Source organism: Corylus avellana, chromosome 11 (genome assembly GCF_965113065.1).
Source record: "Corylus avellana chromosome 11, dhCorAvel1.hap1.2, whole genome shotgun sequence".
Taxonomy (NCBI): domain Eukaryota; kingdom Viridiplantae; phylum Streptophyta; class Magnoliopsida; order Fagales; family Betulaceae; genus Corylus; species Corylus avellana.
The window spans coordinates 2,457,819-2,508,592 of NC_142500.1; the positions used below are offsets into that span (position 1 = coordinate 2,457,819).

Genomic DNA, 50,774 nt, shown 5'->3' on the forward strand with positions numbered 1-50,774 from the left:
CTCTTGTTTTATATATATATATATATATATATATATATATATATAAACAAAAAATTGAAGTATCATCGATCGCAAGGTCATCATTTATTAAATTAGGTCTCATTCTATTATACCATTTACATGAGGTGTTTAATTTTTCAGAGAAATAATAATGGACATCGCTAGTTTCAGGGCCTTTTATTATTATTATTTTTTTCTGCAATTGATATAACTCTTACATTCGTTTCAATGTAATAGGGGATTCAGATGTGATAGATCTTATTCATTTTTATTTTTATTTTTTTATGGATGACTGAAAACTTGCTGACATGACATTAATATTAGGTACTAATCTGGATGCTAATGTGTCAAATAAAACACAAGTGAAAAATGACATACCATTATCTTATTAGAAATATGAACAAAACCTAAGGACCTTAATTTTAAAATTAAAAAGCCAATGATTACATTCAAATCAAATGAAAACCTAGAGACTAAATACGATTTTGCCTTTTTTTTTTTTTGGTCAATTTTATTCTTTTATTTTGTTTTGTTTTTCCATAAAAACCAACTGAAAAATTATTAGATTGATTTTCTAGTTACACTATATTATATTCATATTGTAAATAAAAATTACTAATTATATGAAGTTAGATAAAGACATTAATGGATTTCATTATTTGCCAAACAACATATTTTCAAGATGTCAATTAAACATAAGAAAACAACAATAATAATAATTTTGTTTTGTTTTTTTTTTTTTTAAAAAAAATATTTTCAATTGAAAACTCAGAAAATGTAGAAAGTTCTCAATGAGGTACAAAATAAAAGACAATTATCCTTAGCCTCATGACAAATTGGAAACAACATGGAATGAACTTTAGTTCAAGTCCTGCATAATGTTTAGAACTTTTAAGTCTATACATATCCCCAATCCAGCACCGCCAACACCTCCCCCCCCCCCCCCCCCCCCCCCCGCCGGCGGGAGAAGAAAAAGATTATATATTTAAAAAAAAAAAAAGAGTTCATATTTGTCCAATACCCTGTCAATACTCCATAGCCATAGGGCTCTCACCCTTCATACCGTATAGGCCTCTCATCTCCAAAACCATTGTGCACTTCAATGAGAAAATATCCACAACTAAAGTAGCTGGATTTTGCTACCATTCATTGCTTCTGAACTGTTGTTATGGAAACATGTAGATTGTAGCAAACTTAAGTAGACATGCTATGACCAAAAAAGCCCTGTTTTGAATTATGGGTTACTTCCTTTCTCCTTGCTTCATCTTCCCAAGCTCCACAAGCAGAGTAAGAAGAGCCTCACACATTTCACAAGCATCAGGCTCACTAGGATTCTTCTTCCTTGAAGAGTACACCATCCAGGCATGGTCAAGCTTCTGGTCTGGTCTGACTACAACCGAGCCTGGAACTTCCGCATCACGGCACGTCACTAGACCATCACTCTTCTCCCCATACCTGAGCAGCAAGTGGAGTGCGCACACAGCCATGGCAGCAGATAGAGGAATCACTACAGGCACCTGACGTCCAAAACTATCAGGCTCCTCATTCCCAAGGTTTGGTAACGGAAGCCAGGGAAGTTCTGCATGGGCTATGTGGGTCATTGTTGCAAGGACACCAGGAGCTATGCTTGCTTCAGAGTGGAAGGAGATCAACGGGATGTTCTCAGGAAGCTTGTGCTTCATGATGAACTCCTTTCTCTTCTCATATGTGAGGTCCTCCAATGCCCTTATGTCACCCTAATATAGATGTTTGACATATACATTATCAGAATATTAAACAAAAATCAGCATACCATAACAAGAACTTCTATACAGCATGAGATCATCGACAGTTTATCAAAACTACACCAAAGCCTAATAACTAAACTGGCCTGGACAACAGGAAATATAAAGGATGATGAAACACAAAATAAAATTCAGCAAAAAGAATTTGCACTTGAAAATTCTAACAGGAAAGGAAGCAGGCTGGTGTATGAAGCAGAAAAGGATATCTACAAGAAAGACGACATGAAATAGTATCAAGACCTAAGACAAGAAGTTATTAGCATCTAACTGCTCCCCACAATGAAATTTAAGTTCTTTAAACTTCAATTCTTTAGTTCTCTGTGTCCTTTTCTTGGGGGGGGGCGGGGGGGGGGGGGGGGGGGGGGGGTGAGGCAAGGAAATGAATACCTTAATTAGCTTGCATATCAAGAACTCCATGATCCTCCGGGTTTCTTTGTCAGCAATCTGGCCTTCACGGAGAATATCAGAAGCTAAAGGGGTGCCGCCATAGGGGCTCTGAACCAGTGCCAAACCAGCAACTTTGTCTTTCAAATCAGACCAGTAAATTGATAATGCAGCCGCAGCATCAACACCACCCTTGCTGTGCCCTAGCAACATCACAAGCTTCCCAGATCCCCAGTAAAGCTCCTCGATATATTGCTTCAGTTCCCATGCATTGTGCTCCACTGAGGCCTGCACACAAGAAATATCTTAAGAAACAAGTCACACTAGCATAGTTTTGCCACATGTATGGAAACAAAAAAGATAAGAGGGAAGGGAAGAAAAATTCAAAATTGACACCGGGGTGTTCCATAACCAATCAAATGACTTGATAAAAATTGAACATCACTATGGTGAAGTCATAACAGATGGTGAGCCAGCAATTTTGAGGTATTTTCAAAATTAATTCTGGGATGATTCCAGATAATTAGCCAGCAAGCCATATACCATTGGAAAGCTCTATGTATCTAGTTTCCAATGCATCAAACAGAGTGCAATTTGGAGTTTTCTAGAAGAAGTTATGGCCATTTTACTACAGGATGTCTGAGCTGGAAGAATACAACAAATTATTGAAGTTCTCTTGTTTTTAATTATACCTTTTGGTTTCTCAAATGTATCTTCTAAGTGTCGTCATAGTTTCTAAGTATTGATAGTTATATCCAGTCAAGATTCATTGTTTTAGATTAAATGTTTTGTCTAGGAAAGTGTAATTTTAATTACCTATGCTTGGAGGGCTGTTTCAAGTTAGTCTATTTAAAGCTCATGGCATAATTGGAAAAGATATAGAGAGTGTGATTTGAATTAGGATCAGCCTTTGACTTTCGAGAAGAAATAGTTCTTGTTAACTCATAACTTTTGGTGGATTCCGAGGTGGTGAGTTCCTTGCTCTGTATCTTTCTTTGGTGGGTTCCTTAGAGTGGCGAGCGTTTCTAAGCCCTATATCCCTTGTCGGAATCCTTTGGGTGGCGATTCTGTATCCCATTGGTGTTATCCACTTGGGGTGAGTGTGTGCTTTTGTCGCCTCCTTGGTCACTCAAAAAGAGTCTGGGATCAGAACTTTGATTGTCATGGTAACTTGTTGTCGTCGCAGGCCAAATGTTGAATTGACTCCAGCTTGTGAAAGAGACCTATGTGACATCGAAGTAGCTGAGTTAAGGAGACAAGTGCAAGAACTCCAAAAGCGTCTGGAGCTCTACATGTTTTTTTATCATGGTGATATTCATCATGATTTAAATGGAGGATTCTCTTATTATAATCGTGAAAAAGAAATATGTCAAGAACTTGTGTGGCCATTTTCCTCATTGGAAAGTACAGTGGAAACTAGAATTGATTAGTCTAAATCACCAATCTATGATGAATATCCAAAAGAGATCACTTATGCCAACACTAGATTGAAGTCACATGAATACACAAGCGAAGTAGTCATTAAATAAGAATGATAACAACAACAATAAATGAATTAAAAACATCGTTAGCAAATGAATTTCATGCACCCTGGTCAATATTGGCTTTGTACCAATTGACCGTTTATTACCTCACTGTGAATTTTTGCAATATGACAAGCTAGACCCATCTTTGAAAAGAATCTTTTAGCGCCCACAAAATATAAGGGACCATGATTACTAAAGAGGCCTGCCAGGTCAAAATTCCACATCAACTGAATTTACAATGAATAAAAACCAAACTATGGACAAAGGGATCTTCTCATACCTGGAATTAGTAGATAAACAAATGAATTAGGAAGTTTGTGCTCTCCATTTCTGTAAGTAGAAAACAGAACATACCAAGAAGTAGAAACTAATATAAGAATATATTATTGAACTTTATAAACAGCATGAAGAAGAAAAAAGTCACAAGAATATAAATTTACTATCTTAGATTATAGAGTTGTTAGAAAACAACTACAGCTTTTGCACCCATTAGTTAGAAGGAAAAAAAAAGCCCCAGAGTTCCTATTCAAACATAAATGATGACATGTTATGGGTAGCAAAATGATGGAAATAGACCTTGGAAAGTTAACCAGATGATATAAAAGCATCTGCTCAAAGAGCACAATGTTCAGTAACAGAACTTGAACAAACATTTAGCAACTTCAACTGGTACCTTATGCTTGCAAGCAATTCCAAGAATCTTGGCGTCCCATCCTCAACAGGAGCCACTCCAGGAGTGCATTGCAACCATCCAATGTCATCAGAAGAACCACGCAAAGTTTTATGCAGTCGAAATATAATGCTGAAGACAACAAAACGAGTATCAATGTTATATGAGAACCAAACCAAAGCTAAACTAATGTGAAAGTGTGGAATTAATAATTCAAAGTAATATAAAATCAGCCGAAATAAAAACTAGACCATCCACAGACTCTATTATGGCACATAAACCCACCATTTTTCATAGTAAAACCTACTTCTTTTACCTCTGAACTTGCACTTGAATACATCTAATGTAAGAAAAAGACTGTTTCCAGGAGTAAAACGCCAACCTCCAGGCAAATCGTAAACTGAATAATGGAAGCATCAACCTACATCCAGAGGAAGCAACTGAAGGATGAAGATAACCAAAATATATAATCAAAATATTAAAGAGCTGCACTACCATTATTTAAATACTACCATATCTTGCACCATATAGTGGTTAGCCCTTAAACAGAGGGCCCCCCATACACATGTACTCAGTAGACACAACTAGTTCATAGAAAGGATATGCATTTAAGAATACCATACAGGTTGATTGTGAGAATTTCAGATTTGATCAAACTGGCTTGACTATCACATAAATATGCATGGCTGTGTTTCTGTAGGCATTACAATCATACATAATCTTAATGGAAAGAGAGTTCTTACCCTTGAAAAAAAATAGGGACACCCCCATAGCTGTAGTTATTTTCGACAACTTCAGATCTTGTATTTACAAGCAATTCTTCCCTGAGTTCTGCAGTTTTTCCTTCCAGGACTGTAAGGCTAGCAACAGGTCTACAAATGCTGTGGCACAAGTATCTTGGATTCTGTTCAGAAGAAAGAACCCCCAAATCTTTTGAGCATCTATTGACATCTCTAAATACGATATCCTCTGCAATAACAGCAGTATGCCAAAATGCAGCCATTATGTTTCAAAAACATAGATGATCATAGAACTGCGAACTACAAAACATCCTACATTTTGAAGGTAGTAGTGTTTTGATGACAAGGATACATGTCACCAACTTCAGTGTATATTAAACAAAGAAGAAACTCACCAATAAATTGAATGAACTGGTGACTCACATAACTAGCCAGAGTTAAGAGATGGGTGACAATGTCATCCACTAACGAATAATATCCCAGAACATCCATAAAAAGACTAGTGTTCGTCACAGCATCACCATGAACCTGATACAACAACCTCGATTAGATCCAGAGAACAAGCTCTCACATCAACTAAAGCTACAACGACATAGATGAGAAGACTGCAGGTTTACAAGATTGATCTCCCAATAATCCTTTCACTTTCTACATGGGTAAACCTTGTATAAGCTAAGCGAAATTGATGGCTTAAGTCTCGGGATCCAGAAGCTCAATTGGTTTCCTTTAGAGCCTGTTTGAAATTGTGTTTGAGGGTCCTAAAAGTGCTTTTAACACTCAAAAGGCCCGTTTGAAAAAAAAGTACTCGTTTGGTAAAAAATTAAAAGCATTTTTAATGGTCCAAAAAGCCTAAAAATGGCCAAAACGCACTTTTGGCAAAAGCTTTAAAATGAAGCTTTTGCCCAAAAGCTCTTTTTGACTTAAAAACTCTATTTCTCAAACGCAATCCCAAACAGGCTCTTAGTACAGCTATAGGACTTCCTTCTTGACTGACTTCCTCATTTAGATAGGATAGGGAAGGAACAACCAATACTGTGGCACCCACAAATTACATTTTGAAGATTTATAACTTCTTTTTTTTTTTTTTTAGCTTTTGCCAGACAGAGATGATCTTTATTCTTGATAAGTGGCCAAACAATAGATGAATCCCTTAGGTCAATGCAACTCCTACTCCATTGGCTGCATGGAAACTATCCAGACCAGTTCATCTACACAAATTTTGAACTCTGAATATCTCAGCATCTATTCATACCATCAGACTAACTTGTCATTGGTGTTCATGTAAAGAAATAAAAACATTGACACACACAGCAGAAAATTTGTCTTACCAACTGCTTTTTTTGATGACCATGTACTTCTAGGAGGTAACAATTACTTGAAAAATGTCCGACCTGATGTGATTGAATTACAAGAAGAAACAAAAGATATAAATAATAGACACCAAAGAATGAAACATCAAGATTCCTCAAGGCATATACTGAGCCATCCTCAATACTCAGGTTTTAGTACTCACTGATGAAGGGATTTCAGATATTTCTGTTTCGATATGTACATCTCCCATGAGTTCTTTGAAACCTGAAATCATTCAACAACATCATTAACACAACTTAGAGGACACAGTTTCCAATCCAAGCTGAAGCATACAAAGGGGATCTCCTAGTACTGAAAAAGCTTTATTAATTGGACATAAAGCCTTAGACTACAGGGCAAGAGAAAACCTAAATCACAGAAAGATTTTTTCAAGAAAAGAGAACCATCTTTAAGCGGAACAGTGTCTGATTTACTCAAAACTGCAAAATCAAAGGACTTTTTAGTTGGCAGGGCATCCTAAGGGGATGATTAACATCCATCCTACCTTCATAATAGAGAAACTTAATGCTCAGCTATACGGAGAAGGCATTGTCTCAGGCACTCAAGGGATGAGGGATTTACGTCTTACAATCAAATCTCACCGAACCAAATTATAATAAAATGTTAAAATGCACCTTTACGATGAAATTAATAATGCTTTGTTAATATTCACAAAAATAGATGGAAAAATGTCAAACCCGAGGAATAGGAGAAATGTAATGGCCTCTTTTAAATTCATAATCCAATTTTGGATCTTGGCAGGAGGGATGGGACTGAAATATTCTGATTCTCTCAAATCTTATAAAGCATTCAGCTAAAAGCAATATCAAATGAGCATATCTCTCTTCAAGGCACAAAACCCATTGCTTTACGAATTACGACTATCACAAACAATATAAGAAAAGAAAATAGAAATCAAATACAAGCATAGCCACTTCCAGTTTCCACATTCACCTAGAAAGACAAACAACGAATCAAACTCAGCATTTAACAACAACTATACCCAGATGAGAAAATCAGTGTATAATTGGAAAAACACACAAAAAAACCATTCCCATTTCTTCAGCAGGCTAATCTAAACGCATGTAACAAAGCTGTCAGTGAGTGACTTACGCTATCGAAGTTCAAAACTTGAGGCCAAACACTGAAAGACAGACTCAAATCTGCGAAACCCAGAAAGATGTTATTCTTCAGAATCAAAACCATTTTAAATTTATAGAGGGAAAAAGGGAAGAAAAAAACCCCACACGCCATTCCCAATAAAGTCTGAAATTCCAAAGAAAAAACAAACAAAGTGAATTAATTGAATGAAAAGGAAATTACAAAAAAAGATATTGGAAACGGTACCAACAGAATGAAAGGGAGAGCTATCGAATGTGAATGGAGCAATAGATGAACATTATCCAGTTGCTTTCTCTTTTGAATCTGCCATGGCCCACCTAAGTTCGCTTCAACCGCAAGAAACCAATTTTTTTTTTTCCTGGTTTGGGCTAATAATAGTAAGGAAGGATAGAAATCACTTTTTTTTTTTTTTTTTTCATAATATTTTATAACGTTGATGTGGCAATCTTAATTAATTATTAATTTTATCTACTAGTTAGCAATAGCAGAATTCTCTCAATTTTATTTGAACTGAATATTATTCAGTTTGTTATAGTGGAGAGATATTTTTGTCTTTTCACTTTTGAGGAGACAAAATACTCATTTACTATAACTAATTAAATATTATCAAATGAAATGAAGAGGATCTTAATTCTTATACTGCTACATTAGCATTTAGTAATATTTGATACGAAAAGTACGAATTTTAGCATTATTCTTGAAAATATTTAATCATTTGGGTAATGTGAAAACCACATAAACATTTCATATATATATATATATATATATATATAGTTTTGTGAGATATTTATATGGCATTTACTATGTAACATTACTTGTCTGTTTAAGATATTTTAGAAGAATAAAAATATAAAACATTTTTATCTCATAATGTTGATGTAACAGTTCTAATAATAATTGTGTGATAAAAATGCAGTATATCATTTCAGAAAGAATAAGACTAAGTATCGCATTTTTATCCTCCAATGATGATGTGAAAACCTAACCAATCCATCCTTATTAAAAAAAATAAAATAAAATCGGATAGTTCAAGCTTAACAAGAAAAGAGATTCTTATCATATCATCGTTATAAGATAAATATTTAAATAAAAAATATAGTAAGTAGAATTACTCTTTCAGAAAGACCTCAATAAAATGGGAAAAACGGATGGCTAAGAATCATTAAAAGTTAAGGTGGCACTGGCTTCAATTTCTTAAAATGGTAACCTCGGAGACAAATCGGGGCTTTAGAAGTGTACGTGTTGGGTTACTGGTGTGTTCGAAAAGTAAGCGTGTGAATATGCGGGACCCGCCACCAAGTAGTCAATGAATGATGGAGTAGCTTGGCTTTGAAGGGAAGAGACACGTGGCGTTTTGGGTACCATTATGTACTGGGTATAGTGGACAACTGGCATCATGGAGCCTGAACCCGTAGCCCATTCTCCGCATCCAAAACCAGTCAGCATTGTTGTGCGTTAGTTTTACTTCAAGGAGAGATGGAAATCTCTCCAAAACAATCAACTTTTTGGCTATGTTTTTTGCTTTTTGTTTGCTTGGTTGGAAGACATTCTGTTCTTTCTTCTTTCTTTTATTGGCTTCTAGTTTCTGTTGATTGTTCATCACAAGTATTAGCATCAACATGTATCTACATAGTGACAGGTTATACGACAAAAAGGTTACCATGAATACTTGGTACAGAAGAGGCCCAGTTTATGCAGCAAAATGAGAGGCATGATCAAGCTGGACACTCAAGTGTTCAAAATTGTATAAAATAAAATAAAAATACACACTGCTGCAAATTCATATAGTTTTCAGTGATCTATATATATATATCAACAATATATATTCCACACTTAAAAATACATATAAACATTAAGTTGATTAAAGACTCATAAAGGTGAAAAGAGAGGGGCAATTGAATGGTAACTCCTAAAAGAGCCTGCAAACTCCTAAAAGGGAACACAGCAAATTTTCATTTTAAAAAGGATTCTGGGTTCTTATATATTTACAACAGAAAAACAAAATGCTACAGGATACATACAAAAGCATCACTCACTCTGAGAATCCATTTACAAGTTCTCGATGTGTCCATTCCCACAGGAAGAATGTACAGGCAGATGGTAAGCAAGAAGCTCGTTTACATTTCATGAGCTAGATTCTGTACACTTCTACATCCCTCAATGCTTTTCTCCACATTGTAAATGCTTGCCAGAAAAGCACAACCTTTATCTAAGTTTTATCTGGAAAACTCTGTTGTACCAAATTGAATGAAGAGTCATGTGGAAAAGATCATACTTCAAGGGCTTAGCGTGCCAGAGAAAATGCTTCTGAAGCTTCCTGACCCCCAGTTGCAACTCAAGATACTTCTCTTTGGGTATTGAAAGCAATATGTCTTTCAAGTTGGGAATGTCTTTCTCTGCAACAATTAATGAGAATGCCCCCCAATCCAAAACCTCAAAAAATGGTGGCACAAAGTTGTCAGATATAATCACAGGAACACACTCATAAAAGATAGCTTCGACCACACGTGGGCTGTTCACCTCATAACCCTTGGGGCAGATACAGTATTTGCTGCTCTTCATGTGCTGGATGTAATTCATTTTGCTTGCAACACCAGGAGGCATTGGACCTAAGATCCTCATATCAGGGTCTTTGTCCTTCCAGTACTTCAGCAAGATAGGACGCAAATAGCCATGCATATTTCCAGCATAGAAGGCAAGAATGTGTCTCTGAGATGGAGGTTTTCCTCCAAGATCTCTAAGAGGATGTCTGGCAGCCCGGACATATGTTTCTGGAAGAGACACATCCCGTCCAATTTTGAAGCCAGCAGTCACATCAGCATTGCAAAGGGCTTTTATGCAATGTTCCATATGGTGCCTTGTCTCGTATGGAGCCTAGAACAGTAAAATGAATCATATTAAATATACATGGCAAACACACACCAGCACACACACATCCAGAACTAAACTACATATAGTGTTTTAATATGATATTAAATACATTTATAAGGCCTTTGGATGGGGGTAATCTTTTAGGATTCCTTACCTTGTTTGGTTGCACTTAAATGAGGGAATCCACATTCCCTTGCCCTTAGGAAAGTTTTTTCCTTTTTTTTTAATGACAAAAACGCCCACATTCCTTTTAACACAAAAAAGGAATCAATAAAACTAACCCATCAAAAATAGAAACGAGAGAATATGCATATATAAAAGGCTTTTGTGTTGTCATTTGCACATTCTGAAGGGAAAATAAAACCATGGAGTTGAATTACATGTCACTGCAATAAAAATAAATAAACTTTTATTAAAATTAATGTAGCTTCATTATAACAAGCTCGATGAAGTTTATATGGGTATAATGTGAATAATATATTATGACAAATCTTTTTTTTTTCTTTGAATTGTTTCACTATTCTCGCCAACTCGATGTATACTCCATTTTTTAATATGCTTAATTTGACACAAATTAATATACAAATATGAATTGAAGGTTCCGTGATTTCCACCACCAAGTAAAAAATGTACCATTTACTGAACAATCACATAGAAAAAAGGACTTACGAGGCTGAGATAGAAGTTTTGTGCACAAAATCCTGGTTCTACATTCCAAACTTTAGGTCATAGACTTGCATCATTGATTTTATAAAAGTAGCATTAAAAAATCATCATGGCCAACATCACATTCATTGTCAACCCATGAAATTTCAGCAATGTTTAATGTAACAAAAACATAAGAATATTTTGGGAAGAATAAATAATTCCTAGAGGATGACTAGGGCTAGGAGCCTAGGAGTAAAACAAACATGGAAATCTCATATTCCAAAAAATCCTATCAGAATCCTATAATCTCATTCCCAAACGTGAGTTTAGTCACATTTTTGGAAATCCAGATTCTCAGGCATCACATTTGTGGAGATGTGGAAGCCAAGAAAAATCTTAGATTCCTCGATCCAAACGCCACATTAAAGTGGAGTGATAAGGGCTAAATTTAGTATGCACAACTGTGCCATAACTTGCTATTTCACATACTGTGCTTTTGTCATTTTGAACGAAGTACACAACACCAGTAACCCACATTAAATGACTAAAGCAACCTCAATAGTGTGATGTGGTATTGGCATAGTCAAATGCGATTGGAAATAGTTACCATGAATCTGTCACCATCAAGTTATCAAACTTAAATCCACTTCTAAAGACCATCCATTATCTCATCATGATAGTTAAAGCAAGAGAAAGGAAAGATGCATTGGAAGCATACCCAGTCATGACAGGCAACAAGAAAATGATCTGCTCCACCCGTTCTATTCCAGTAAGGATATTTTGCTGCAATTTTCTCGGAGTAGTCCTTCAAATATTGGCGAAGGTTTGTCCGGTTATGAGAGTTACGTACATAAAGGGTGTACTCTAGCATCCGTGAACTGAATGGCATATAAAACAGGTGAGCCTTTCGAGGGTCCTTCACAACAAAACGCCTATTTCCCTCCATTAGTTTCATGAACCATCCCTCCGAAGCATATAATCCCTTGAGTATTGGTTGATGAAAGATGGGTTTGCTTCCATCCCTGTAGACATACACTTTGAGTGTGCGTTCCATGAGTTCGTAACTCCTGAAGAAGCAACCAAATGTAAGTTTGAAAATGAAATGCATTCTAAAAAGGTTCATAACCAGCAGGCTTAAGTTGTGTTCAAAAAGCTCACACCAAGATTTAGGTACAATTATAGAAGGGCTGTCAAAAATAGGCTTGCTGTTCAGCATATGTACCTAAACATAATCTTCTGGACCCCTTATTTCATTGTTCTGAGTTGCTTTTATCAGATTTGGTTATTCCTTAACTGAATTTTGTACAACAATAGAATTACCATGAGCATGGGGCATACATGATTGGCTAGTATAGATGTGTTGCTTTGTTATTTTGCCACTTCTCTTTCTATATCTTAGCTATGGCCTAAGGTAGTGTTCATTACACATCATGGATGAAAGTAGAGCAGGTATGAACTGATGATGGCAAAAATTTTCTGGGTCCAGAGCGCCCATTTATGAAAATGGAAAATTAACCTTCAACTTTAAAACATATATCAATCCTGTACACAACTAAAATAGGCTTACTTTTTAAACATGGAAACATTTCGAAAGAGAGGAGCATAAAGTTCTGCATCATTTATTACAACAGGCGCATGCTCAATGTGTGACTTCACAGCAACAATCTCTTGGTCACGTACAGAAGACTGTCTTGGTCTCTACAAAACCAATTAGAAGAAGTCAAGTTTCCTGCATAAAACTTAAGTATTGAGAAAATGGTGCAGTTAAATATCAATTTTTTTTTATACCATTGAACGACGGTGGCGCGCTAGTATGCGGTTCATCTCATATAATGATGTTATTGACTTTGGTGGCATGTTGCACCTCATCTCTTTCTTTCTAGTACTATTCATCAGTACAGAATCATTTTTTAAAGTCATGCCTTCACGTTGTAGAGCAGAAGAGCTTGCATTTGACACCACGTTTTCTATGTGTGTGATGGTGATTGATGAAGCTGTCATGGGCAGTGCCAATGGAGGGGATTGAATAGTTGTATCAACACCCTTTGAATTTTCTGATTTCAGACTTGTATTCTCTTCAGGATTTTTCCCCACAGAAACTCCATTATTTGGTTTCACAATCTGCTCTAGAGAGACGCCACCGGACTCATCCAGAACAGAACTATTTTCCTCATTCCTGACAATCTCCAAAGCCAAATTATCATTCATATGTAAAACATTCTCATATGGAGGAGAACCACTATTTAGATTTCCATCCACAAAAAGTTCAAAATCATTATCCAGGCCTTTCTCATCAGATGCAAAACCATTTTCTGCATCACTATCCTCTCCCTTTAACCCACCACCATTCTCAATTGCTCGTCCAACACCCTCAGTTCTCACCACCTCAACTACCATTGAATCATTACTCAACTCCGACGCATTAACCGTTAGCGGGTTACGAACCATCACAGACTTGGCAGCAGAATGCACAGCCAGGAAGCTACTTTTAGCACGTACCGGAATCTCACCATCCGGCAATAAGGACCGAAGAGCATTCTCATATGGAAGAAGTAGGGACTGAAGCAATAGGTATGTAACAGCCACCACGCCCACCATGAAAACCCATCTCCGCTTTTCCATCCTACACAGCTTATCAAACCGTAATGAGCGCCTCATTTCAGGTAATGCATGCACAGCCCAAATAAACGCAGTGAGCTACTCAATCACTGTTTGCCAAAATAATTTCAATACTCAATCTCTCTGTCCCAACGCTGCTTAAATTCCCGGAGCATTAACATTCAGCCATAAAACACAAAACCGAAAGCCAAAATTAAAAAACAAAACAAAAACTTTCATAGGAATAAACCCAAATCAAATTTCAAGCAACAGCACTAAAACAAATTTCAAGCAATAGCACTACAGTCAACTTGTCCTAAAATTCAGTGATAGAGCACCAAAACAAAAACCCTTTTCGATGGATCAAGGAAATAAAGAAATTTACTAAACTCTGTGTGTGGCAGAGACTATAATAGTAGCAAGCGAGAACTGGGGACAATTATCAGAGGAAAGTGACAGAAAAGGAAAAAATACAAAGTGGGTTTGTTTGCTTTCCAAGAAAATGAGAGTGAACAAAAGGGAAATTGAACTCACCTGCAACGGACTTGAAGTTGAATTTTCCTCACTTCTCTCAGAAGCGAAACAGAGTATTGTGTAAGTTTTACCTTCCCCTTTAGAAACCCTGAAGTTGGAATTTTTACTAACAGTGAAGAAATAAAGACAGCCGGGGATCCTGAGCCCAAGTGTAGATGCTTCTAGTATTAAAATACTCTGATATTTTTGTCTGTCTCTGCTTTTAAATCGCCATTATTGATAGGCAGAAGCAGCATCTTCCTCGTCAATTTTTTTTTACTTTTTTTTCTTTTTCCTTGCTGAAGCTGAGACGGTGGCAAACGGCTTAGAGGGCGCGCTAAAAATAATGAATAAAAACCATGCAAACGGCGTCGTTTATTCGTTTCTCATTAATCCACTGCCCTTCATTTTTTATCTGCATTTAAATTACCGGAAATAAATTAGCTACAAACTGATTTTGTATGTGTTACTCACATTTTTTTTTTAATAATATTAATAAAAAACTATTTGTTTTTCACATGATTTATAAACATATATCATTTTATTAGACTGATTTGTATAAATTAACTACAAATCAATTTGTAGCTAATTTTTTACCACAATTTTCAACCCAATTAATAATAAAACATATAGGCATTAATGTGCATGGATTGAGTTAGGTTATTTTTGGAGAATTAAGATTCTTTTTGATTCTTTTTTAATAGAAAAATATTAAATTAATTATATTAAGGAGTATTTTTTATTTTTTATTTTAAAAAAAATAAAAATACCATTCGAGAATCTCTCTCATTCCCTTTTTGGAGATCTTTTCTCATCAGTATTGAAAATTATCAAACCTAATCGATAGACTATAATAAATGAACCAAAACTGATAGGCGATTGGTTCTGACACGGATTGATTTGGTTTGAATTTGGTTGTCCATTTAAGTCTGTATTTGTCAGGCCTGTTTGGACCATCTATATTTCTACGATTTCTGCCTAGTCATTCAACTATTTAAACCTATTATCCAAAAAGTGATTTTCTTTTTTGGTACAATTGAACTCAAACATTTTTATGAGTCCCTATTTGGTAAAGGAGTGGACTTGAAGAAATGGATCGAAATCGTAGTAAATTTGATTGATGTAAGAAAAAAAAGTAAAAATATTTTGTATAAAAAAATTAAAAAATTTATTTTGTAGTGCTTTTTTTATTTGAATAGTAATAAAAAATAATTGATGTAATATAAAATGTTAAAATTGATTTTGAGAGAAATTTTTTAAAATTTTGGGTCCGGTCCAATCCGGTCATTTGGCAAACGGTGCCTAGTGATTTTCTTTATTTTTGTGTTTTGGGTATTGTTAGGAGTAGTTTTGTTTTTGTGTGATGTCGAGAAGATGGTTTGTGTGGTGAGCTATTTGACACCTAAAATGCATACATTCAAGTTTTCACAGTTGAATTATTTTGTAGTGATTTTTTTATTTGAATAGTAATAAAAAATAATTAATGTGATATAAAAAATAAGAACGTTGAGATTGATTTTGAGAGAAATTTTTTTAGAATTTTGGGTCTGGTCCGGTTCACTTCCAATCCAGTCCTTTGGCAAATGGTGCCTAATGATTTCCTTTATTTTTGTGTTTTGGGTATTGTTAGGAGTAGTTTTGTTTTTGTGTGATGTCGAGAAGATAGTTTATGTGGTGAGCTATTTGACACCTAAAATGCATACATTCAAGTTTTCACAGTTGAATTATATTGTACCATCTACATACACCAGCCCTAAGGCCACTGGTTTACCTAGGAAACATACCTTAATTAACTCAATGATGAAGAAAAATATCAAAATCCCATATAGTAGAATCACTTTGCAGCTACAAATTTCTTATCCAATCACCTGGTGGCAACATTGCAGATACACATTTATATATATACATTTTCCAACCCCTACCAGCTTCATTTTGATTAACAATGGCATAGAAGTGGTTGTATCAGCATATTTCCTCATTTTTTTGGTTGTCTGCCCAATGAACAAGAGTTTGAAGCTTTTTTCTCTCACAACTTTCATTTGGATTTCATCTGAAAAACTCTGTTGTACCATATCGAGTGAAGGACCATGTGAAATAAGTCATATTTCACAGGTATTTTGTGCCAAAGGAAATGCTTTTGTACCATCTTTACTCTCAACTGCATGGCAAGGTACTTCTCTTCTGGGATTGAGAGCAGAATGTTTCTCAAATTTGGGATATCTTTCTCTTGAATGAACACCACAAATGCCTCCCAGTTCAATACCTCAAAGAAAGGAGGCACATAATTGTCGGATATAATGACAGGGACACATTCATGGAAAATGGCTTCAACTACTCGAGGTGTATGAACCTCATAACCCCTGGCACAAATGCAGTACTTGCTGCTCTTCATGTACTCCCTGTAGACTTTTTTGCCTTCAATATCACGTGGCATTGGACCAAAGATTTTCATGTCAGGTTCTTTATTTTCCCAGTACTGCAGCAGGATTGGTCGGACATAACCATGCATGCCCCCTGCAAAGAAGGCAAGAATATGTCTTTGAGAAGGAGGTTTTCCTCCAAGATCTTTTAGTGGGTCCTCCATGGAACGTATATATGTAACTGGTAGAGTAGTGTCCCTCCCTATGTTAAAGCCTTTAGCAACATTGGCATTGCAAAGAGACCTGATGCAATTCTTCATGTGCTGCCTTGTGACTCGGGAGGCCTGAAATTTCATATAATACATTTAATTCATGGACTAGTCAGAATATCGAGGCTTTATCAGGATCAGGCTTAGCTAGAATATAGCAAGGGACAGCTCAGTACGACCAATTAGTATCAAAATGTTTCCAGAAACCAAAGGTAACTTTGGGGGCCTTCATTTTTTTTTTTTGGGGGGGGGGGGGGGGGGGGGGGGGGGGGAATCATAAGGATATCTTATAAAGAAACAATTCCTATTAACCTCAATACCCCAAGTAAGGCGTAATCTGTAAACTAGGTGGGATGGCTCATGGCTTCTGAAGTAATTTTGACTGGTGTTGGTCACTGGTAGAAACCGTAGAATTGAAAAAGGTCTTGGCTAGATCAAACTAAAAGGTGCAGAAAATGAACGAGGCATAAGCCATGAGCTACTTTTCATTGCAATGAGACTATATCCAATACTATGCGACAGGTGAAGCTTTAGTGATCATGAAACTGTAAAATATATAAATGATGCATGGAAAGCATACCCAGTCATGACAAGCAACAAGAAAATGATCTGCCCCATGAGTTCTATTCCAAAAACGATATTTTCCAGCAATTAATTCCACATAGTTCTTCAGATATTTTTCCAGATCATTCTGACTCTGAATATTTTGCCCAGAAAGTTCAGCCCTTAGCATTTGCGAACTGAAGGGTAAGTAAAACAAGTGAGCTTTTCTGGGGTCCCTCACAACAAATCTTTTGCTTCCCTCCATCAGTTTCATAAACCATCCTTCTGAGGCGTAAATTCCTCTCATTCGTGGCTGATGGAATATGGGCTTTTCTCCTTCCCTATAGATATAAACTTTGAGAATATGTTCCATCAATTCATAACTCCTGCAAATGGTATATATAACATCTTTAGCTTGATTAATGCCAGGGGTTAGATTTACAAAAAGATGGCAGAGGTGTACCCTTCAAAAAGACGTGTCTCTTCAGTCAATGATATACTAAAAATGAAATACATAGATGAGACTTGAGAGCAGCATAAACTACGTCAATCTTAATGGTCAGGATAACACAATAGAACTGCAACTATCAAGTACAAGCAGCACCCAGCTAATTACTATGGGTTGAACGAATCAATCAAGATGCCAAAAGCTAAAGATTCTGTTTATTATTATTCAACTAAGTGCTTGGAGTTGTAGAGAAAGGATTGAGACCAAAACAATTTGTAGGCACATTCTGAGGTCTTGGTAAATGATGGCATAATTCTTCAAATTGTATCTTAAAAAATCGGTAAACAGAGTTTTCTCTCACATATGAACTCAAATTCCCTTTTAATAAGTGAGGCCTAACAAAAGAAATATTTAATCAAAATGATAGGTGAATTACATAGACAGGATTCAAACTCTAGATCATTGTTCTAATATCATATTAAATCACCACTTAAACACAAATAAATGGGATAAGACAATACATCTGTAGGAAGAAGATTATTTTCTGCCGATTTTCTTCTTCTCGAGGTTTCCCAGACACTATTCAGCAATATTGATGTTTTCTCATTACTCAAGGCAGCAATTGTTGGTCTTAAAAGCCACAAACAGTTAACACTATAGTTAACAAGAGATGCCAAAACAATTTTTTTTTTTTTTTTTAAATGATAATGATCTTTGCAACTGTACATAAAGTATTAGCCTGGTTTAATCATCAGTGTATCTGTATGTCCATATCACCAATTTTTGAACAGATTAGGCATGGGAATGCCCTTAAACTCAAGTTGCAAATATAGCAAAGGTGAAAAGGTTCACAATAGAAAGTACCGGATACTGAAAATATATAACATAGAAATGTGCTCACCTTTTAAACATGGATACATTTCGAAAAACAGAAGCATGAAGCCCTGGCATGTTCCTTATTACAGGAGCATTCTCAATCTCTAGTTTTGCAGATAGGAGTTCACGATCGCGCACAGAAGACCAATTTGGTCTCTATTGTCAATAAAAGAATTTAAGTAAAAAAATCTAGAAATCTTAACTGATCCCCATTGTTCAAATATAAACCTAAATGTTAGATCCATACCATGGAACGAGAAGAGACATGACTTTCAAGCAATATTGAGTTCATCTGGGATATGGATGTTGCCTGCTTCTCCCACCTCTTCAATATGGAATTGGAAATACTTGCCACGGAAAATTTATGGTTCAAGGTGACCGAAACAGCTTGCAGTGGCCTAATCTTCTTCCCCTTGGGTTTTATTTTCATAGTTCGATTCACATTGCCAATCGAAGATATGTTGTCTGCAAAGAATGGCTTTGAAGTCCTTGAATCTGCATCAAAGTTTCCCATGCCCTTTGTAGGAGTTCCTTGTGATATAACTGGCAAATTGCCAGATTGATTTTGAACTTTATTTGAGGTTAAATTTGTGCTTGCTTTGGGGTCATCTTTCTCAAATTTATACTCCCTGTGAGATTTTGTGTCACCATCTGAAGCTAGATCATTGAATTTATATGTTTCTTTTGTTTCCTTCCCATACCCAGCATCTTTGCCAGAAGAAGCATAAGTATCATTACCCACCACAAGATTAACAACAAAATGTTTATTTGGTGGTGAATTGTTTAAAAGCGCAGCACTGGGAACTACCATAACTATCGAACCCTTGTTAGCAGGAGATGGAGACAATGTTTTGCTGAAGGGAAGTGCAATACAATGAGAAACAATTGAAACAGCAACCAACATGCCAAAAATCACCATCAGTCTCCAGATTGCTATGTGACATAACCTCTGGGCTAGGACAGCAATATTCATATCATAAGATTGGAACCCCAGATCATGTTAAGTCGTGTTCTGGAAAAGAAGTTGGAGAGTGGATGAAGGTCATTCCAGAAAGAAAAACAAAGCTAATTGAATCAAAATCCAGTTCACAAACATCCTGAGCACATCTTTTCAAAGATAAATAAACAGCAAAGCAAAATAGTGATACATTGTTTGTTAAGCAAAACTACAAGAAACCCAAAATTTGCATGAATATGTAAAAGACCTTATGCCTTAATAACACCAACGTGATTCCATTCCTACAATCTAAATACCCAGTAAAAAATCAAACACATAAAAAGATACATTTCCACAGAAGATAAGCCATTATTTCTCTTCGGAAAATAGTTTATCATCAAGCTAAAATTCAACATTTTCCAACAAGACAATAGGATCAAAAACAATAATAAACCCAGAAAATATAAAGTTGTAGTTCAATCAAGAAAAGTACCTGTGGAGGATCTACGAAAAACGCATTTCCAAAGCTTCTAGAGCACTGTCAACTACTGGGTGACTCAACCCAGAACTGTAAAATGTGCTTAAACTAGAAATTGCGGTTAAAAAAGAGAGAAGAGAAAAGAAAAAAAGAGCGCTGTTAACCACCCTTGTTGTTTCTGAATATTACACTGAAGCCACTGAAACAGAGCTGCCCCAGTAAAAAGTACCGTTCAGTTGTACCGAGTAAATGCAAACGACGTCGCTTAGATGCTCAACTTTGTCTTACGACGTCGTTTTCTACCTCATTTGCAGCTCTCACCGGGACGGGAATGTTTTCTTTTGTACTCCTCTTCTGCTTGCTTAAATCACATTTCTTGGTGCCATTTATCCCATCTCGCTCAAAATCAATGGCGCTAAAATTGGCCATTCCTTTCCCAATCTCCGCGCCACCACCGAACCCGTCGCACCACCGCCCGCCCACGGAGGTCCGGTTCTCGCGCTGGTACAACGCCAACGCCGAGAAATTCGAAGCTCGCCGACGGGCCCAGAAGGAAATCGAGGACGACATCCGCCGTGTGCGCCGCTTCGACTCCGCCTCCCGAATCGCCAACATTCCCGAAACTGCCACTACCTCCTCCCTAAACGAAACCGAAACATTCAAGTCCATAGGCACGCCCTCCTCTCCATCTTCACCTTCAATCCCTGGCAAAAAATCCAAGTACTCCAAAAACCCTAACTATAATAACAATTCCCACCCCGCCTTTAAGCTAACCCCCAAAACAATCAAAATCCCCAGCGAGCCCCAACCGGTGGCTCGGGACGCCAATATCACCATTGGCGAAGACGGCGTTTCGTACGTCATAGACGGGGCTCCGTTCGAGTTCAAGTACAGCTACACTGAGACCCCGAAGGCGAAACCGGTGAAGCTGCGGGAGCGGCCGTTCGTGCCGTTCGGGCCCACCACTATGCCGAGGCCGTGGACCGGGCGGGCCCCGCTTCCGCCGAGCAAGAAGCCGCTCAGGGAGTTCGACTCCTTCCGGCTGCCGCCGCCGAATAAGAAGGGTGTCAAGCCAGTCCAGGCGCCCGGGCCGTTCCTGGCCGGGGCGGGTCCGTGCCATGCGGCGTCGAGGGAGGAGATACTGGGCGAGCCGTTGACGAAGGAGGAGATTGGGGCCTTGGTCAATGGGTGTATGAAATCCAACCGGCAATTGAATATGGGTAAAGCTTGGAATTTTTGTTGGTTTTGATTTTTGAGCGCTACGTTGTTGGGTTGTTAGTTATTTTTGCTCCCGCAGAGATTGGAATAAGTTTGCAGAAATTAATTGTGATTTAGGTTTCTAACTCTCGCTTGCTGGATTATCCTTGCGATTTTTTTTTTTTTTTTTTTTTTTGTTAGGGAGAGATGGTTTGACACACAACATGTTGGATAACATACATGCTCTCTGGAAGCGGCGGAGAGTGTGCAAGATAAAATGCAAGGGTGTGTGTACGGTCGACATGGACAATGTGCGCCAGCAACTAGAGGTTGGTTTTCTTGCCGCTACTCCTCCAAGCCTTTGTTTCCTTAATTCAGTTAAACATGCCTGTGCTGTCAATGGTTTATCTTAATTTTGTTAGTATGGTTAAATGTAGTATGATTGGTTCTTGAATACCCAAAAAACAAGTCTACTTGTTGTTGCAATCAGTTACAATGTTTACCCAAGTGATGTTTTAATCATGCAATGCAATATAAATATTTGGGCTGTTTGACATTATTTTATGGTTTGTACTTTGAGTTATGTTCCTTAAGGTATATGATTTTACAGGAACGAACTGGGGGGAAGATTATTTATGGTAAAGGTGGGGTGCTATTTCTATTCCGAGGAAGAAATTATAACTATAGAACTCATCCCCGATTTCCTCTCATGCTGTGGAAACCCATTCCCCCTGTATATCCAAGGTTGATTCGGCAGGTTCCTGAGGGTCTAACACAGGAAGAAGCGACTGAAATGCGCAATAAGGGACAGAAACTTATACCGATATGCAAGATAGGTATCCTCCTTTTGTTGAATTTTTGTATAGATTGACAATAAATGTTCAGTTTGTCTGCAAGGAAACTGAGAATTTTCCATGGTTTGTATGTCCCACAGGAAAAAATGGTGTGTACTGTGACCTAGTAAAAAATGTCAGAGAGGCATTTGAAGAGTGTGAACTGGTGCGAATAAATTGTGAAGGGGTGAATGGGAGCGACTACCGAAGAATTGGTGCTAAACTTAAGGTTTGGTAAACTTTGGTTGGTTATATTAATTCTCAGTTAAACTTTAGAAGAAATTAAAACAGTTCCCTCAATTCTTTAATTGCAGGATCTTGTCCCGTGTGTGCTTATCTCATTCGCATATGAGCACATACTTATGTGGAGAGGACAGAATTGGAAGTCTTCCATCCCAAAACTAGATACTGATGATGGTGAGGAAGCCAAGAAATCCAGTGTTCATGATGCACTGCCCTTTGAAGGCCAAGAAGTATCAGCATCATTTGCGCCAATGATCTCAGTTCAGGCTGCAAGTCCTGAAACACTTAGTATTGGCATGTCCCCTATGGGTTCTGTGGATGTGGGTGTAGAGGGAAGTGAGGACCTATCCTCAATAGAAAATGTTAAGCTATCTGTAGGTGCTGTGAGCCAAGAATGCAGAAGCGATGATGCCGTATTGGATAATACAAGCTGCACACATGAAGGACTTCAGACAACCACAATGGGATCTGACATCAATGCAGGAACAGTTGGGAGCGCTGGAAGTAGGATGGAAGTGGTTCAAGATCTCAATGAGAGAGCAAGGCTGAGTGCACCTTGCACAGAGGGAGTTCTCCTACTTAGGAAGCAAGCCGTTGACAATGGGAGTGCAATTATTTTAGATGATGAGTCTTTGGATGGCGACATTATTTATCAAAGGGCAGTTGCCTTTGCCAAGTATGCCCCACCTGGTCCCGTTTTTAGGCATCGACCTAGAAAGGTAGCGGTTCAAAAGCCGGAGGAGCAAGAAAAAACCAAGGATTTGAAAGAGATGGATGACACAAGAGTTCCCTCAGAAAGAAGTGAGAAGACTGCTAATGTTAAAAGACGGAAAGATTTTGATGTACTTAATCAAGATGTAGTGACGCAAGGAAGCTTGAGAGTGGATGAACTTGCTAAACTATTAGCATAATGCAATGTAAATTATTTTTGTCTTACACAATACTTTGTTGCTCAATCCAAATGAAAAAGAAAAAGAAAAAAGCCTTATTATGTTCAAACTGTACAACATGCATGCATGCATGAAACAATTTGTCATAATTTAATTGGGAGATTTTTCCGGGGGAGATTCTAAACATGCAATGTTGATCTCCCATCCGAATCACCAGCTTGCTCCCCTTCTCCTACAATGTTCTTCCAGAACCAGTGAGTTTGCCAGAGAAGATACACCTCCTCGATTGGAACTTGCTTTGTTTCTGGCAGTAGGAAGAAGATGAAACTACTCATGATGATAATTAATCCTCCAAATACCAAGAAAATTCCATATTTCAGATGACACAGCGACGCAAGGAAACACTGTGCTATCAATGCTGTGAAGAGGAGGTTGACACAGACCACAACACTCTGACCAGCCGACCTCGTCTCTAATGGGAAGATCTCGCTGGGTACTAGCCAACCCAGAGGGCCCCAAGATCTTCCATAAGCCAAGACAAATAAGCAGATCACAATAACAAGAAAGATGCCAATTCCTTTTGAGAGGGTTTCTCCTTGCCCAAACTTCAGTGCCAGAGTTACGGCCACAGCCACCTGCAGATCAAACAAGCTGGTAAGTACTCTAAACACCCAGAAAAGTTTCTTTGAAAAATCAAGTATATATAAGAGAGGTGATCAAAGTGAAATTACCATGCAAAATATCATTTCGGTACCAGCTTCTAAAAAGAAAGCTCTTCTACCAAACTTATCCACCAATGACATTGACATGAGTGCACCAATAACAAGCGCTCCACTGGTGAAAATGGATGAATATAGAGATGCTCCTGAGCCAAAACCCAAGCTTTGGAATATGACAGGAGCATAGAAGAGTATGGAGTTCATGCCGGTTAGCTGTTGGAACGCCGGGATCCCCAATGCCCCTATTATCAACTGGGGACGATTCTTCCGTTCAAACAGATTCCTGAATGGGTTCTTTACGGATCTTGCTGCATTGCTTGCATCTATAAGATCAGCAAACTCAGCATCAACGTTTGAGGTACCTCTCACTTTCTCCAACACCCTTCTTCCTTCTTCTAGCTTGCCTTGCTCTACAAGACTGTTGGGGGTCTCAGGAAGGAAAACACCTCCAACAAACATTAGAGTTGCCGGAACTGTAGCCAAACCAAGAGATAATCTCCACCCCCACGGATGGATTTTTTCAGTACCATAGTTTATGAAGTTTGCTATCAGAATCCCTAAGCATGTAGTCAATTGAAACAGTTGGTTCACCGCTCCTCGGATCTTTGCCGGAGCCATCTCTGAAAGATACAATGGAACCGCCTGCATTTACGTACCCATTAATTAATTAATTAGAACAAGAAAGCAGTTAATCAGTGATTGGGAGTTTGTTATTTATTGAGAATCAGGCGGCTTACTTGATTTCCGAATCCAATGCCAATACCAAGGAGGATGCGGCCAATGATTAACATTGCAATGTTGACTGCAGCTGCATTGAGAACTGCTCCCAGAAAGAAGCTGACTGCTCCAACCATGATGCTGCCTCTTCTGCCCCATTTTCTGGTTACGTAGGAAGCTCCAAACGTGGAGAATAGGCCCGCAATGTACAGAGAAGACGTAAAGAGTGTGAGTACTTGGTTGTCGTATTTACAGTAGTCGGTTTCATTCAGATGCATTTGCTTCCTTCTATATACTTTCGGGAAGAATTCCTTTAGGAAATCATCCATGGAAGTCACTCCACCTGCAATTAGCATTAAACTTCAATTCTTTATGTGATTTTCAAGTGCTCAGAAAAACAATAAAGGATGTTATGTTCGAAAGGATATGAATATAATAAAGACGGCGTCTTTGTTTACAGAAGATTTTTAACTAATGATTAATCCAAGGGTTGATTGGGACTGTTACTAAGGGATAAAAATGTGGTTTCTAGTTATTCACATGGGAAAGAGTTGAGATTTTCGACAGCCTGGGGTCATCCCAGCGTCTGCCAAATCTGACGTAGCAATTTTTATTTATTTTTTAATTGAAGAAGAGAGATATTAAAAGAAAATCTAAATTTGAAATATTAGCACTAAATTTGAGGTATTAGCACCAAATTTAGGATGATCGAATCTCTTTTAGGTGATACAAATCACTATAGGATTAACTTTCCACCCCTAAATTTTAGTTTTGAATCCAAAAACAAGTTTTGAGGCATTAAAAATTAAATATTAACTTATAGAAATTTAACTAACAAAAAAAAAATACAAATTTTTTTATTTATTATTATTATTTTAATATATGTCATACGCTAGGTTGCCTTTTGGCAGCTGCATAGCATGACTCCATGGGAAATAATGATTCTTTCAAGGCTTTTGTTAGATTTGATTAAAAAGCAATCACCAAAAGATAAATCATGACTTATACCAAAAACTTAAGATGATAGGTCATCTAATTGAATTAAGATTCTCTCAATTTCAAATGAACAGATAATATCCAATTAATTATAGTGAGGGTATTTTGACAAAAATATAAATATTATACAGTTCATTTGAAATGGAGAAAATCATTTTCCCATCTAATTAATATTTCAACACTCTCATTAATGAATTGAATAGGCTTAAACTCTCAAAAGTTTATTTGAACTAGATAATATCCCATTAGTTATATTGGAGGGTATTTTTATCTTTTCACTTTTTGAGGGGATAAAAATAATCTTCCAATATAACTAATCTGATATCATCCAATTCAAATGAATTAGAGAGGATCCTAATTCTAAACTCTTTCACTAGTAAAACTTATATGTGAAATATATTTAGTATAAACTCGGTTAAGACTCACTTGTTTAGGCTCCACTCATATACATTTATTAATGCATATATATATATATATATATATATATATATTATACTTATATGTTATAAATTATAAGTATATTAAATAATTAATGTTATATGTTATATGTTATACGTTTAAGAGTATATCAAAAAATGTACGTCATGTGTTATATATTATCATTTATGTCATAAGTATACTAATATTAATATAAGTATATAAATAATTAAATATATATAATTTACATGTATAACAATATATACAATATCTCTCTAGACGGAAGAAGAAAAACAAAGAAGACTAAATGAAAACAGCGAAAACTGTTTTCAGAAACATGTAAACTGTTTCCAGATTTTTTGTTTTTTTTTGGTGTTTTCGTTTTCCCTTGTTTTAGTTTTCATTCAACAGTTTGCCAAACACAAATTAACCGTACATAAACGCGTTTTGCTGTTTAAGGAAAAAAAAAAAAGGTTTAAAAAACAGCTAATTAACCTAACTACTTTCTGGAAAATGAATTCCGCAAGATCAGGCTGTAGTTTCTGCGTGTTCCAACTTCCAATAACAATTTCATTTTCTATGATGACTGCAATGACATGAATTAATCATGGTATTCATAATTACAATCATAATCTTTCTTTTCTTTTGGCTTGAAGATCTAATTATAACAATAACCACAACACAAGAACAAAACATTGTTGGTGATGATATCAAAGATAGACAGGTAAAATTCTTCTGGCAAAAACAAGAAAAAGATAAAGAAAATGGAAATCATTGCTAATATTCGTGAATGGGAAACTCCCCAGATCATAAAATTAATAGATAATCAACTCAATTATTCATTACTGACCTGAAACGCCAAGATCATACCCAAAGAGAGACCCTCCCATAGCTGCAACAATACATGCAACGACGAAATACCCAGTAATCTTGTACTCATACAGATGGGCCCTTTTAAGGGTGCCTGCATCTGTAAACCCTCCTCCGGCCATTTCTCAAGCTCCCTCTGATCTCCCCCTCTATCTCTCTCTCTCTCTCTCTGTGTTGTGAAAAAACTGTACTACTACTGTGCGAAAAAAGAAGTAAGAAAAGCAGAGTCAACCCAATGAGGTAAGACTAAAAGAAAACAAAGCTTAATTTTTTAATATAAAAAACATTGAAATCTCTGCATATAAAACCACAGACAATGACTTGCTAAAAGTATTGACTAAATTTCAATTATTTTAGCATTATCTTATTTGATATGTTCATGGAATCTTGCTTATACATTACCAGGATTTGCTCTTGGGCATGAGGAAACCAACCAACGCTTAAGGTTGGCTGAAGGCTAATGAGAGCTATGTTATTATATTGCCTCTCTTGGAGCTAATTATAGGTGTGCCATGTACTCAGTCTTGCTGTTCCTCTCTGTGATCTTGTTTAAATAATTAATTCTCTCTTTTTTTCCAGATAAAGACGAAGAAGATGAGGAGCACGTCGACTAAATTTTGGGCCCCCTATTTCGTTGGAACAGCTTTCATCTGGCAATCTTATCTTGTTTTCATCATATCCCACAAAGATTAGCATGGCCGATATTTAGGAATCCGATTCAAAAGTTTTGACCAATTCGGTCTCGGTTTTCAAACGAAACACTCAAATCTCATCATTCTATGTGCCCTGTCTACTTATTGGCCCCATTGCACCCAAGTGCCAACACAGGCAAAAGACACTTTTTTTTTTTTTAATTGAAGGTCCAAATTTCAGACTTTTTTTTTTTTTTTTTTTATCAAAATGTCTTATAATGTGCAATTTGGATGGATTCGGATCTCCTCCGATTGGGAAGAAATTAAAGATTTTCCAATTGTTAATCGTGGTCCTTTATTTTAAATTTAATAGTTTATAAAATCATTTAAACTTTGGTAAAATAAAAACTAGCATTTAATGCCTCCATTATACAAAAGTAACTGACTTTTTATAGATCATTGAATTCAATTGTAAATCTTGACCCTTCATTTTAAATTTATAGGTCTATAAAATGTCAGTTACTTTTGTATAATCGAGGCATTAAATGTTGACTTTTAATTATAAGGGATCTCAATTCAATTTGAATACCTAATTCTTTTTTTTTTTTTGTATTATAATGTAATTATTCATAAGGCTATGGGGTCACATTGCAAGAGACGTATTATGTAGCTTGGCGAAAAAACAAAAGATCCTATAAATAATGACTTGCCCAAAAAAGCCAATCACATGCGATTTGTTTTGGTAGTGGAAAGTCGTACTTGATGATGATGATATCATTTGTGGCGGCTGCATGTGGGCTCGAGGGGGGCCTGGTGAGGTTTCTTTTGTTTTTTTTTTGATATGTCCGCACAAGAGTAGGAGGGAGATTCAAACTAGTGACCTCCGCTTTATTATGCCTGGTAAAGTTTCTAGATTGTCATTAGGGTAGGATGATAGAATATTCAAAATTAGGATGATCTCTCAATTATTTGAACCGGATAATATCTAGTTAGTTATATTTGAAATATATTTTTATCTCCTTAAAAAGTGAAAAAAAAAAAAAAATACTCTTCCAATATAAATAATTGAATATATCTTGTTCCGAATTCAAAAATATATACTTATCAAAAAAGATGAACTCTACATTATCTTTTTGATAACTAATTGGATGTATCTTTTATGAACTCTGCATTAGCTCATAGAATTCAAATCCTTAGAACATTTTAATTTTGGTCAAAAGTCTGGAAATTTGTATAGGAAAAGGCGGCTTCAGTGTTAACTTCCTCAGTTACTCCACAAGTTTCTTACTTGTCAAACAATGCGCAAGAACCACAGTTATCCGATGTGACTTACTAGGGCATCTTGAGAAATATATTCAGACTTGGCATCCAGTGCTCTTGCTGCTGTATCAAGGAGGAGGATTCCTGACCATCAAGGGTGGTGGTTCAATAACCTAAAAAAGTTTTCAAGTGGTCAGGGCATGTACTAGGGCGTTGGTTCGAATCTCCGCAATGGAGAATCCTCACATATGCCTGATTAATATTAGCCACTTTGGATTCTCATTAATACCCTGATGAGGCTAGATCAGACAATGGCTCAGTTAGACTTGAGAGAGCGCCTGCGGTTCCTACCGTTTAAGCCCCTATGCGGCTCCCAGTGGGTAGGTGCTACTATGGTCACGCCCAGGTATGATAGCAACAATTGGTCTTCCCGGCTTACCCTTTTTGTTTAAAAATTAAAAATTAAAAATTAAAAAAAAAATTAAAAATAAAAGAATAAAAAAAATAAAATAAAAAATAAAAAAGAGGAGGATTCCTGACTTCTTCAGAGTGGCCGGTACAATTTCAATTCTCAACTTTTCTCCACCAGAAAGCTCAGTTTCAAGCTTTCCAACCACCGTGCTAAGCCTTTGTAAACAAAATGCAGCCATCTCCAGTTACACATAGAGGACTCATGAATTAGATCTCAGAACACCAACCAGCTATTTCCTGGATCTTTCTTCACTCCAATCTCTGCCATTTTCTGTCTCAACTTAATAGCTTCTTCCCATTTTCCCTCCCCAGAGTAAATGTTCGAGAGAAGAACATATGAAGCATGATCATTGGGATCAAGCTCTATGATTTTCCTGGCAGATTTTTCCGCAATTTTTGTGTTAGCATAAATCCTACAAGCGCTTAGTAATGTTCTCCATGCCAAAACACTCCCATCATTTTGTACGAATTGGTATGCCTCCTCAAGCTTTCCAGCCCGACCATATGCATCAACCAAGCAGGAATAATGCTCAGATTCTGGCCTGATACAGTACCTGCTATGCATCAAATTAAAAAAATAAAAACTCTCTTCTAGGTAACCCGCATGGCTACAAGCTGATAGAAGACCTAAGAATGTTATGTGGTTGGGCATTAAACCCATCCTACCCATCTCATTGAATACTTTTATTGCCTCAAGGGCTTTTCCATGCTGTGCAAGTCCGGCGATCATGGCATTGTAAGTTACTTCATTTGAGTGTTGCTCTTCTTTAAAAACTTTTCTAGACTCCTCATCGTCCCCACATTTAGCATACATATCTAAAATTGAGCTCCCAACATGGACATTTCTATGAAAACCAAACTTAATAGCAGAAGCATGAAACTGTTTACCCACATCTATAGCTGCAAGTTTTGAACAAGCTGCAAGGCATGATGGAAGGCTATAACTGGTAAAATGAACCCCATCTGCTAGCATTTGTTTACAAAGTTGTAAAGCCTCTAATTCAAACCCATTCTGTTGATAACAACCAATAATAGAACTCCAAGATGTTTCATCTTTCTGAACCATATCATTGAAAGCTTTATAAGCCTCATCAATAGCTCCACACTCAGAGTACATGTGGACTAGTGCATTGCCAACTTGAGTTTCAAGAGTTTGGCTCGATTTCACTATCACGCAATGGATCAGTATTCCTGTGACTAGATCTGATTTACTCTGACAAGATTTTAGAACACCAATTAGGGTGCCTCCATCAGGTTTCAACGACTCTGTTTGACATAGTTCTTTAAACATTTGGATGCAAGAGAGAGATCCCTTCTTCATTTGAGCATGACCCAAGATCATCGAGTTCCATGCAACAATATCTCTAATATCAACTGTTCTGAATAATTTCTCTGCTTCACATATGTCACCAGAATCTGCATAAAGATCTAAAAGAACAGTTGCAACAAAACAGTTTCTTTGGCACCCGTTCTTTATCATCTGGGCATGAACTTGAATTGCCGCCATTAAGTCTCCATTCTCAGCACAACCCTTTAATGTACTCGACAATGCATGTTGATCAGGTCTCATACCATGTCTACACATTTCTCTGAACAAATTGATAGCTTCCTCTCCTCTATCATTTCTCGTATAACCCGAAATGATTGAGCTCCAAACAAACATATCTTTCTCCTCCATCGAATCAAAGACTTTCCAGCCAGAATCCATATCGCAGCACTTCCCATACAAATCCACCAAAGCACTGCCCACCACAACATCACCTTCAGAGCCAAACTTCACAGCAAGCCCATGTATTTGTTCCACCTCTTTTAATAAAAAACAACACCTGAGCAAACTCGTAAACGTAAAATCATTCGGTTCCAACTCACCAACAACCCGCATCTCTGAAAACAATCTCGAAACCTTACGGGAATCACCAACTTGAGCAACCCCAGAAATCACAACATTCCATGTAACGCGATCTTTAGTAAACAATCCATCAAAAACACGACACGCGTCATCAAGATCATTCCCAATCTTGAAGTACATATCCACAAGAGCACTACCCGCAAATCCATCACTCTCAAGCCCCAAATGAACCATCAAGCCATGAACTTGTTGGCCCAGTCTAAGAAAACCAAGACCTGTACAAGCTCGAACTGCGATAGATGAAGTAAATTTGTTTGGTTTCTCATACACTTCAAGCATTCCTTTGAACATATCCATAGCTTTTCCTAAAGACCCATCATGAACATGAGCTGAAATCATCGAAGTCCATGTCACCACGTTCTTGTGAGTCATTTTGTCGAACAGGAGGTGTGCATGGTCTAAACCATTACATTTTGTGTATAGGCTCAAAAGGTTGTTTGCGAGATGGATTTCTGAGATTGCCTGTGAGACTACAAGCTTTGCATGGACTTTCTTGCACTCTCTGATCGATTCAGGCTTTGGGTTCTTCTCAAATAGAAGTGAAATGGGTGGTTCGGGCACTCTGATGGAGATGGCGTCTACGGTGGCGGTGCCGCAAAGAGAGCGGGAAAAAGATTTGACCGTTGACCGAAGAAACACTCCCATCTGACGGCAGTGATTCCCAAATCAGATTTCTCTGAGCTTCGTTTCTACATTCGGGGGTGTAATTTATGGATCAGGATAGCCGGCAATTCTCCAAAAATTGCCCACCAGCTTTTTTTTCAAATCTTAACCATTCAATTTCATCCAGTAGTATGCTACGAGTCCCAACTAAAAATAAATAATAATTTATTTTTTAAAAAACATATAAAAAATAAAATATTAAAATTAAAAATTAAATAAAAAAAGAAAAAAAGATGGCCGACCACCCCAATTAAATAATAGGTTGGCGGAAGCCAATCCTAGGGGCCGATTGGGGGTGGCTTCGGCCACCCCCATGGCCCTAAGGGGTGGTTCAGCCACCCCAGGGACTAATTGGGAGCGGCCGAAGCCACCCCCATAGCCCTAGGGGGTGGCCAAACCACCCTCAACTAGCAGCTAGTTGGGAGTAGCCGAAGTCACCCCCGTGGTCTTAAGGGGTGGTTTGGCCACCCCCAAAAAGCCCCTGGGTGTGGCTTCCACCACCCCATGGCTCAGTTGGGCTAACCGGCCACCCAGTTTTTTTAAATTTTAATTTTAATATTTTGTTTTATATATATTTTTTGAAAAATAAATAATATTTTATTGTTTATCTTTAGTTGGGACTGGTGAAATTTGGGCTCTTGGATGACTAAAATTTGAAAAAAAGTTGATGGGCAATTTTTGGAGCAGTGCCGGGGATCTTGATCCATAATTTATCCTTCCTTGATGGTAAACGGCAGCTCGACCGGTTCGTGTCAACCGAATTACCAAGGTTAATTTGGTAATGTGCGACATTAACACCAGTTTTTAAACTAATTGATGATTGAGATTGGTTGTTTATAAAAAGTAGATACTTTAGCTTTCTGAAAGTGTATTGAATACTGGGTAAGTTTTGTTTACCCCGTTATTTCCTCTATTTATTTTTGTTTCAGCCCAGTTTACATAAATAATTCTTGTAAATCTGTGATTGCTTGGTATTATTCATGGAGTTTTGGACATGGAATAATTTCTGCAGTGTTGCCACTGAAATCCATTTTCTTATTTGGTGCCTTTAGTGAAGTCAACTTTTCTCGAGAATATGTATCCTTAAAATGTAAAAAAAGGATGATTTCCGTTTCAAATCTCCTCTATTTTCTCTATTTAATTTAAAATGGTTGCTAATCATGTATAGATCAATTTTTTTGGAAAAATAGCTAATGAGGTGATAATTTGAAGGAAGTATAAATATTTTTCCCTATTTTTAGAAACAACTAATTTTTTAATAAATTTCCTGAGATCTTTGGTTTCTCTCCAAATAATAGGCCAACTGAGGATATTTTTGAAATATGTTTTAAAAATGAGAAATGATTGGTGTTAATATATATATATTTTCTCACCCCACATAAGTCAATGGTGAATTCCACAAATTTAATGGTTGATCTATTGAATTTATAAAAAAATATGAGAGATATATTAACAAATTATTGATACTAATCATTTCTCTTTAAGAATTGGCATTGATCTCTTTGGTGCTTTCTGATATAAATTTTTGAAATTCAAGAGCTTATATATATATATTAAAGATATTAAATTTAACATACGTAGGACACAAAGATCATAACACTTCTGCATCCATGGATGATTCAACCATATGCTTGTTTGTTTTTTATGGGGTTGTAATTGAGCAGAACCAAGTCGAACTTTAGGAAGTTTATAAAGATGCTTATTCAAACCAAATTATGAAAAGTGTGTTCAAAACTGGCTCATTAAAAGCTCAGGCAAGTTCGAGCTCGTTGAAAATGTTATTCAAGTCGAGTCGAATCGAGCTCGAGCTCAAGCTAAGCTGTTAAATATTATGTAACTAGATATATGTTAGTTTATGAACTAATTACATATTATGTTAACTAATACACATATAAATATTATGTAACCTATATAACATATATTACTTCATTACTATTATTCATACTTAACTTTATATAACTAATTTGTATATATATATATATATATATTAACTTTAAACGAGTTGAGCTTGTGAGTTCCTATCGAGTTTTATCGAGCATATCAAGTAGTTATCATTTATTAATCGAGCGGGTTTTTAAAGTATCGAGCTCAAGTTCAAGTTCAGCTAAACCGAGCGAGTATCAAACGGATTGTTGAACAAACTAGTTTATTTACTCCCATAATTTTTGATGAATAACAAGTTCGAAAACCACAAACCCAATAGCTTATTTTGACACAACTTTAAATTACACATACCATACATTTAGAGAGATAGAGAGAGAGGGGGGGAAAAATATCCGGTTCAGGAAAAAAAAAAAAAAAAAACTCAGTTGCTATCGGACACGACGTACAGTTCCAAAACAAAAGAAATTTGATTGAAATCAACCCACTGAACCCATTTTCGGCTTCCTCTGACCCCAAATCCACCGTCTACCCACGACCCGACCCGGTCAATTTTGTGTGTGTTTTTCTTCGATTGATCACACAGAGGTATGTTTTCAGATAAAATTTAGTTGCTTTGATTGTCTTCTTTCATTTTAGAGATTATTGTAGTCACAACTGTTCAATTACGTGGTTTGTGGTTTAGCCAGCGTTTTAGTGTGCGGCGACGATTATGTTCGTTTCTAAACTTTCAAGACGACTTGGAGTTTGGATCCTCAAAGAGCTCCCAAAAGGTATACGCTTTGATTTTTTTTTTTTCATAAAAAAATGTTCCCTAACTCAGATTAGCAATTTAAAATGCGGTGAATGACTCAAAGAAAGCAAATAGTTTTGACATGGGGGATATGGGTTCTGTGTAATTTGTTGATTCTGTATTAGGTCCTTTTTGGCAGGAAATTCTAGTCATAAATAGAGCAGTATGTCTACAAAGGCATTACAGCCAATATCGTTAGTTCTGTATTGGGTCCTTTTTTCTGTATGCAGTTTTTTGTTTTTGTTTTTTTTTTTTTTTCATTTTTTCTGTATACAGTTTTGTTTTTTTCATAATAAGAATTTGAAATGCAGTGAATGACTCAAAGAATGCAAGTAGTTTTGAGTCTTGACATGGGGGATAATGGTTTCTGTGTATTATCGTTAATTCTGTATTGGGTCCTTTTTTGCAGGAAAATCTGCAGTCATAAATAGAGCAGGATGTGCACAAAGGCCTTACTCCCACTATTTGCTTCCACTGGTCAGTATACTTGTCCTTATTGAGAAGGATAAGTTTGTATTTTCTTGCTTTATCTCATTCCCTTTAATGATTGTAAAGTGGGTGTTGGATTATTAACCTAAGTGTTTGAAGATATAAACTTGATAGATGGAATGATGTAAATGGATGTTAAGTGAGTGGTGTTCACTGCAAACTTAAGTTAAATAACCTAGCTAGTTGTCAATGTTGCTGACGTTTTAATTTAATCTTAGATGCTCACTCTACTAGATGGGTTTATAAAGTTGAATTGGACAGAGTTAGCTGTATTGCGCGGTAGTTAAATTCAATTAAATGCTAGTTGTCACTGTTGATAGACCATTATAATAAATAAATCCTAGTCGTAGAATATACTAGGATCTGCCTTGATTTCCTGTAACTAGTCATGGCTCCATACGTGGGTTTAGATGGATGAGGTAATTGTGTGATCAATGAGCCTTATTCCCTACAGAACATCAACTCTTGAGTCATAAGGGCAAGCAAAATAGTGGTTGATCATCCCATCCCTTCCTTTTTTTGAGGTATATCAGATATTGTTGTTTTTCTCATACAATATGGAAGCCTGGTGATTGTTGTTATGGATTTTGCTATATGAGCTTATCACTCATCGTGACCCTTGCTTTTCATCAAAATATAATATGGGCCTTTAGGTTTACAGTCATATGGATGTAGAATGGGATCTACCACCTGAATCATGCTGTAATGCCACGGCTTTTTGTTCAGTAGAATATTTACATATCTATCCTTGTACTTGGATCACGGTGGTTCCAGAAATTTTATCTATTTTATTTTACATTTTTAGTTATCATTTTTAAGTGGTAGTCACTTGCCCTTTGCGTGGAACAAAACTAGTTTGCCCAGGATTTTCTTTATAAAGGAGTGAATCAGTTTTGTTGTCTGTCAATGACTCAATCATAGTTTCAAAATCAAGGTTTGGCTGAGGGAATAATTTAGGAAAAGTACCAACAAGACTATGAACCCTGTTTAATGACAAGATATGGAGTATATTTTGGAAAAGATTCAAGAATGAAGATTTGTGAGTCAAAACCACTCCTTTTTCTGAGAGAAGTGTAAATTCTCATTAATAAATTGTCTGGAACTATTTAGAGTGTTGGAATAAATTTGGAATATAAGCAATGTATGAGAATAAGGCTTAATTGAGTTGAGTAATTGATTTATGAGACTGATATATGGATTAAGATGGCTGGCTTAAAAGTTTGGGGATCCTTAAAAGAATCCGAATATTTTGCCCATTCTTGTAATTTGAAATCACCTGTTCCTATTCCAAAAGTTTTGGGTAAACATTTGTTTTTTTAGTAAATTATTCATCGAATTTAGATGAGATTATATTTACTTCTGACTTCTATTTATGATTTTCTTGTTCTTTGAAACAGTTTGAACGAAATACAGAAACTAAGCTATCCCGGGAAGCCATATTTCAGAAGCCACATCATTTTTCTACCACTACTGCTGACAATGCATCCGAGGAAACGTAAGTTCTGGTTTTGTTTACAATTGTCATATAAATTTATACACTGCTGGTGTAATTTAGTGCCATATAAGCATGGAAGATTCAGGTAGATGATCTAGATCTGCAAACCCATTTTGTGCTGAGTAGCCTAAACTCTTCCAAAGAATAGCCTTTAGTTGGATGCAGCACTCCTCCGGCACGCTTTGGTGTTTTTTGGGTGTATATGTTATGTATTAAGATTTTTTAAAGTTAAAATTTTGACTCGCAGCCAGGTAATTTATCCAGTTGATTTGTAGCACAGGTAATGTGCTGGAATTCGCACATCATATTGGCATCTGTTGTAAATCTTCACATGTTTGGAGAGTGTTTTTTTTTTTTTTGGCCAACTACTCAATGGACTTGCTGCAACTCATCTGGTCTATTCAATTATTGTTAAGGATATGATGATAGGAGAGAAATTATAATGACGGTAAAGGAAAAAAGGTGGCCTAGGCATGCCAAGGGAGCAGGGGCAGAACCAGGATTTTCACTTAGTGGGTGCAATTAAAAGCGTAAACTTTAATTTTTAAAGTACTACAAATAAGAAGTCTTGAAAGAATCAATCAGATGTATGACAATAGAATAAAAAAAACATAATTAACATTAAAAGTTATGTACCTCTTGAAGAGAAAAAAAAGAGAGATGAGAGTCAAATATGATATGTATTCTTATTTCTCCCTCTCTCTCACACACACACGCACTCCCAGGTTTCGTCATTTAGGTGCTCTTGTTGTTTTGTTAATAGACTGCTTAATATCATCTTTGTTTTTGATAAGTTTTATTGATAAGTAAAACTTTATAATTTAATATTATAGAAAAGGCCACGCCTTTTTCTTTAACTAAAGGTGATAACCTTTATTTCTACATGGATACTACTAATGTCAATGTCTCCTAAACACAATCTTTTAACTTTAGAGGCCAAATGACCTTTAAAATTTAAATGGACCCATACATGATCTTCTTCCGATGGTGGGGTGCTTTTGAACTTCACATTGATCCCACCTATTCTTAGTGGGTGCAATACCAGATGATATTAAAAAGTTATATACAATTTTAATCAACTCCACTTATTTTCTCAAATTACTTGGGGTGCAATTGCCTGAATGGGCATAATGTAGCTCCACCCATGGCAGCAGTACTAGTAGCAGATATGAGTACATATATCTTTGATTTGTGGATGTGTTATGTTGTCATGCTGGTGTCTCTTTATCTGAATATCAAATTATATGTTTTTGTGCATGCGGTTGTGCGTGTTATGCCATCAATCATTGTGAAGACATGCTTCTAATTGATAATGTACACTTGGCACCCATGAGTAGAATGCATCAAGTGTCCTGCTCCTGGGGGACATCATGGCTTCACCATTTTTCCAAATCATGTCTGCATGCTTCTTACTGGGATGCTTTATTTTGCAGGATATCTGTCACATTTGTTGACAAGGATGGAGAGGAAAAGCACATTAAGGTCCCTATTGGAATGTCTATGTTAGAAGCTGCTCATGAAAATGATATCGAACTTGAAGGCAAGGATTTTGATGCTTACTTAGTCCGAACTTTTGCTTCTTTACCAAATTTTGTTTTCTTATGATTAATGCTATCTAGAGGTATTCTTACTGAAAGTTTTTTCTTATAACTTGGGGCATTTTGGGACATGTCTGTGACTCTTGAAGGACATGCTGACAACCATAGTTTTGAGTTTTGAGTACCTACCCTTTCAACTGTAACCCCGGGCTCTTGTTTTGCTTGGGATTGAAGTTTTTTCTTTCAGTTGCACAAAAATTGATGGATCAATAACTTCTTTGTCAATGAGCTCGTATTTCTTAAATCATAGTTCCAAAATCTAATGCTCTACCTTTAATGTCTTATCAGGAGCGTGCGAAGGATCGCTTGCCTGTTCGACCTGTCATTTGATTGTGATGGTATTTGGCTATATGTACTGAAACACATGTACTTTTGGACTTTCATTTGTGTTTAGTCCAACATTTTCTTGAGCTCAAATTTTAGCGGCTAACTATTGAATTTTGTGGTAGGACATGGAGCAGTACAATAAGTTAGAAGACCCTACTGATGAAGAAAATGACATGCTGGATCTGGCTTTTGGGCTTTCAGAAACGTTGGTTCCTTCTTGCATGAACTTGCAATAATTTTTCATTTTGTTTGATCCAGATTAAATGTTTTCTTTTTCTTTTTCTTTTGGGCACCAAGATCTAATTCTGTGCTTGGGATTTTGCAGATCTCGTCTGGGTTGTCAAGTGATTGCAAAGCCTGAACTTGATGGAATTCGTTTAGCTATTCCCGCAGCCACAAGAAATTTTGCAGTTGATGGTTATGTTCCAAAACCGCACTAGAGATGTACTATGATACTGGAGAGTGTTTGCTCATAGCAACGGCACAATCATCCCAATTTTGTAGCTCCTCTATTGTCAGTGGTCATAGTTTTTTGATGCTGAGATAACCTGTATGACAATATTTCTATAGATTACATGCTTAATATGGTGCTGTGTTAAGCTGATTGACAATAATTGTATACATCACATGATGTGAACAATGGCTGTTTTTTGCCATGGCTTACTGATTAAATTGAGTTTTATTCAAACTCTTTTGGGACAATTTCTTCCTTTTGGGGGCCCAAATTTATGACAGTTTTCCTTCAACTTGGAGGAAGTCCGTATGTTCCTTAAGCATGGAAGAAGCATATGCTAATAAAAAAAATGTACTTCTTATATTAAGGGAATTTTATAGACTGAGTTAGAGGAATTTTTTCCAACTTAATTTGAAAGAAAACTTTGCCCAAATTTTATACATCCATGTCATTGTCTTTTTGTACACAATCCTTGATTTTTCCTCTTACTTTATTATTGCATATGCTAATTGTGTATGATTTAAACTTTCATTGTCACCTAGTTTGACTCGCATCCTTCTGTTGTTGTACCTCTCACCCCCTTGCTCTGTAGTATTATAATTTGGATAAATGCACGTGCTTTGAATATTGATCTTGGAATTGAACTGCTAATTGACATCTGCTAATTGACATCCACATGGTATTCTGGAATATCTGATAACTTGCTAATATTTAATTGAACTAGTAGAATATATTTTTATTTAGGGGAAACTACATTTTGTTCCCAATAACTATAACGCATTTTCACTTTACCCCCATGAACTATCAACTTTGACACTCAACCCCATGAACTACCATTTTGTGCCAAAATCTATCATTCCGTCAGTCAAATGCGTTAACTCCGATGATCAAAATGACAATGCGTTGTAATTCATGAGGGCAAAGTGACAATACGTTGTAGTTCATGGGGTAAAGTGACAATGAGTTGTAGTTCATGGGGGCAAATTGACGAATAGACTGTCTGAGTTAACTCCTTTGACTGACGGAATGGGCCTTCGACTAACGGAAATGGGGGTTTTGGGCACAAAATGGTAGTTCATGGAGTCGGGTATCACAGTTGGTAGTTCATGGGGAAAAAGTATCAAGGCGTTATAGTTCATGGGAGTAAAAAATAATTTCTCCTATTTTTATTGGAGAAGGTCAAAATTTTTGGAAATTTCGGAGTTTAAAATGTTGAATTGGCTCCTAATATATCAAAATTTATATTACTTCAGAGAGAAATTCGGCACATTGCAACAAAAATAAAAATAAAAAATATTACTGAAAGATTATTATAGTCTAAAAAATATCTTCTTTCTGATAATGGGATGAGATCAAAACCCAGGTTAAATGATAGCGATTGCTAAAAAGCATATCAATAATGGGCCTTTCCTCTGTTTTAAATCCCAGCATAATACTATTTTACGTTTGAATATTTCTCTTACAGCTAATTATCTACTATTTAAATCTTGTCTCTACATAGCCAGTCCAAATTTGAAGAGGTGAACGTGGCATATTACTAGCCATGTAAGAATTCAACCTAAATCTCGCCATGGACATTCATATGACAAACTAGATCAAATTCTGGACTAAAAATAAATGTTACAATCAAGATATTGCAAAAGAAAAGCAAGTGATTTATTGAAATATTGCTCCTTGCACTCATACCTAACACGCGGTTCTTGCAGTACGGTTAGTGGTTACTTAAAATTGTTAACCGCTTAAAGCAGTATAGTTAAGAGTTAGAGACAATAACCGTTAACTGCCACCACTTACATAACCCTAACTATCATTAGATATACATACATTTTTAATTATAATTAATTTAAGTATTAATAAACACTGTCACACCAGTTTAATAAAATAAGAATAAAATAAGAGTGTTATGTAGCATTACTCCTACTCTTAAACCTCTGCATAAAATTGTCATACGCAACTGTATCTATATTATTTTATACTTTTATTCATTTACAAGAGGAGGAAATCTTCAAGATCAAGATCCCATTATTTTTATAGATTTGGCTGTACAAGCTTTTATTTATTTTTTTAATTTATCAGATCTAACCTCATCCAATCACACCGTTTGAACAGTGACTAAAATGGACTGATCCAACTAGTCAAACAAATTGAATAATTGATTCACTTTATTCGTTCAACATTGAGCTTGGTAAAAGTGGTCTCCCTGTAATTTAGAATATGTTATAATTATGTAACATGTGTTTACCTTACTCTTTTACTTTTGCCTACAAGTAATTTTAACTTTTTTCACTTATACCCTCATACAAGAGAAGAAATATAATTAAGCAACAAAGAAACTATGAAGTCAATTACTTGGCTTGTAATTAAACCTTTTTTCTTTTTTTTTGTCTAGGGTAAGTCTACTTTAAGTCCTGTAATCAATAATCCAAAGTCCTTACACTTTAATATATATATATATATATATATATATATATTGAGTTCTTGAATATATATTTTTAAGTAATTGATTTATAATTAGATTTAAATTTTTTTTATATAATATTATTCATGTTAAAAAATTATAATATAATTCAAAAATATATATACTGTGTGCTTTAAGAAATGGGTTAAAACAAAAAGGAAATTAGAGGAAATAAACCAGTTTGGACTGGGATGAGGATGAGATTGAGAGTAGGTAAAACACCCATAAAATAATTGTTTTAAAAAAAAAAAAATACAAAGCAAATGACCAATAGAATCTACACGACAATCACATGCTCAAAGGAAAAAACAGATAAAAAGATAAAAAAGAAATAGGCGATTTTAAACAAATTTCTTCCTCTCCCCACTACTTTATACCAAAATCAACCTTGTTTTCCTCTATGCATCTCTCTCTCTCTCTCTCTCTCGCTCACATATCCTTCACTGTGCTTTCTGCAAGACACCGGGGCTTGTGTTTTGATCTAATCTCTGCTCTGATATAGGTATCTCTTTATCTCATCTCTGTTTGGATTTTTCGTTTCTGTTTGGCAGATTATGGAAATTTATTGTTTTCTTTGTTGGAAATCTATGGGAATTGATGAGCTTCGGTTATTGAATCTCGTAAAATTCCGATGACGGTTTATATATGTAAATATGGGACTTCGATTCTCCTTGGATCGAATCTAATTTGATAGCTACTGGGGCATGCCTATGTTTTCTATGTAGGGGCTCAACCGCTCAAGTTTGTTCCTTTCCTTTCTTTTTTTTTTGAGGTTTTTATCTTCTGGGTATCTTCAATTTAGTTCATTTAGGGGCTTTGCATGCATGATTTGGTTGGGGGCAGATCTTGGTACTATGATTGGTTGCTGGGGAAAAAATGGAGGGAAATTTTGAGAAAGCGCGAGTCTTATAATTGATGCTGTTATTGTTTCCTGAAAGTGCTCAACTAAGTCAGATATGGTTCTGTTAGGGTGGGTTTTGTGAAGTATTTCGTTTCTGGGGTCATAGGCAATTGGAAAATATAAGGCTTGGAAATTTTGTCTCTTTACCTTTTTACACACTTCCTGAGCTAGCAACCAGTCTTAGTGTGGGAATGGGATCTAACTAAGTATGGAGGTGATTCAGGTTGGTTGTTTATAAAGTTGATTACTTTAGCTTTCTGAAGGTGTATTGAATACTGGGTATGTTTTGTTTACCCCGTATTTTGCTCTACTTATTTTTGTTTCAGCTCAGTTTACATAAATAATTATTTTCAAATCTTAGATTGCTCGGTATTTTTCATTGAGTTGTGGATCTGGAGTAATTTCTGTAGTTTATCGTATCTTCCATAGGTTGGCAATAGCCATTTGTTGGACCATGGTTGGAAAGTTGACTAGGACCTCTGTAGAGTTCATGCTCCTGTGCAATTTAAATGAATATTTTCATCAGAATTATCCCAATCTGAAATTTACTGGTATTGATTGATTCTGAACAAGTGGGGTTAGTTAAATGTCAAAAAAATAAATTAGGTTGAGCACTGAAATTCTTTATTTCTTTTTTGTCAAGGCCATGCCTGATCACAATATTTTTGTCTCCTCTTTTTCCTTGTCATATATGGTTGTGGTGTTGCTACCGAAATCCATTTTCTTATTTGGTGCCTGTAATGAAGTCAACTTTTTCAAGGATGTATCTTTAAGCTGGTTGCTCATCATATCAGGGTCAAATTTCTCAAGGAAGTAGCCTACACAACAATGAGAACTGGAAAAGGTTATGCTTGAGCCATTTTGATATATTTTGGTTTCATATAAAATGGAAGATGAGAATGGGCTTGAGCTTAGCTTGGGTTTATCCTGTGGTGGATTGTCTGTCAAGTCAAAGGGTAAAAATGGTAGCTCCTCAGATGCTAGGACAGAAGAGGGTGATAAAGGGAACAAATTAGTGGATGATTTTAAGAACTTTCTCCATGCTGGCACGCAGAAGCAAGACTCAAGTACTGGATCTCAGAGAAATGATTCTATAAAGGTTCAGGAAAACTTTTTTAATGACCTTTCCAAGAACAATACTGAAGGAGATTCTTCTATGAACTTGAATGGGAGAGGAGTCTGGGCTGCAAACAGCAACAAGTCTGCTGAAATGGAGGACGAAAAACGGAGAGAGGCAGGTAGCAAGCGTAAGATGTTGTTTGATGAGATAAACCATCAAAAAAAGCAGGAGAGAGACGCTCATGCTGATTTACATGACAAGACGAGAACATCACACATTTCCATAACGACAGAAGATGGCTCAACTGCTGAAAATGAAGATGTTGCAGAGTCTGAAGTTGAGGGTTCAACGTCAAAGCTTGTTTCACAACATGATGATGGCCCCAAACGATTCTTTGGAGTTGGTGGTTCTTCTGAGGTTTCAAAGGAGGTTCGTGGGTTTGCTGATTCAAGTGTTGTGGACTTAAATGGGCAAAAGAGGTTTAACAGTACATCAGAAAATGAATTTAAGCTTGGCAATATGCCCTATGGCGTTCCTTTCTCACTTCAATCAGTAAACATGATGAATGTGCCTTATTCTTTACATGTGAAGGAGTCAAACTCCATTGGTGTACCCAGCATGTCAGGCCAACAGCCCCCTGGAATGATGCAGGTGATGCCTTCTGCAAGTAGTGATCGATCAGGGGCACAGAGTGTGAATCCTGGAAACTTGCCACTAATGTTTGGCTATGCACCAGTCCAGCTTCCATTGTTGGATAAGGATAACTCCTGGGGTTTGTTTTCTCAACCTCAACAGTTCCACCCTTCCTATGCTGGTAGAGGACCACCAAACTCAGGTAATATTTCTCAAAGTTTTCCTTTTCACTGTTTTATACCTTTTGAGGAATCAGGGTTGGAATGTATGAATTTTTTTTTTTTTTTTGATAAGTAGGGTTGGAATGTATGATTGATGGAGAATCGTTTGTCAAATATTCTCAATTGTTTCCTTTCCCTTTTCTTCAGCACACACGGGACCCTAATCTTTCCTGACAATGAACTGGACTTTGTTGATATGTCATTCTTGACTCATTTAGTCTGTATGGATGCTTTGTCACCTGGCCTAGGATACTAGATTGATTTCTGAGCTAAAGCCTTAGAGAAAGCTGGGATTACTCAGCCTGAATGTGATACACGTGTTCAAAGTTTAACTGGTTGGGGGTTATCATCACTAGACGATATGATTGCAAGACACCACCTGTGTTTTATAGTTCTGCAATGTGATTATATCTTTCAACCAGTTAAATAAGAACCTAAACTTAAATTACAAGTTTACAACCTATTCCAATGGGTCTTATCTCTCTTACTATCCCTTGTTAATGCTGCTAGTAGAAATTCCAAAAGCTCTGCTGATAATTGATTAGTGATATCAATATTTTGGGCTGTATGATATAATGTTTTACTGTGCTTGTGTCAAGGGTTCGTGATTGGTAATGAATTCTTACCCATTTTGCATTTATGTACTTGCAATCGCAAGCAATTGCACCTAATTCATCAGAGGCTACACAATATGATGGGAGGACATTAGAACGGGCCAAAGGTGATGGCAAACAGCATGGCCCTGAAGAAGGCTCCTCCTCTCAGGTAGAAGAAGATGTGAAAGGGAGTAGCACAAACCTAAGGGCAAAAGATGCGTCTGACCGTTCAACAGCGGATGCTTTTTCTCTCAATTTTTCAGCTATAAAGCCGGGCATTGCAGCGGACGTGAAATTTGGGGGATGTGGCTCTTACCCAAACCTACCATGGGTTTCTACCATAGGCCCCAATGGTAGGACGATTTCTGGTGTAACTTACAGATACAGCCCAAACGAAATTAGGATTGTGTGTGCTTGCCATGGTTCCCATATGTCCCCTGAAGAGTTTGTTCGGCATGCTGGTGGTGAAGAGCATGTTAATCCAGAAAATGGCACTAATGGGGTGACAGTTCCTAATAGCAACCCTTCTGCCTCTGCTCAGAGCTGATTCTGTACCATTATGTTCAACTAGACTAATAATTCTTGACATTTATGAGGGAAAAAAAACCTGGCTATGGTTTTGTCTGCTCCTGTGAGATTCCTCCTTTTTCTCATTGTACTTGCTTAGAGCTATTTGTCTTCCTTTTATGAGTTGGCATAGCTTCTGCAATCAAATATTGCAGGTGTTTTGTAATAATCTCCCACCACGATTCCTTAGTAAAATAATCTTAGGCCTATTACAGTAGTTTTTGAGAAAAAATATCATTACTTTTGTATATGATACAAGTTTTAGCTGCTTTATGAACACCAACATGATCCTCCGCTGGGTTAGGGGATTTCTTATTTTTGGATGTCAAAGTGAAATTCTAATGGTGATGCTCCAAAGGTTGATTATGCTTTACAGGTGAGGGTTCATGCAACTGATCAACCTGTACAGGTGGTATGAGGCTTCGATGAGGATGATATATATATATATATATATAGTATTGCTGAGGATGATATTAATTTGTAGGCAAAATTGCATATACTCCAAATATTTTGGTCATGGTGAATATCTGCTGTGAATTCTAATACTGGTCTGTAAAATTAAAATCAACATGTACTTGATGACCATTAAGCAATGCCCTTTTCTGTCTTGGTGCTAGTTTAGATTTGACATCTCAAAATCACCTGATGAAGCTTTATGTACATTTAATAAAGAGTGATGTTATTTAGTAAACTGTTATATGATTGTCATATAATTGAGATGACGTGTTAGTATAAATCAACTCTTAATTTTTTATTTTTTATTTTTTGTAAGTATTGATTCAATGGTTGATTTTTTATATCATATCATCAAGTTATATGACAATTGTATACCAGTTTATTAAATATCATTAATTTACAAACTAACACAAAATTCCATAGAAAATTAATATTTAATAACAAAAAAAAATAATAATATTTGACTTCCTCGGTGTATATCTATCTCCCCGACACTTTAAAATAAATTTTATTTATAAAAGGAAAAAAAGAAAATTAATATTTAATGACAAACTTCAAGCTCAAAACAAAGGGTTAAAGACTTTACCTCCAAAAGCTTGCACTTCAAGTGGCCTTGTGCTGACTTTCGGATTATTTGCCAAGTGGTCCACAGTTATCTAGAATTTGCAAGAAAACAATGCCATGCACATATTCGATATTCTCTCCTGGCCTGTACATAAACATAAACATGTGGACGAATATATATTATATTGTATTATATAATATTAATGTACCATATTATATAAAAATCGACCAAGTTGTCATATAAGTTTGACGTACATATTAATATACATGTCAAAAATCCACCTAACACAGACAACTATACGTATGTACTATCGTCATGCTTAAAACACTACAACATTAATTTTTTTCCTTCCCCATGTGCAACCTCGAAGAAACCCTGCTGGGTTTTTGTGTGTCTATAATTCCTTAAACAGTTTGGTTTTCCCACTCGAGAACCCTAGCTAGCTAGCTTTGAATAAATATATATAGATAGAGGACATTACAACAAGTTTCTTTTAGAAAGTCAACGTACGTGTCCCTTCTCTCCAGTGTATGATTGAAGATGTTGGTATTTTAAATTTTTGTTACAGTATATATATTTATTGACCCTGAAGAACTCCATGTTGGAATTATACTTTAAGCAAGAGAAAATATAAAAATAAGTTCTTAAAGTAATCGCGCGATTTTAATTTACTCCATATGTTTTTAAATCTGATTTTTAACTTGTGTTTTTCGCGTTTTTCACTTCATTTTCGCCGTCCAAAGCTTGACCCGGCCGCCCTCATGTGATTGAAACATGATGTATGATTTATAGTAAACTAGATTGGACTTGCATTATGACAGGCTCATTGTGTTTCTTGATTTGTGTCTAATTAAAACTTTAGTGTATATATAAATATAAACATAAGACGGCAATCGTAAGATGAAAATTGTTTATATTGATCAATTAATATCATATGTGTGAACTAATATAAAGTCTTAAGATTTATTTATAAATTGTAAGAACTTTAGAAGATTTTGGAAAGGTGTTGTCAATTAATATGGTAAAACGTAAATACTTGAGAATTTGAAGAGACCATAATATTATATACTTGAGAAGAGATGACCCCTCACCCACGGTTATGTTGTCTCATTTATTAATATATTTATTAATTTGTTGTCCAAACTCTACATGGAAGAGAAGAGTATAGAATCCTTCAATAGGTCATTAATTAAGTTAAATAAATCCAAATTTGTAGTTTTGTAGCTTTTTAGCCGACTTCTATATATATATATATATGCCTGGATCATGGCCATCCAATCCATTGACTTTATGGGAAAATTTTAATGCCAACTAGTTACCTCTTACCTCGGATAAATACCTTCATCATATATATATTAACAAACAACGTGAAAACTTGGTTATCTCTAAAAAAAGTTAATCGAAACAAATATATAAAACAAAAGCAAAGTTTTCACTGAAAGCATCAAATGAATGAAGTACACATTTTATCGAATATGTCAGCTTAATTGAAAGATGGAACTTTAAAAAAAAAAAAGAAAAAAAAAATTAGAAAGCTGGAACCGTTTATTTTTGAAGCTAGTAAGGTTTTACATCTTATTATTGTCAGATCTAAAAATTTATCTGTTCTTGTTATTAGAAGAGTTGTTCGCATATCGAGTTTTGGCCGTGTTGAATTATATGTATAAGATTATATAAGTCAATTTTAATCCAACCCATTTAATTAAACGGATCATACTCTAACCCGCTAAATGTCACATGTCGAATTCAGATAGTATCGAGATATGGGTATTAGACTATATATATAAGTTAATCATAACCTAACTCATTTAATTAAATGGGTAAGACTCATCAATCTTAATCTGCTATTTTAAATCAAATTTGTATCGATTTTATGAGTCGTGTCAAAATTTGTCCTTTGTTATTGGGTCTTTTATTTTCTGCGTTGTTTTGTCGTGGGTTTTTTTTTTTTTTTTTTCTTTAACTATTTCCTCCAAAAAAATTAAAGAAAAGAAAGAAAGAAAAGGAAAGGAAATTAGGAAACGTCAGCTTAATTAGCAGTTTGCCTCGTGGCACGAGGGTAAGTTTAGAACCAAATTTCACGCCGATAAGGTGTGATAGGAAATGCGTCAGCGCTTATGGTTTCGTCTCCAATAAAAACATTTCAAAGTGATGGAAGTGATCGAGATAAATGTTTTAGCTTTGAATGATGTCAACATGATTTTGCTTACGCTTGAATTATTTACTTTGCAGTCGGTGTGATGTGAGATATTGGGTTGTATTTCTAATTAATTCCCCCTCCCCCAGGCCAAGTCAGAAGGCTTCTCCACAATGTCATCACTACTGAATTTTCAAACTTTAAATAGTTGAATTTTGTAATTTAAAACTGATTAGTTAAATTATGACACACAAGAACAACCTATGAAGAAACCAAGAGAATTGACAAACCAGAAAAAAGATGACCTTTGGCTTTTTGGGGAAACTATACTTAAAAAGCTCCATCTCAAACTAAACTTCACCTTCTCCCCACACACACAAAAGTCCAGAAGAATGCTTGCTGGAGAGCTTTAGAATTCTGGGAAAGTTTTGATTTTGAGATAAACCCATGAATCGGTTAAGTTCTCTGATCATCTTGGTTCTTCTCCACTTCATTTTCTTTCATGTCAAAGCACAAACTTCCATTGGCCAAGGAGATCCGAATTCACAAAATTTTCAACCAAGTGTTGGGATTGTCATAGCAATCCTGTCGCTGATGTTTTCAGTAACATTACTTCTTCTTGTGTATGCAAAATTCTGTCATAGGCCAGGGCCTGCAGCTCATCATGGGGATCTTCCACAGAACTTTGCATTTATTAGATCGAGCTCTCGATTTTCCGGGATAGATAAGACGGTGATCGAATCGCTTCCTTTTTTCAGATTCTCTTCCCTCAAGGGATCAAAGGAAGGACTTGAATGTGCAGTCTGTTTATCCAAATTTGAAGATATTGAAATGCTGCGGCTGCTGCCAAAGTGCAAACATGCCTTTCACATTGCCTGCATCGACAGTTGGCTTGAAAAGCACGCCAGCTGTCCTATTTGCAGGCACAGGGTAAGCCCTGAGGATCCAACAATTTTCACATACACACATAGTATGAGATTGATGAACCAATCGGAGCTGCAGGGGGAGGAAGCCAACATAGGCCTCTTTGTGCAGAGAGAAGAAGAAGATCATCATCGGGGGTCTTCAAGATTTAGTATTGGAAGCAGCTTTCGAAAAGCTGAAAAGGGTAATAACAAGGAAGAGATATCCTTAATCCAAGAAGAAGCAGAGGAGCAGAAAGTCTTGCATAAGCACAAACACAAGATTGTTGTATCCGACTTTGTCTTCAAGAACAGGTGGAGCAGTGTGAGCTCTTCTGACCTGATGTTCTTGAATTCAGAGATGCTTACTTCTTTGTCAAGCAACAGATTCTCTTGTTTGGATTCGAATACCCAGCAGTCCTCATCTTCAGGAGCTGCAGAAAATGCACAGATTGTGAAGATTAAGGAGGAGATGGAGATGAAGAGATCGTTTGAGAGCAAAGTTAGTGCACTCAATAAAACCAGTCCAGTTTCATTTCCAGACCTTCCTTCTACATCAAGCTATATGAGTCCAGGGGAGAGAAGATCAATGTCAGAAATTACTGCTCTGTCAAGATATGAAGATTCAGGCATGAAGAACAGAATTGGAGAGACTTCTTTGCTGGGAAACAATGCGAAAGAGGAAAGACTCAGGCGGCTTTGGTTGCCGATTGCCAAAAGAACAGTTCAATGGTATGCCAATAGAGACACAAGATCCCAACAGCCTCAGAAAACACAACATGAATTAGATGTATAGTCTATATCAGATCGATACCTCTTCATGTATGTTCTTCTTTTGAATTTTGCTGACATTTACTGAGATAGAAGTCAGCTAGAATTCATGGATACAATATCATGATGTAGATTTTAGGTACTACTTATGAAAAAATGTTAACTTCAAGAGAAACAGATGCACCTTTCGATTTTCCTTTCTGTTTTTTCTATGATCTTGTAACATGATCGTCTGTTTATGTTGTTTTAATCAAATTTAGATTTACACACACACCAAAAAAAAAAAAAAAAAAGGGAAAATACTTGGAGGCTAGCTGGTCATGACAAGAAGATCTGTAATACTTGGAAATATATATACTATTTTTGTCATCAGATTTATTAAATACCATCTTCTTGAATCATCTGCCGATTTGCTTTCGTTTAAAGGAATAAATTCTCACATGATAACGAAAGCAACTTGGGGAAGAAGAAAATGATTGCCACCCTGGTTCCATGAATCAAACACGTTCATCTTTACAAGGATATTCTAACCAAAA

At 36.3% G+C, this 50,774-nt stretch overlaps 9 protein-coding genes across 15 annotated transcripts; 4 read left to right on the forward strand and 5 right to left on the reverse strand.

Moving 5' to 3' along the window:
• Positions 1-969: 969 nt before the first annotated feature.
• On the reverse strand, positions 970-7,923 carry LOC132164888 (uncharacterized). Of its 2 annotated transcripts, none has more exons than XM_059575392.2 (12): positions 7,806-7,923; positions 7,568-7,617; positions 6,618-6,679; positions 6,433-6,495; positions 5,500-5,632; positions 5,108-5,333; positions 4,681-4,785; positions 4,368-4,496; positions 3,975-4,024; positions 3,799-3,896; positions 2,172-2,456; positions 970-1,736 (listed from the first exon to the last, which is right to left on the reverse strand). In XM_059575392.2, exons 3-12 carry the CDS (start codon positions 6,663-6,665, stop codon positions 1,242-1,244), a joined length of 1,632 nt encoding a protein of 543 aa, XP_059431375.2. In that variant the 5' UTR covers positions 6,666-6,679; positions 7,568-7,617; positions 7,806-7,923; the 3' UTR covers positions 970-1,241. The 2 variants fall into 2 exon arrangements, with proteins under 2 accessions (XP_059431375.2, XP_059431374.2); XM_059575391.2 differs by having other exon boundaries at positions 7,802-7,923.
• A 1,567-nt stretch (positions 7,924-9,490) lies between these two features.
• On the reverse strand, positions 9,491-14,483 carry LOC132166093 (putative glycosyltransferase At3g07620). 2 transcript variants are annotated; one of them, XM_059576852.2, is made up of 5 exons: positions 14,228-14,483; positions 12,884-13,718; positions 12,663-12,793; positions 11,814-12,162; positions 9,491-10,450 (listed from the first exon to the last, which is right to left on the reverse strand). In XM_059576852.2, exons 2-5 carry the CDS (start codon positions 13,715-13,717, stop codon positions 9,782-9,784), a joined length of 1,983 nt encoding a protein of 660 aa, XP_059432835.1. In that variant the 5' UTR covers position 13,718; positions 14,228-14,483; the 3' UTR covers positions 9,491-9,781. The 2 variants fall into 2 exon arrangements, with proteins under 2 accessions (XP_059432835.1, XP_059432834.1); XM_059576851.2 differs by having other exon boundaries at positions 12,884-13,848.
• Positions 14,484-16,007: 1,524 nt separating this feature from the next.
• On the reverse strand, positions 16,008-20,209 carry LOC132164886 (putative glycosyltransferase At3g07620). Its single transcript, XM_059575388.2, has 5 exons — positions 20,133-20,209; positions 18,950-19,714; positions 18,728-18,858; positions 17,416-17,764; positions 16,008-16,910 (listed from the first exon to the last, which is right to left on the reverse strand). Exons 2-5 carry the CDS (start codon positions 19,673-19,675, stop codon positions 16,242-16,244), a joined length of 1,875 nt encoding a protein of 624 aa, XP_059431371.1. The 5' UTR covers positions 19,676-19,714; positions 20,133-20,209; the 3' UTR covers positions 16,008-16,241.
• Positions 20,210-20,472: 263 nt separating this feature from the next.
• CAF1 (RNA-binding CRS1 / YhbY (CRM) domain-containing protein) lies at positions 20,473-23,340 on the forward strand. Its single transcript, XM_059575386.2, has 5 exons — positions 20,473-21,337; positions 21,516-21,643; positions 21,925-22,150; positions 22,249-22,376; positions 22,462-23,340. Exons 1-5 carry the CDS (start codon positions 20,527-20,529, stop codon positions 23,299-23,301), a joined length of 2,133 nt encoding a protein of 710 aa, XP_059431369.2. The 5' UTR covers positions 20,473-20,526; the 3' UTR covers positions 23,302-23,340.
• STP14 (sugar transporter 14) lies at positions 23,273-27,532 on the reverse strand. 2 transcript variants are annotated; one of them, XM_059575390.2, is made up of 5 exons: positions 27,402-27,532; positions 26,980-27,192; positions 24,737-25,059; positions 24,012-24,641; positions 23,273-23,915 (listed from the first exon to the last, which is right to left on the reverse strand). In XM_059575390.2, the coding sequence occupies exons 2-5, from the start codon at positions 27,119-27,121 to the stop codon at positions 23,460-23,462; spliced, it is 1,551 nt and encodes a 516-aa protein (XP_059431373.1). In that variant the 5' UTR covers positions 27,122-27,192; positions 27,402-27,532; the 3' UTR covers positions 23,273-23,459. The 2 variants fall into 2 exon arrangements, with proteins under 2 accessions (XP_059431373.1, XP_059431372.1); XM_059575389.2 differs by having other exon boundaries at positions 26,980-27,195.
• A 1,876-nt stretch (positions 27,533-29,408) lies between these two features.
• On the reverse strand, positions 29,409-32,027 carry LOC132166282 (pentatricopeptide repeat-containing protein At4g13650-like). Of its 2 annotated transcripts, XM_088511900.1 has the most exons (2): positions 30,029-32,027; positions 29,701-29,916 (listed from the first exon to the last, which is right to left on the reverse strand). In XM_088511900.1, the coding sequence occupies exons 1-2, from the start codon at positions 31,914-31,916 to the stop codon at positions 29,786-29,788; spliced, it is 2,019 nt and encodes a 672-aa protein (XP_088368026.1). In that variant the 5' UTR covers positions 31,917-32,027; the 3' UTR covers positions 29,701-29,785. The 2 variants fall into 2 exon arrangements, with proteins under 2 accessions (XP_059433059.2, XP_088368026.1); XM_059577076.2 differs by having other exon boundaries at positions 29,409-32,027.
• A 2,189-nt stretch (positions 32,028-34,216) lies between these two features.
• LOC132165706 (uncharacterized) lies at positions 34,217-39,199 on the forward strand. Its single transcript, XM_059576372.2, has 8 exons — positions 34,217-34,403; positions 34,501-34,588; positions 35,018-35,085; positions 36,495-36,592; positions 38,026-38,132; positions 38,479-38,528; positions 38,640-38,722; positions 38,843-39,199. The coding sequence occupies exons 2-8, from the start codon at positions 34,528-34,530 to the stop codon at positions 38,955-38,957; spliced, it is 582 nt and encodes a 193-aa protein (XP_059432355.1). The 5' UTR covers positions 34,217-34,403; positions 34,501-34,527; the 3' UTR covers positions 38,958-39,199.
• A 2,549-nt stretch (positions 39,200-41,748) lies between these two features.
• NINJA (Putative interactor of JAZ) lies at positions 41,749-45,624 on the forward strand. Of its 3 annotated transcripts, none has more exons than XM_059576169.2 (3): positions 41,749-41,931; positions 43,125-44,225; positions 44,924-45,624. In XM_059576169.2, exons 2-3 carry the CDS (start codon positions 43,217-43,219, stop codon positions 45,385-45,387), a joined length of 1,473 nt encoding a protein of 490 aa, XP_059432152.1. In that variant the 5' UTR covers positions 41,749-41,931; positions 43,125-43,216; the 3' UTR covers positions 45,388-45,624. The 3 variants fall into 3 exon arrangements, with proteins under 3 accessions (XP_059432152.1, XP_059432151.1, XP_059432150.1); XM_059576168.2 differs by having other exon boundaries at positions 41,750-41,931; positions 43,077-44,225; positions 44,903-45,624; XM_059576167.2 differs by having other exon boundaries at positions 41,751-41,931; positions 44,903-45,624.
• Positions 45,625-48,900: 3,276 nt separating this feature from the next.
• On the forward strand, positions 48,901-50,401 carry LOC132166540 (E3 ubiquitin-protein ligase ATL42). Its single transcript, XM_059577371.2, has one exon. It carries the CDS (start codon positions 49,013-49,015, stop codon positions 50,261-50,263), a length of 1,251 nt encoding a protein of 416 aa, XP_059433354.2. The 5' UTR covers positions 48,901-49,012; the 3' UTR covers positions 50,264-50,401.
• Positions 50,402-50,774: the final 373 nt, after the last annotated feature.

What these genes read in the sequence shown, in the direction of transcription:
- LOC132164888 (XM_059575392.2), bottom strand. Translation starts at nt 6,665, where the DNA reads ATGGGAGATGTACATATCGAAACAGAAATATCTGAAATCCCTTCATCA. An exon ending in TATCTGAAATCCCTTCATCA is followed by an intron (nt 6,496 to 6,617) that starts GTGAGTACTAAA and finishes CAATCACATCAG; the next exon opens with GTCGGACATTTTTCAAGTAA. An exon ending in GTCCCTATTTTTTTTCAAGG is followed by an intron (nt 4,786 to 5,107) that starts GTAAGAACTCTC and finishes CTCTGGATGTAG; the next exon opens with GTTGATGCTTCCATTATTCA.
- LOC132166093 (XM_059576851.2), bottom strand. Translation starts at nt 13,753, where the DNA reads ATGAGGCGCTCATTACGGTTTGATAAGCTGTGTAGGATGGAAAAGCGG. An exon ending in CGCGCCACCGTCGTTCAATG is followed by an intron (nt 12,794 to 12,883) that starts GTATAAAAAAAA and finishes TTGGTTTTGTAG; the next exon opens with AGACCAAGACAGTCTTCTGT. An exon ending in TTGTTGCCTGTCATGACTGG is followed by an intron (nt 10,451 to 11,813) that starts GTATGCTTCCAA and finishes TTACTGTTCTAG; the next exon opens with GCTCCATACGAGACAAGGCA.
- LOC132164886 (XM_059575388.2), bottom strand. Translation starts at nt 19,675, where the DNA reads ATGAATATTGCTGTCCTAGCCCAGAGGTTATGTCACATAGCAATCTGG. An exon ending in AATGTATCCATGTTTAAAAG is followed by an intron (nt 17,765 to 18,727) that starts GTGAGCACATTT and finishes TACCATTTGCAG; the next exon opens with GAGTTATGAATTGATGGAAC. An exon ending in TTGTTGCTTGTCATGACTGG is followed by an intron (nt 16,911 to 17,415) that starts GTATGCTTTCCA and finishes ATGAAATTTCAG; the next exon opens with GCCTCCCGAGTCACAAGGCA.
- CAF1 (XM_059575386.2), top strand. Translation starts at nt 20,527, where the DNA reads ATGGCGCTAAAATTGGCCATTCCTTTCCCAATCTCCGCGCCACCACCG. An exon ending in ATGTGCGCCAGCAACTAGAG is followed by an intron (nt 21,644 to 21,924) that starts GTTGGTTTTCTT and finishes ATGATTTTACAG; the next exon opens with GAACGAACTGGGGGGAAGAT. An exon ending in TATACCGATATGCAAGATAG is followed by an intron (nt 22,151 to 22,248) that starts GTATCCTCCTTT and finishes TATGTCCCACAG; the next exon opens with GAAAAAATGGTGTGTACTGT.
- STP14 (XM_059575390.2), bottom strand. Translation starts at nt 27,121, where the DNA reads ATGGCCGGAGGAGGGTTTACAGATGCAGGCACCCTTAAAAGGGCCCAT. An exon ending in GCATTGGATTCGGAAATCAA is followed by an intron (nt 24,642 to 24,736) that starts GTAAGCCGCCTG and finishes ACGTAAATGCAG; the next exon opens with GCGGTTCCATTGTATCTTTC. An exon ending in CCGAAATGATATTTTGCATG is followed by an intron (nt 23,916 to 24,011) that starts GTAATTTCACTT and finishes TTTGATCTGCAG; the next exon opens with GTGGCTGTGGCCGTAACTCT.
- LOC132166282 (XM_059577076.2), bottom strand. Translation starts at nt 31,916, where the DNA reads ATGGGAGTGTTTCTTCGGTCAACGGTCAAATCTTTTTCCCGCTCTCTT.
- LOC132165706 (XM_059576372.2), top strand. Translation starts at nt 34,528, where the DNA reads ATGTTCGTTTCTAAACTTTCAAGACGACTTGGAGTTTGGATCCTCAAA. An exon ending in CCTGTCATTTGATTGTGATG is followed by an intron (nt 38,529 to 38,639) that starts GTATTTGGCTAT and finishes ATTTTGTGGTAG; the next exon opens with GACATGGAGCAGTACAATAA. An exon ending in GCTTTTGGGCTTTCAGAAAC is followed by an intron (nt 38,723 to 38,842) that starts GTTGGTTCCTTC and finishes GGGATTTTGCAG; the next exon opens with ATCTCGTCTGGGTTGTCAAG.
- NINJA (XM_059576168.2), top strand. Translation starts at nt 43,217, where the DNA reads ATGGAAGATGAGAATGGGCTTGAGCTTAGCTTGGGTTTATCCTGTGGT. An exon ending in TAGAGGACCACCAAACTCAG is followed by an intron (nt 44,226 to 44,902) that starts GTAATATTTCTC and finishes TGCAATCGCAAG; the next exon opens with CAATTGCACCTAATTCATCA.
- LOC132166540 (XM_059577371.2), top strand. Translation starts at nt 49,013, where the DNA reads ATGAATCGGTTAAGTTCTCTGATCATCTTGGTTCTTCTCCACTTCATT.